At 28.3% G+C, this 72,089-nt stretch overlaps 5 protein-coding genes, 1 long non-coding RNA gene and 1 pseudogene across 9 annotated transcripts; 4 read left to right on the top strand and 3 right to left on the bottom strand.

Moving 5' to 3' along the window:
- Window positions 1-8,458: 8,458 nt before the first annotated feature.
- LOC149878699 (FMRFamide receptor-like) lies at window positions 8,459-12,072 on the bottom strand. The gene is made up of 2 exons (XM_090071860.1): window positions 11,959-12,072; window positions 8,459-9,737 (listed from the first exon to the last, which is right to left on the bottom strand). Exon 2 carries the CDS (start codon window positions 9,707-9,709, stop codon window positions 8,732-8,734), a length of 978 nt encoding a protein of 325 aa, XP_089927986.1. The 5' UTR covers window positions 9,710-9,737; window positions 11,959-12,072; the 3' UTR covers window positions 8,459-8,731.
- A 3,270-nt stretch (window positions 12,073-15,342) lies between these two features.
- Window positions 15,343-18,648, top strand: LOC149878698 (uncharacterized). The gene is made up of 3 exons (XR_016447022.1): window positions 15,343-18,089; window positions 18,297-18,432; window positions 18,518-18,648. It is a non-coding gene; the product is annotated as an uncharacterized LOC149878698 (long non-coding RNA).
- Window positions 18,649-32,493: 13,845 nt separating this feature from the next.
- LOC149878697 (putative cleavage and polyadenylation specificity factor subunit 4-like protein) lies at window positions 32,494-36,695 on the bottom strand. The gene is made up of 8 exons (XM_090071761.1): window positions 36,560-36,695; window positions 36,197-36,400; window positions 36,011-36,106; window positions 34,671-34,764; window positions 34,342-34,477; window positions 33,827-34,051; window positions 33,179-33,208; window positions 32,494-32,981 (listed from the first exon to the last, which is right to left on the bottom strand). The coding sequence occupies exons 1-8, from the start codon at window positions 36,660-36,662 to the stop codon at window positions 32,832-32,834; spliced, it is 1,038 nt and encodes a 345-aa protein (XP_089927887.1). The 5' UTR covers window positions 36,663-36,695; the 3' UTR covers window positions 32,494-32,831.
- Window positions 36,696-37,225: 530 nt separating this feature from the next.
- Window positions 37,226-38,241, bottom strand: LOC145192771 (S-formylglutathione hydrolase pseudogene; annotated as a pseudogene). Its single transcript, XR_016446902.1, has one exon. The product of XR_016446902.1 is annotated as an S-formylglutathione hydrolase pseudogene (transcript).
- Window positions 38,214-41,858, top strand: LOC149878696 (28 kDa heat- and acid-stable phosphoprotein-like). Its single transcript, XM_090071760.1, has 6 exons — window positions 38,214-38,348; window positions 39,547-39,632; window positions 39,987-40,094; window positions 40,231-40,349; window positions 40,422-40,573; window positions 41,526-41,858. The coding sequence occupies exons 1-6, from the start codon at window positions 38,339-38,341 to the stop codon at window positions 41,630-41,632; spliced, it is 582 nt and encodes a 193-aa protein (XP_089927886.1). The 5' UTR covers window positions 38,214-38,338; the 3' UTR covers window positions 41,633-41,858.
- Window positions 41,859-43,620: 1,762 nt separating this feature from the next.
- LOC149878695 (bifunctional apoptosis regulator-like) lies at window positions 43,621-59,308 on the top strand. 2 transcript variants are annotated; one of them, XR_016446876.1, is made up of 7 exons: window positions 43,621-43,867; window positions 46,274-46,454; window positions 51,869-52,025; window positions 53,063-53,214; window positions 53,821-53,982; window positions 54,156-54,354; window positions 58,901-59,210. XR_016446876.1 is itself a non-coding variant. In XM_090071567.1 (7 exons), the coding sequence occupies exons 1-7, from the start codon at window positions 43,677-43,679 to the stop codon at window positions 59,169-59,171; spliced, it is 1,308 nt and encodes a 435-aa protein (XP_089927693.1). In that variant the 5' UTR covers window positions 43,621-43,676; the 3' UTR covers window positions 59,172-59,308. The 2 variants fall into 2 exon arrangements, 1 of the variants encoding a protein (XP_089927693.1); XM_090071567.1 differs by having other exon boundaries at window positions 54,161-54,354; window positions 58,901-59,308.
- Window positions 59,309-59,422: 114 nt separating this feature from the next.
- LOC149878694 (von Willebrand factor A domain-containing protein 3A-like) lies at window positions 59,423-71,464 on the top strand. Of its 2 annotated transcripts, none has more exons than XM_090071569.1 (13): window positions 59,423-59,534; window positions 59,663-59,701; window positions 59,795-59,880; window positions 60,074-60,180; window positions 60,516-60,688; window positions 60,824-60,943; window positions 61,409-61,477; window positions 61,561-61,640; window positions 61,848-61,897; window positions 62,053-62,260; window positions 63,188-63,258; window positions 65,306-65,353; window positions 65,445-67,198. In XM_090071569.1, the coding sequence occupies exons 2-13, from the start codon at window positions 59,667-59,669 to the stop codon at window positions 65,460-65,462; spliced, it is 1,065 nt and encodes a 354-aa protein (XP_089927695.1). In that variant the 5' UTR covers window positions 59,423-59,534; window positions 59,663-59,666; the 3' UTR covers window positions 65,463-67,198. The 2 variants fall into 2 exon arrangements, with proteins under 2 accessions (XP_089927695.1, XP_089927694.1); XM_090071568.1 differs by lacking the exon at window positions 65,445-67,198 and adding an exon at window positions 71,083-71,464 and having other exon boundaries at window positions 59,449-59,534.
- The last annotated feature ends 625 nt before the right edge of the window (window positions 71,465-72,089 follow it).

Here is a 72,089-nt window from a genome sequence, read left to right as displayed (position 1 = left end):
TGTTAACGAAGCATGGCTTTTCAGCTGATTCCAGAAGCTTCTTTGATTTCTCCAATCTCAAAGTTGAACAGTTTCGCGGTTATTTTGAAGGACGTACAGAAAAAGGGTTCATTTTAACATGCTTTTTAAGCTTTTCAATGAACTTTTCATCAATATTTTTGTTTCACTGGAGATGGTATTTAGGCTCTATCAGCAATTTTTTTACTTTAAAAATATTATTAGACACTCCAGAAAATACGAACCACTTCACTTACAAGGCAATCCAGCGTGAACCTAAACTTAAAACTTTAGTTCTTTTGACTTCTACAGTAAAACTTTTAATATAAATATTTTTTTATTTACAACTTTATTCAAACCTAACACGTTCATTAAACCAAAAAAAAATTCACGAAACCTAAAGGTAGTTCGCGATTCGCTGCCGTACAATTTACTTAATTTGATCATCGAATATGTTCAATGTTTATATTCCACTATATGCTCAACCCCACCCCCCACCCCCACCTCCCCTACATATTTTCAATTTTAATTTGTAATCCTAATTTTATTAAATTCTACAGGAAAAATTGACACTTTGAATTTCACTAAGCGTCGGAGTTTGGTTTGTACCGCATGTAACTTCTGTGTCAGTCTTTTAAGATAAATAGAATTTAATTTAAATAAAATACTTGATGCGTTTAAAACAGCAACGCTTTTGGTGAGAAGGATTTCTATTTATACATAAATTTGTTTTTAAAAACTTGTAATAAAGTTTAATGGTTTGACCGAATAGCAATTCTGTCTTGTAGAGTTGATACATGATAAAATAATGGTATCGTGATTTTTTTCTGGAATCTTTTAGCTTAGTTTGTCTAAATATATTGTTTTAAATATATTAATTAATAATATAATAAAGTCAGTTCTTTCAAATGGCTGATTAAAGTTTTGTACTTTACTCGCTTTTATTTGTTAAAAGCTGAAAAATTAAATGACGATGTTTTAACTTTACAGTTTTTTTAAATTTAGTTTATCTGTTTAAAGATGATTTTGGGTAAGCATATAGCATCTACTAGAATAACTTGATGTTTCATCCTCTATTTAAAAGTACCATATTCTACGCTGTTTTCTCCCGACATTATCCACGATATTTGCTGTCTTTCTTTCTGCCAGTTTACAATTTGGTCCGAGCATTACGCTTTTCAACTTAACCTTTAAAAATTCTTCTGGGTTTTTTTTAATGATCACAGTTCATTTGATAAACATTCAGCAAGCTTTTAATGCAGAATATTTTAAAATTCTAAAAATTTCGTCACAGCTTTTTAACTTAACTTATATTACCATTTACTGAATTTTTTAAAACTTTAGAAATCTCAAAACGATGTCAAACTGTTGTATTTTTTATAGTACTCTCAATCGCCGCCTTAAAATAAATTTGGCGAAAGAAAACATTTCAAAAAACTTGCACACTACAACACAAAGAGAAACCATATGTTCTTAAACTTTTATTTTGAATCATTCCAAATCTCATCGAAAACATTTTTTATATACAATATCGTCGAGCGAAAGCAAGGAAAAAAATGAAAAATGTTTTTTTTTGTTCTTTGTTTTTTGTTTTTTTTAACTTGCAGTTTTTTTTTGAAGAAGAAGAAACAAAAGGAGTGATGATGAAAAGTGAATGACAATAAATTTGTTTTGATAAAGATCAAATAAAATAATCAACTATATATAAATCAAAATAATCAATCAATAAAATAAGATAAGATAAAAAGTATCTTAGTGTCTTAAATCTCTTTGCGAACATAAACGCTTCAAAAACTTTTTCAAAAATTTAGGTTCGTAAAAAGCCAAAATTCTAAAGTTCTCTTACTGAACCCCATGTGAACTCCATGTGAACCTCTCGTTGATTGACTGAACGTAATGAAATAAACTTAAACGGAATGATTTCAACGGCTTTCAAAATAAATCTCAGCTGGTAAAAAAAAACCTTTTACTGAAATAATTTGTATGTATTTTTATGCATGCTGCTTATAAAAATTCAATTTTATTGAAAACCGTTCTTCACAACATGCACCAAAGTCTTTCATAAAAAGGCAGTCGTTAGCAGATTTACGTAGTAGCATTACAGTACGAATGCTCAGCGCAGTTTCAATAACTTTCTGTTTTTGGTTCTATTTCATGGAAATTACTGTAATAATTGTATATTGAGAACGTTTTTCAGTTTTCTTCGATTAATTGTTACATGCTCCAGTTAATTTTTATATTTGATAACATTTTGTAAACAAAATTGCAAGATACTAAGATTCAAAAGATACCTTGCGATGAAATTTATAAAAAGGGATTGTTCAGTTCTTGATCATTCATAGTATGAATGATCAAGTTTCACACACCTAACTATTGCGATAAGGTTTGCTAAAGCCGATAAGTGACAAATCCCCAATAAAAGACAATCCTCGATAAGTGACAACCCTCGATAAATAATTCCAGTTCGTCGTACCAATATAATAAATATGTAATAATAATATAAGAGAAATTATTTAGATGATATTAAGGAAATTATTTAGTTCATATTTAAGAAAATATTTAAGAAAATACGTCACATTGAAGAAAAGTCATCATTATTAAATTTTGTGGAGTAAAAGCTTGAGAGAAATTATTTTACATCGAAAAATACGTAAGGGACTTTTTCTCATCACCGTTGGGGGTTATTTTTAAAATTTAAAAAAAAATCATACTATTTAAATATATTTAAAGAAATCTCTCAGCAAAATTTTGTACAAATATTTGTGAAAACCATTAATATTCTTACTACACCATTCATTATGACGATAGTGCCTCTACTATAAAACTCTAATGTTCTCCATAGTTTTATTTCTACCTTGAGTAATCGAGATTCTCAGCTCAATTATATTTCTACCTTACATATGTTAAAATAAAATGACACATTCACTTAAGGACCAATATGAGTTGATGAATCGAAGAGATATTTTAAGTGTTTTAATTTCATCAAAATAATGTCAAAACTAATCAATATTCATCAATTATGATAATTGATTAAAGTTGACATATCTTTGTAAGTTTGCCAAATGATTTATATGAACTTTTGTATGAACTATTGCATCTAAACCAAATATAATCTAAAATATAGCATCGTATATAATCCCATATTTTAGATATTATAGAAATATTTGTTCATGCAATTAAAACGTTCAGCAAATATCAAAAAACCGAGTTGATCAGTATAACGGAGATTAGAATATCTTGGTATTTTCGAAGCAATAGTCAATAAAAGCAAACTACAAACAAAAAAAAAAAAAGGTTCTGGAACTAAAAATTTAGTTCAACTTTTGCCTAAAGATATTTTTGTCCTACATTATTTTTCAAAATTATTTGCCTTTCCGTTTATAAAAGGGAAATATATTTGAAAAACTTTAAAAACGATTTCTTGAGGTTCTTTAAAAAAATTATCTAAAATTTTTCTTGTAAAATACTTATTTCTTTATTATCTTGTTATAAAGAACATTTTATAAATGTTTTTTGTGTATTTAAGATTTTTCGATTAACAATCACGTTGCAACTATTAAGTCAAAACCCGGATATACCTATGGCAATTTCCTGCTCGTGTGCTCTGGAGCTCTATTGCTAATTGTTAATTGGTTTTACACAACTCTTTCTCATTAAAAAGAATTAGTCTTTGATGATGTAAGTTGTTTTGCGCTGATCAAACTAGATTAAATTAAATGCGTCAGAATATTTATTTATTAGAAACTGCAAACACGAGAGGCGTGTTACGGTAAGAAAATCTAATGCACTCGTCATAATTGCTATAGTTATCAGAAATATTTTTAAAAGCTGATTTTAAACAAAGACGATCAATTTTCCAAATAAGGAAAAATAAAATAACTTAACAAAACGGAAATTTAAAGCATCGTTTTAAATCTTAAAACTGATTAAAAAAGTTTAAAACCAAAAATTTAGAAAAAAAAAACAAATAAATAAAAACAGAAAAAACCGAACCACCATCCTTACGGTTGTAAAAGTAAGAATGCACTGAGCTAAAAATGTACTCTAATGAAATTATAAAAAATGAATGGATGAATTTCAGATGCGTCCTTTTATTTACCTTCGTTTGGTGCCGACAGAGAGTAAACTAGCTTAGATTAAAAATTAAGACCAAAAAATTTACTTCGGAAAGCTCTGGAACTTAAAGACCTTCTAATTTCATTACTCAGAAATCTGCTGCATTTTTTAAGAGGAAAATTTTTAAGAGGATTAATATCAGTATTATTGGTGTCATTACTACACAGCTAAAAAACCAAGACCATGATGCTTCACTATAGACAAAAAATAAAAAGTTGATAATTAATAACAAAGTAAAAGTTGATAATATAGAAATACTTACTAAGTAATTCTTTAAAAGAAAAAAGAAAAAAAAAACGCAAAATTAGCCCCACCGTTTTTTTTTCTTCATTTTTTCATCCATTTTTAGTATTTCAAAGAAACACTAAAAAATGAATAAGATCAAGCAATGATTTTATCCTTGAAATTAGCTTCCAAATCACAATCGTAGTGTTGCATCAGATAATATTCCTTTTTGCAAAAATATTTCATGTCCAACATGTTCTTGGCTTTAATTTAAAAAATTCATCTGAAAACGTCTGATAAGCTTTTATTTATTTTTTTTTTTTTTTTATCTCCTGTAAATGACTATTAACAATAAGAAGAAATGTTTGCGGTGTAAATTTTTCTCTGGTGGACAAAATTTCATCTATACCTCTGACTTTACTTTTATTAAAGTAACGTGCGCTTTTTATTATTCTAGTTTTCCCTCCTGTTCTTAAAAAGAATCAAAAGGATCGGGCATAGCTTCAAGATGAATCACCAACAAGTTTAAACGTTTTAAAGCGGTATATTTTTTAATACCAAGTTCTTAGAGTGGCTTGCTGACAATTTTGACTTTAGTTAAAATAGCATCTCATAATTTGAATAATAGTGCTGTCTCCAGTCGATTGAGTGACCGAATAAAGAAAGGCTTTTGACACAAAAGGCTGAATACAATTAAATTTCTACGCAACTTGTTTTTGAGAACCGATGAAGAATGACCACGATGATCGAACGTGGTTTCATCATGATAATAAACTTCTTTGTCACTTTTTTAGCAGCCCGAATTTGTCTTTCTTAGTAAGCATTTAGTCTTATTTCTTTCTCTGCGCGATTTATTATACTAATATGATAACATATAATTTGCATGTACAAAAATGCAATGCACATAAGTTTCAATTTTAATAAAGTCCAGTTTTTTGTCGTTACCCGTTAAAGTGTCATCAAACATGTGCTAAGAAAACGTTAAGGAACTGATGTTTCAATCCTGATAATTTATGCCCAGCGGCAATTATCAGTCATGAAATACAAAACAAAAATAAAACGGAGACAAAATTACAAAACTACGGTGACGATGTTCTGAAGTCAAAAGAAAGAGGGAAAAAAAGAAGAAAAAAAAAGTGGTTATGCCTAGTCATCAGTGTCAAATAGTGAAAGAAGAAATTTGTTTTTGTGTCAGCATTTGGAAACCATTTTATTCTTTTTATTTAGTATGTTTCACATTATGATCACGTGCTTTTCATGCAGGCAGAACATGTAACTTTTTGCGGCCGGGTTGTACAATTTGCAGCGGTTTACAATTTTCCATTTGACAACAAGTGCAAAGTTTGCTTTTTTTGTTTTTCATATCTCTTTTGATAATTCGGTATCTATGTTAAAGGATTTTAAGTGGCTAGTGCTTTTTAATTTGACATATATTTTGCTGATGCCGTAAAAGGTTTTTTCTTTTATTTCTGGGTTGTTGTTGGAGGTGATGACTGCTTGGTATACTTGGTATATTTCTTTTTGTTTTGCAATAAACCTACAACACTCTATTTTTAAAATATTATCTTTGTCAGTATAAAATTCTAAAAAAAAGACGTGAAAAATCCATCCTTACGACACCTACCTCGAGCACGCGGTGAAAAATTGGTCACAGATTTTATCTTTAAAATCGGTGCCGTAAATCGCAGAAACACGGACGTACCTACACCACTGATCTCTATAATAACTGGATAGCGCAACTCCGAGCAAAACTTCTTATTTTTTGACGCCAAAATCGCCATATTGGAAAGCCCCAAAAATTTTAATCCCGTAAGCTTTAAGTTCTATTTTTCGGCTTATCGCTTTATCGCTTTATCGCACATATCAGATTTCATTGTTCTGGGGCTTTCCAATATGGCGATTTTGGCGTGAATTTTGATATTAGAGATGCGCTATCCAGTTATTATAGAGATCAGTGACCTACACATTATAAAAAATAATGCATAATGGGATATATATTATGGAGCTTATAGAGTTGTCGAGGCAAAAAATGGCGGCATATCAGAAAAAATATTATATATATAGCTGGTAAATCATGTAGTATTAATATTAAATACTTAAATACTTTATTAATATTAATATTAAATACTTAATATTAATATTAACTTTAAATAATATTAATATTAAATACTTATGAATTCTAACTACTGCGCCACGGCGCAGTGGTTAGAGCGTTTGCTTTTATAAACAGGAGATCCAGGCTCAATACGAGCTTTGGACATATTTTCGTGTCACGGTAAGGAAGGAGGCATGAACTTCCTAGTTAAATGCATTTCCGCGGTGCCCTGTGATAAGATCGTTGGATCTTCTTGGGGCACCTAAATGTCAAAAAAAAAAAAAGTTATTCTTGCGGGTTTGCCATAAAGAGTCTTGTTTTTTAGAATAAAATGCATTGTGGGAGTCTTGTTTTTAGAATGAAATGCATTATGAGAGTCTTACCTTTAGAATGAAATGCATTCTAAAACTTGTTACTTTTTTTACGATAAGTTTTTTCAAGACCGTTTTGCTTTGATAAAAATCAGAAACTCTTTAAAATAGTGACAAATTTTTTTTTTCTTTATTGTATTTACATTCATTTTATGTATAAGTTATTTATCCTTAACTATATATATTTCTGTTGTTAAACATAAAAAAAGAAAATTCTATAATATTCATAAACTAGAAGTCTACAGCAATGAAGTAGATGGAGTAGTTCCCTGGACGTGAAACCATTGTGTTTTAGGTAGCTACAAAACTAGTTGATATTTTGTATTATTTATTCTATCTTTAGTTACACATGTACTAAAGTAGTTAAGTAAATGATCTCAATTTCTACATCATCATCAGCGTTATTTCTTAAAATATTAGGAATGTCTAGCTATATAAAATTAAGCTTAAAACTTGGTTCTATTGCTGCTATCTTTAATAACTAAAAGGAAGTTGATGGAAGTTGATGGTTAGACGAGATCAAAAATTTTCGTCGAATTCGACAGACTTTAATATAATTTAATTTCTATTGTTTAAAACAAGAGACTTGTAACGATGCGCAACGAGCATGGTTCGCAAAAAAAACAATATCGTTGCACGTCCATTTCTTATACATCCATGACATTATAGAGTGACTAATTTAATTCAAAAACTATATTTTTAATACTCGAAAACTTGACTGAATACAATTCAAAAGTGGTTTTTATAATTGATTTCATTAAGCCAGATGATATTGTAAAACGTAAGCAAATTTTAAACGAATTTTGGCAGATTAAGCCAACTCTGTGAATGTTTCTAATTTCATTAAGAATGATTTATTATAATAATTTTTTATATGAAAAAGTGGACGAGACGTTTTACTTTCAAATTTTGTACATGATATTTGGCCATTTTCAAATTTGCCTGAGCCTTAATCCCCTCAACAAATTGATTGTCAAAGTTTCCGATAAAAAAAGAAAAGAATAAAGTAAAATTTAACAATCTAAAAAAATAAAAAATTATTATAATAAATAAAATGTAAGACAAGTTAAATTAAACGGCAACTGAATCTAACAACCACAAAAATGGCGAAGTATTGCAAAAGTTTAAAAACATTTTTTTTGCCGCCGAGAATTTTAATTGTGTAACTATACAAAGAATTCTAAATGCTTTTGAGCAGAAGACTTAATTCTTCTAAAGTTGTTTTATTTTTATTTTTTTTTAAATTTTATATGTATATATGCTACCACAGTATCTAACCTAACAAATTACAATGTAACCATAACCATTATATACCAGGTTGAACAAATGCGCCGTTTATAACTACTCGTTGTAAAAACGCATTCGTTGCTCAGGATCTTTAATGATGAAATCGTTTGCTGCAGAATAAATGGACTGTCAGCAGGAAATAAGTTTGGGATGAGACTAAAAATCATAAACGTTTCAGATATAAAGTAATAACACAAGCGTGAGTAGAACCAATAGGGTTGAAGAGTTATTTTCCTTTCAATTCAGAAAGGTCCAAATTTTTGTTTCGTTGAAGAAGGAAAAAATCTAGCATAAATTATGTTAGTAATTATGTTAATTTGATAAATGCTTTAACAACAATTGTCATTATAGGTAGTAGTTACAATTATTGAATCAAAGTTAGCAAAAAAATGATGATATTTGATAGCATTGAATATTTGCAAAAACATCCGTTTCAAATAAAATATTTGCTTATGCACTGCTTAACAATCATAAGGTAAATATATATATATATATATATATATATATATAAATATAAATATATATAGCCTATCCTCATGCAAGTTTTTTTTAAATACATAAATCTTATTAATAAACAGTAAGTATCGGTTTGAAGGCTCTTTTATCAACATTTTAGACAAGGCCAGCTTACTTAATGGCATTAAAACGTGTACGGCTTCCACTTTCTCGTCCGTGAAAGTAACCGAATAACATCATTTCTGAAATTTTTTGACACTATGATGTAGAAATAAAAATGTATTGCCGAGTTTAAATGCACCAAGTAAACAAAACTTTCGTAAAGTATAAAAAGTAGCTCATCAGAGTTTATTGTTGCAAATAACCGCGTTACATCTAAAGCTGAGGCTGGAAAAATTAAGAAGAAAAATGTCCATGAATTAGAAATAGCCATGTATTTTACTCTTCTCGGTGTTTTATTGTTAATCACACTTATTCTTAGTGTCCGCAAACTTTTCTTCGAACTTAGATACAGTTCACGAGACAATAAAATTGTAAATAATGAAATCAAGAACCAGGGTAAGACGCTGTCGATCAAGAGAATGCGCAGTATGGTAAATATCCTGACAAAATCTTCAGATAAATTGATAGGACACTTATCTGCAAGCGTGACTGCACTAGGATTCCAGTAAGTCCAGAAATATGGCAAATGAGCTACTACATATACAAAAATAATTACAAAAAAACTGGTTCGAGCGCGTTTAATTGTACAGAGTCTTTTTGCGTGCAAAGGAAATCGAGCGCTTAAATATTTGTCAAGCGTCGTTAACATCAGAGTCCACGCTGACACACCTAGTGTAACTCTCTTAGCAAGAAAGTAAACTATACAGAAATGACTTTGATTGAAGAATACATTTGGAAGTTGATTTAACCAACGAATTAAGAATAAAACCATCAACGAGTTATCAGACAACGCCAACGTTTTCATATAAAAGCAAGTCGAAGTAGTTCTGTATTTTTTCATGTTTAATACAAATGCCGTTAGGGTGTTTCCAATGACTCCAAAAAGCACAATGATTATTGGCAGAATATGTTTAAACCAAAAAGGTGCTAATTCATCTGTCGTTAAGATACCATCGTTGCTAGTGACATTCAATCGACTCGTGTTTGTTGGATCGGACATTATCTTATTTGTTTACATTTATTAATTTCTAGAATATAAATAACATAGTATATCAATTTTCCGCTGTAAATTTTAAAGAGATGGAAACAATTTCTTAAAGTAAGTACAGACCCTTGCATAATTACACTAGCATACTTAAAATTTTTTTTGCAAAATCTAGAACTTAAGTTAGATAAGTAATTTTTATATTAAAGAAACTTTTCTGAAATTGAAGAAAACACTCTAGTGCACAAATAATCGCGATTTTATATCATATATGTGCAATAAAGCCTATCAAAGGCGATATATCTTCTGAAGCTTTGAAATTTTGGAACAAGAACCATAAATTCTATTATTAATCCGCTTAATTGGTTGGGTCTAAGCTCAAAGCAAAAAATAATCCAATAATTATAGCCTTCGTATATCAATAAAAAATATTATGAAGTGTGCTTTGAATTTCTTTCATCTGATCTTTGAAAACAATTATCAAAAAAAAATGAAAATAGGTAAGCTAGTGGGCGTTTATGTGTGTGTAGATACAATTGAGTGCTCATGCTTGCATGCGTATTTTGAGAGTTTTTGTGATTCTCTTTTTACAATAAAGTTGTATTTTAAATATTTTTTTCAATACTAGTGGGCAAGGTATTATGACTAATGTTGCCTAAGAGTCTAGATATTTCGCTTTGAACGCTGCGATAATGCTCATTTTAAATAAAAACGAATCATCGTAGGAGTCTTGCCTTTAGAATGAAATGCATTATGAGAGTCTTGTTTTTAGAATGAAATGCATTGTAGGAGTCTTGTATTTAGAATGAAATGCATTATGAGAGTCTTGTTTTTTAGAATAAAATGCATTGTGGGAGTCTTGTTTTTAGAATGAAATGCATTATGAGAGTCTTACGTTTAGAATGAAATGCATTCTAAAACTCGTTACTTTTTTTACGATAAGTTTTTTCAAGACCGTTTTGCTTTGATGAAAATCAGAAAAAAACATGAAAAAAATCTTCAAGTTCAAAATTTATTTTTTGCTTTTACTTTTTTTGCATTTATTGTATTTATTTTATTGCATTTAGTATAAATAGACAAATTGCCGAGAGATTTTCGATCGCAAGTCATGCAAACACAATGGAAGCTAATTTTATAAGTTTTGTTTCTACAATGTTTAAGAAAGTAGAGTTTTTCAATGATTTCTGTTTGTTAATTTTATTTCAAAACTCACAAAATATTTGAATATATAAGTTGATTTTTTACATACATACATACTACATACATACACACACATACATACATACATACATACATACATACATACATACATACATACATACATACATACATACATACATACATACATACATACATACATACATACATACATACATACATACATACATACATACATACATACATACATACATACATACATACATACATACATACATACATACATACATACATACATACATACATACATACATACATACATACATACATACATACATACATACATACATACATACATACATACATACATACATACATACATACATACATACATACATACATACATACATACATACATACATACATACATACATACATACATACATACATACATACATACATACATACATACATACATACATACATACATACATACATACATACATACATACATACATACATACATACATAGCTTTAACTAAAAAGTAAACATCAATGAAAAAATTATTATCAAATTCTCATGAAATAAAATTTAAAAATAACTTTTCTTTTATTTTTCTTTTCTTTTATTTTATTTTTCTTTTCTTTTATTTTTCTTTTATTTTATTTTATTTTTCTTTTCTTTTCTTTTTCTTTTCTTTTATTTTTCTACTATCTTGTTTTCTATTTTTTTTTTTCTATTATTTTATTTTCTATTTCTTATTGACTTTTATTTTTGACTGCAAACTTCTAAAATATATCAGTATTTGTTTTTGTTTTTCATTATTTTTATTTCATTATTTTATCATTCACAAATTTTTATTATAAATAAATATATATGAAAAAGTTTATGTCATAAATAACTATATGTGAATAAAGTTTTATTTGATTACGTCTAAATCCTTCTTAATTTTGGAAAATGTTCGGCCTTAATGTCTGCGATAATTTTTTGTTCCAATTAAAATCTCTTCGATCATCTTACTTGGTTTTAGTATCATGTTATACAAAAAGTTATTATATGAAAATTCTCAAAATATAATTTTTCATAATCAAAAGGATGGACAAACCTTTGGCGGTGCTCACACAAAAGTAGGTCTTTCAAAATGTAAAACGAACTAAAGACCAAAGATAAAAATGTATATCCTTCTAACTAACTCCCTTTCTCATTTATATGAAGGCCCCACTCCTCCCCCTCTTCACTTCTACCTATTTGAGAATTAGAAATTTTCTTTTATTTCTTAAACAATCGAACCATTTGTAACAACGTTACTTATCTTTGAGGTGATGCATTTTCTTCGAATTTCACGTATTTTTATGTGTTTCATGTTAATATGGAGCAGCAAATACATAATTCCCATCTCAAACAAACTAAAGAAAAATAAAAAGTTGAAGCAGTTAGTTTTCAGCAAGTTAAAAAATTTTAAGGTAAAAATTTTTGATTAAAAACATCAAAAAATTTTAATTTAAAATTTGTCAGAGGACTTTTTTTTTTTTTTCTAAAAAATTTTTTTTTCTAAAAATATTATTTTCTTTTTCAGGATTTTGTCCATCTAATCAGTTCCGAAGAGCCTCGAACTTTTTAATTTGTAATTAGCAGCGTTTCACCAATTTTATTAAAACTGATAATTAAATTGATAATTAAATTAATAATTAATTTAAAAAAATAAAGTAATTGTTATGAGCATAGTAGATGTTCTCATACCAAAGCACTTTTTTTCAAGTGAATTTTTTTCGTTCTTGCTCAAACATACGAGTAAAAGTTAAAACCAATGCTTCGAAGTTTAAATTACTTTATGAAATTTAACAAAACATTGTAACACTGCTAAAGTTGGTAATAATAGTTTGCATTTTGTTGAGTTTACAAAGATTTAAAAGTAAGGAAAACATTTTGAATCATTACTGTCAGGTTTTTTTTTTAAAAATATTTTTGGTTATATGTTAGAGAAGGTTATCAAAGCAACAATTTAGTCAATTTTTGCTGAATGTTTTATCCATTTTATCAACTTTATTAATCTTTTTAAATGGTTCCCATTTAAAAATGGTTTTTTAAGATGAAAACATGAGAACATTTTTTAAACATGCTTAACAGGATTGAAGAACTTCCCGTAAGGTTCCCCGTAAGTAAAGCTGTATTTAAAAATACCATGTGATTTGCAGAATAATCAAGTACCTATAGATGGTTTCTCATTAAATATAATAGGTTCTTGGTCTGATGGATCCTTTTACAATTATGTATTTTCATAAAGAGAATATGCCCTGGTCAGTTCTCCCAACACTGACTTGAATTATAGAAATCCTCATAATAAATATCTCAGGATTTCATCTCCGCCGATTTTTTTTACAACTTTTATGTTCAAATATAAAAACTGATTTATTAATTTTAATAATAATTGCAATGAGGTCAAGAAAAACATTTAGTTTTTCGTTAACTGTTAAAGTAGTCTAAGAGTTTGAGAGCTTACTAAAGCAATTGTGTGAAAGCTCATTAAAGGCTCTAATTATAGATGGGTAACCGTCTATGAACAGTGTCCTGAAATTTTGAAGTTCTATTGTTTTATTGTTGTAGAAACATATTAACAACCAAGTTGCTTGGTTGTTACAGATGTGCAAAATGTTTGATTTGTTTTTGACTCGTTGAGCCAAAATTTTATTGTGGTACAAGTTTGAATAGTTAATGTAGGAATAATGATCGTATCATATAAGCAATAAATCTTACGGCAAATAAAATAAAATTCACAGAAAGAAAATCTCGTTTAAAAATCCTTTTTTTTTTTTGGGATTATCCTAGAAAAATTTAACAACTTGACACAAATCAGTTGAGATCAGAGTTTTTTCTCTTCGAAACAGATAAGCCCCCTTCCCACTTAACTCACAATAAAACAGTGAGTGAAGTGGGGAGGCGGAGTTTATACTACTTAAATTATAAATAGCACAGTTTTCACCAAAATTTATGTAATTTATGCAATTTATTACAATAAATATACATATGTAATAAAAACACAGAAATTTTGCTTGAAAAATATTCCAAGGTTAGGTAACATTAATGGGCCCTAATAATTATGCTGTGAACTAATTTAAGATTTCTAATTTCTCCCTTAAATAAAAACATATCAAGCTTAATTTTCTTATGCACCCGCTGCTTATTATTAAGTCGCCATGTATTAATTTTATTAAGATGCGGTAAAGATGAATTCTGTTGGCAAATTATTCAAATGGATCCCTTTTAAAAGGACCTGGGTATCAGTCATTTGAACGTCGTTTGAACGAGTCATAACTTTTTTTATAATTAGGTCTACAAAGAATTAAGAATCTAGAAATAAAATTTCATTAAAATTAAAATTCATTGCCTCATTGAGCTTATAATCATGAAAAGTAAATGAGAAAACCTTTTACTGCTTCCATGTTTGACAGTGGAAATTGGTAAAACAGTTGAAAATATCGGTTCATTTCGTTCCCTTCCCCCCCCCCCCCCCCTCCTTCCTGCTAATTAATTAAACTGGATGCGGCCAGTTCAATGAATAGCAGGTGACTAGAGGACTCAGCCGGGCCGGTGGAGTTTTGGTTGACAATTTTTAGAAACCTTCATAAAGATTAATGTAATTACAAAATTTTTTAAAAATATTTTTTTAATTAACGCCTAAATATTAACTATAAACTATAATTATTTACTTAAAATTTTTTACAGTTTTTTTTATGATCCTCACAACATGGAAGGGTGAAGGTTTAAAAATTTAAACTTCCATCGTAAATCGTCTTTAAAGTTTTCAAATTGTGGTGGATCCAGTTTAAACACCACTATTAAAAAAAAAAAAAAAATCTCTCAGAAAACATCAATGAAAATTGGTGGATTTGTAGCCAGTGTACCTATAATTGGATAAAACATCAACCTTTAAAAATGTTTGTTAGTTTTGTGCTGTTTATTATGGGCAAAAAAATTACAATAACCCAATTTTTGAAATCTGTCCTGATTAAACGAAACTTGATCACGATGGTTTTTTGCTATCGTATCGTTTTTCTCGCAAACAGTTTACTTACATTTTATCGCGTGTTGCCCTCTTAAGCCGATTACTTTTCTTTATATATTTCGGTCATTTGTTTTTAAAAAAACTAGATGCGTAAGAAGCAGACTTATTTGAAATAATTTACCACGTTTTTTTCTTTTGTTGAAATTTATTTGAGTTTACAATTACAAAAAAAAACGTCATAATTAAACAAATTCAGTTATTTTCAGAAAAAGAAAAAAAGAATAGTAGGTGTAGAGGATGTTGTATTTATAAAGATGGATGCATGGCAACTATTATATAAAAACAGATGCTGTGTTCTCTAACAATTAATCTGTTATCACCTTCATTAAACTTTTTAATTGTATAAATATCTTATGTATAATAATTTATTAAAAAGCACCTGGAAAAATTGAAAGCTGTATGTGAAAAGTAAGAAATACTCGAAATTTTTATTTTTATTTTTTTTTAATTTAAAATAAAAAGGAGAACTCAAACTTGTCGTAGAAGTACATGATGTGAGTGGTGTTCTGGAAATCTCAAAGCCTGGTCCTACTTCTGACTCAGCTGGAGATTATCGTATTTAGTTCTTTTCAATTTTAAACTGTTAATTATTTAATTTTTACATCATATTAAATTTATAAATTTAAAGTTTATGCTAAATTTAAAGTATATATTAATATTCGGTTTAAATGGTATGAAAATATGGGACTGTTGGTTATCATCGTTCACGACAGATTGTTAATACTAGCCTGAATACATTGTCAATATTAGCCTGAAGATAAAAGTTTTTACAGTTGTCTTTTGCTTATCGCATGAACATTGTGAGCATGAAGACTTTTTGATTCGTTGTTCCTGTTTCATATTTTTCTTCATCATTAAAACTTTTATAATCTTAGCAGATCTGAAAAAAAGTCAGTTTTATGTTTTAGAAAAAAAAGATCCAGCATGCAACGTTTTCATTTTATCTTATACTAAACAAAATACAACGCGACTACGAAAATAAATTGATCAGAGTATTACTTTACGCGACATTTCGTGAATGTGTAAAAACTTTTAAGTGTACAATAACGTCGTTGCGAAAGTTTTTTGATATTATGATATAGAAATAAAAATGCAACGCTGAATTTAAATGCACAAGATAAACAAAGGTTTCGTAAAGTATGTATAATGTTTTATCAGAACTAATTGTTGTAAAAAGAGTTGTTACATCTAAAGCTGATGCAGGGAACGTTAAGAAAAAAAATGCCCATGAGTCAAAAATAGCCATGTATTTTATTCTTTTAGGGGTGTTTTTATTGACTTTGCGTCTGAGAGACGCCGATGCCTTTACCATGAGATACAATTCATGAGACAATAAAATCGTGAACGCCAATGTCAATAACCATGGAAAAACGCTGTCAACTACTAGGATACGGATTATCGTAAATATTCTGAAAAACTCTTTAGACATGTTAATTGGACATTTATCTGAAAGAGTGATTGCTCGAAGGTTCGAATAGCTCCAAAAATACGGCAAATGAGCCGTTACGTAAACCAAGATAATTACAAAAAGAGAAACTCGAGCGCGTTTGATTGTACATATACTTTTTGCGTGCAACGGATATCTTGAGCTCAAATATTTGTCAAGCGTCATTAACATCATAGTCCACACTGATACACCCAGAGTAACTCTTTTTAAAAAAAAGTATACAATACAAAAATGATCTTGATTAAAATGGATATCAGGAAGATTATTCAACCAACGAATGAAAAATAAAATCATCAACGTGTTATCAGAAAACGCCAACATTTTCATGTAAAAGCAAGTGGAAGCATAAGCGTATTTTTTCATGTTTAACACAAATATCGTGATGGTGTTTCCTATAAGTCCAAAAATTATAATGATTAATGGCAGAACATGGTTAAACCAAAATGGCGCCAGTTTATCAATGCCGTGTGTAGTGTGTGTACCATTGAAGGTGGAATGATCGCTTTGCCTCGTATTCCCAGCATGATGCATTACTATTTACTTGTATGACAGCTTCTACAATAATATTCTACTTTAAAAACATCCTTTTGACATTTTTTTTTACAACGGATTACTTCCTTCAGCTGAAATCTGCAAAACTTCCGTGAAATTTTATAAGGAGGGATTATTATTTCATAATTGTCTTTTAATTAAAATGAAGTTAAATTTTATTCAAATAGTTAAGACCAACACAATATTAACATCAAACAATAGAAAGGAAGTACATTTATATTGCTTTTATCTGATCCCATATGTGCAATTTGTTATTAAATACTTTGACAATAGCTATGGGGGTGAGTGAGTCCAAGGAGTTTTGTACTGTTATGAAATGCTATATTTGCAATGGTTAAGTAGCCTATCTATTTCACTTTCCTTGCTCATGTTTCTGTCATGCGATAATAAAAAGCTTTCTACATCTTTTTATTTATTTATCGTTTAAATAAACAAAAAAGTTGTAAAGCGTGTTTACTTATGATTCTCGCTTTTGTTGACGCACATGGGCTTTTCAATTTTGATGATTTTAGTGATCGGAAATACTTCTTTTTGATTCAACAGCAATATTAACGGATCAACTTTATAATAAGATCAACTTTTTTTTACAAAACAATATTGCTTAGGTGACATGATGTTTTATGTACGCATGAAAAATCTGCTTTTTAATTGGGAATTTAAAATATAGGATGCTTGGAATTCAATTCCATCATAATAAAGATTGTCCAAATTAATTATAATTAAAATTATTTTTTCAAAAATATATTTATTTCAAATTAAAACTCAATTAATTACGATTTCCTTAGTGTGATCATCAAATATGCCCAATGTTCACCCCCTCTCACTCCCACCCCCACCCCCCACTCCCTTTTAATTTTAATTGTTAATCTTAATCCTCTCAGTTTCATTGTCTTCTACATGAAAAAGTTGTAGATTGAATTTTACTAAGCATCGGCGTTTGGTTTTTGACGAATAATCACCAACTTCTACACCAGTCTTTTAAGATAAGTAGCATTTTCTGAAGTTTATTGAAATGAAATTCTTTATGCGTTTAAAACATCAAAGCTTTTGGTGAGTAGAATTTTTATTCATACATAAATCCGTTATTAAAAAAGTGTTATAAAAATTTGTTTGAGTTTTAGCCGAATAGCAATTCTGGGCAATATCTTAAGAGGTTGAAGCAAAATAACATAAGGTATGCGAGGCATCGGAATTTTTTTTCTGGAATCTTTCTGTTTAAATATATAAATAGTTTAAACTCAGTTTTTTCAAATTGGTGATACAAAAATTTGTACTTTATCTATTATTGTTGAAAACCAAAAAACCGAAGCCGATAGTTAAATTTTGCAGCTTGTTCAAGTTCTATTTATTAACTAGAATCATTTGATGTTTCATCCTCTAGGTAAAGTTATAGATATTCCAGCTACTATATTCCACGCTGCTTTCTTCCGACCTATCTACGCTATATGCTGTTTTTCTTTGTATCAGTTGAAATTTTGGTCCGGGCATCAACGTCACAGCTTTCAACCGTTGTGGAGGTTCGTAATTTTCTTTTTTTAAGGTGTTCAATTGGTTAATATTTCGTGAAGTTTATAGTACAGAATATTTTAAAATTATTTTCAGAAAAAGAAAAAATATCGTTGAGAGAAAGCTGGGTAAAAATGAGAAATGTATTATTTTTTGTTGCTGTTGCTGTTTTTTTAACGTGTAGTTTTTTTTTGAAGAAGTTACAAAAGAAATGACAATAAAAAAAAGTGAAAGGACAATTTATTTCGATAAAGTTAAATATCACATTTATGAAAAGCAAAATATATAAAACTATTTATAATAAAACATAAAAAGAGAAGTATAATAAAATAATTTATAATAAAACATAAAAAGAGAAGTATAATAAAATAATTTATAATAAAACATAAAAAGAGAAGAACCTATTGTATGATATTCGAAAATTGTGTCCCACAATTTTCGAATATCATACAATAGGTTGACATAAATAACCTAAACAAATATGAAGCAATTTCATTAATAAATTCATCTTCACATTCTTTCAGTTCCAATTAAAGAACCTCTGCAATCTAAAAAAAAAAAAAAAACTGCAGTATAGTTAAAAAGCTATTGAACTATGGTTAACACCATTGATCTTTTTCATTGCTCTCTTATATCACTTCGCAATCTTAAGCGTTTAAAAAATATTTTCAAAAATTTAGGTTCGTAAAAAAGTAAAATTCTAAAGTTCTCTTACTGAACTCCATGTGAACCTCAAGTTGTTTGACTGAACGTAATGAAATAAACTTAAACGGAATGATTTCAACGGCTTTCAAAATAAATCTCAGCTGGTAAAAAAAAACCTTTTACTGAAATAATTTGTATGTATTTTTATGCATGCTGCTTATAAAAATTCAATTTTATTGAAAACCGTTCTTCACAACATGCACCAAAGTCTTTCATAAAAAGGCAGTCGTTAGCAGATTTACGTAGTAGCATTACAGTACGAATGCTCAGCGCAGTTTCAATAACTTTCTGTTTTTGGTTCTATTTCATGGAAATTACTGTAATCATTGTATATTGAGAACGTTTTTCAGTTTTCTTCGATTAATTGTTACATGCTCCAGTTAATTTTTATATTTGATAACATTTTGTAAACAAAATTGCAAGATACTAAGATTCAAAAGATACCTTGCGATGAAATTTATAAAAAGGGATTGTTCAGTTCTTGATCATTCATAGTATGAATGATCAAGTTTCACACACCTAACTATTGCGATAAGGTTTGCTAAAGCCGATAAGTGACAAATCCCCGATAAAAGACAATCTTCGAAAAAGCAAACCTGATTTTCATTTTCATTAAAACTTCTGCATTGTCTAAAAATAAAATGTTTGGTTTTAAAATAGTAAATATACAACCAATTTAATTGGCTAAAATTGGCTTACATCTTGTCACAAAAATATTTGATTTATTTGATTAATTGAAGAACTATTGATTTGGTTGCCATAGGAATAATCCGTTGTTAAGTTGCCTTTGGGTGTATCAGTGTAAACTGTTCCATTCATCAATACAATCAAAGGTTTCGACACTTTATTTGCTCAATGTAATTCATCATACCAATATAAGATGAATATAAGAATTATATTGATGATATTTAGGAAATCATTTAGTTCATATTTAAAAAAGATTAGTCATATTTAAGTAAAGTCATCATAACTACATTTTGTGGAACCTCTTCAGAACTCTTAAAAGAAGTAAAAAGCTTGATAAAATTTTTTTTTTTATATTGAAAATTACGTAAAAGAAAACAGAGTTTTCTTCTTCTTATGACCAGCAAACTAAAAAAAACAACTATGTTTTAGCATTTTATATTGAGTCTAAAGTAGCTTTATCTAAAACTCTATGTGGGATGAAGAATATAAACAAGATAAATCTTGAATCAAAGTTTGTATTAACATTTGCGAGGTTAATAGTCATTCTACACTCATTCTGCACTATTCATTATGACTATATATCTAAATAGCGTCCCTATTACACTAACGTAAGATTCTTTAATGCTTTATACCAAAAATTACCTCCAGGAATCAAGATGCTCGGATCCTGAGATCTATTGTATTTTTGTCATGCTTCTGTAAATAACTCATTCATTTTTGAGTTGACGAATTAAAGAGATATTTTAAGTATTTTAATTTCATCAAAATAATATCATAATTAATCATGAATAATCAATTATAGTAATTAATTAAGATGACATACCTTTGCAAGTTTGCCAAATGGTTAAAATGAATTTTTGTATGAGCTATTGCATGAAAATCAAATATAATCTAAAATATAGCATCGTATATAATCCCATATTTTAGATATCATAGAAATGTTTGTTCATGCAATTAAAACGTTCAGCAAATATCAGCAACAAAAAACCGAGTTGATCAGTATAACGGAGATATCATGGTATTTTCGAAACAATAGTCGATAAAAACAAACTACAAAAAAAAGGTTCTGAAACTATACATTTAGTCAAACTTTTGCCTAAAGATATTTTTGTCCTACATTATTTTTCAAAATTATTTGCCCTACCGTTTATAAAAGGGTAATGTATTTGAAAAACTTTAAAAACGATTTCTTGAGGTTCTTTAAAAAAATTATCTAAAATTTTTCTTGTAAAATACTTATTTCTTTATTATCTTGTTATAAAGAACATTTTATAAATGTTTTTTGTGCATTTAAGATTTCACGATTAACAATCACGTTGCAACTATTAAGTCAAAACCCGGATATACCTATGGCAATTTCCTGCTCGTGTGCTCTGGAGCTCTATTGCTAATTGTTAATTGGTTTTACACAACTCTTTCTCATTAAAAAGAATTAGTCTTTGATGATGTAAGTTGTTTTGCGCTGATCAAACTAGATTAAATTAAATGCGTCAGAATATTTATTTATTAGAAACTGCAAACACGAGAGGCGTGTTACGGTAAGAAAATCTAATGCACTCGTCATAATTGCTATAGTTATCAGAAATATTTTTAAAAGCTGATTTTAAACAAAGACGATCAATTTTCCAAATAAGGAAAAATAAAAAGTTTGACAAAACGGCAATTTAAAGCATCGTTAATATAATATTTGATGAATCACACATAATTACATAATCAGCTAGAGTTATAAGTAAAATTTACGAGGTGCGTTACAGCTTAAAGGTTTCTAGCAAGAGTTGCTTTTGCAAAAAGATTACTGAAAAAAAAAGCCTTTCTGTAAGTAAGTAATAACTTTATAGAACTCAAGTGTTTTTCCAGGATGTTAAAGTAAACCCGAAATCCAAAGCATGCATTTGGAAAAGTTATTTTTTTTTTCAGAATAATATAAACATTTCAACATTTGCTCCACTTCTAAATCACATTGATAGTTTTGCACGAAGCAATCTACCTTTTCCCAAAATTATTTCATGTCTGACATGCTACTGATTTTTTTTCAAGAAAATGAATCTATCTAAAAAAGTCTGATAAACATTTGTTTCTCCTTTTTTTCATCTCCTGTGAAAAGCTATAAATAATAAGAAGACTTTTTTTCTGGCTGATAAAACTGCATCTGCGCCACTGACTTTACTTTCATCAAAAAACCTTGTGCTTTTCATCACTCTTGTTTTCCTATAATCAGTCGAAACAAGTTTTTCCCCTGTTCTTCAAAAGAATAAAAAGGATCATGCACAGTTTCAAAATGAACCAACGAACTTAAATGGTTTAAAGCCGTATAAATTTCAATAACAGTTTGTTGGAGTGTCCAGCTGACAATGTTAACTTTAGTTAAAAAAGCATTCGATTGCTTGCATTTAGCGCTGTCTCCAGTTAATAGAGTGACCGAATTACTGGAAGTACTAGGCAAAAAATTTTTGTTTTTTTGAAGGGTATCCTGCAATTGTGATGAACTTTTAATGAATCCTTCTATACAAAAAATTCGCGATTGATCTGAATTTGAAAGTCGTGCGCTTTGTTTTAGTTCAACAACGTTATTTCGTTTATATTTATATTTTATTAGTCAAATTAAAAAAACTTTTAAGACAAAGTTACTTGAAATTCAATTTTTGTAATACGCATAGACACATGATTTTTTCAAAGCTTTTTCAAATAGAAAAAAATTTTGAATAAAATTTTATTTAAAATTTTATTTAAAATTTTATTTAAAATTTTATTTAAAATTTTATTTAAAATTTTATTTAAAATTTTATTTAAAATTTTATTTAAAATTTTATTTAAAATTTTATTTAAAATTTTGAAATTTTGAATGATGAAAATTGATGTGAGCTTCAAAAAATATTACGTTAAAAAAATTATTATATTAAAAAATATTTACGTTCCTAACATTTCTAACGTGAAATTTTTTTTAAACTTGGCAGTTGGGCTACATTTTACACTTCCCGTAGTTAAAGAAGAGTTTATTGAAAAAAGAAAAAAAAAATCCTTTTTATCTAATTGTACTATGCCAAAGGGTAAAACAAGAATCATCATTAAAAACCCATTCAAAATCTTTAAATTTGCGATGGCGTCTACCACACTCAGCTTGATGTTGTTTCAAAATTGTTGCTCTTCAATCCTTAATGAAACCTTTTTTTCATTTTTACGTTGTATTTCTGCTTTTTGATGTTTTTTTAATGTTTTTGACACAACATGATGGGTTAGAACCAAGTTTCTTCGCAGCTTGTCATCACGATGATCAAGCGTGGTTTTTTATCTTGTCAATCTTTGTCACATTTTTAACGCCCCACCATAGTCTTTCTTAGTTAACGTTAAGCTCAATTTTTTTCTCTGAGCAATCTATTATCTGATTTTATTTTCATATATTACCATTTTAAAAGTTTTACAGAATTTCTTCTTTTTAAACCTTTACAATAATTTTAACATTTGAATTAATTAAAATCTTGTTTTTATCTCAATATACCATGAAAGAATTGTGTATAGCCTGGGTTGGAGTATTTTAATTGTAAAAAACAAAAATGGCTAACACAATTATACGTGTCCCTTTTTTGTACCACGCCCTTTTGTGCACTCTTTTATCAACGTAAACCTTTATAACAACGCTGGAATTGCACCAACTTTACTTCAACTAGAGAAATAAAAGAAAGTCTAAGCAGGAAAAAGGAAAAGAAAGCAAAAAAAAAATGCACTTAAATTAAAAAAACACACTAATGGTTATAGATGACTCAGACGTCATTTTTTTCATTTTATTTTTTTACAAACTATCAGCTGACTAATAAGTTTAATAAAGCTTGCAGTGAAAGTGTTTGATTTACGGTGGTTTGGTTATTAATTTGAAAGGGGAGTAATGAGTATGCATTTGTTGTTTGGAATCCATTCTGCTGAAACCAACACTCAACTAAAATTCATAATTTGTATTCATATAACTAAAATAAGTTAAGTATATTTAACACTCGTTTTGTTCTCGTTTACTTCAATTTTCTCTGCTCATCTGTCCAAAAAAATTTATAACATTCCTAATCTCAAGGCTTGTGCTGCTCTTTCTCTAAGGCATTTACTACTCAGTCTTGACTAAGCATAGCAAACATATTTGCAAGTAAAATTTTAAAAATTCATTGCTTGAATTAGTATAACTAAAGTAAAAACTATTTAAAAATTTTTAAATTCTTATTTAATTAAGTAACACCCAACATAATAAATATTTTCTTAAACAATAATTACAATTACCAGACACTTAGTAAGTTTAAATACCATGTGCATTACACCATTTTTCAGCCCCCACAGAAATATTGTTTGCAGCAATATGAAAATTAAACCTTTTATTACTTCTTCTGTTATCATTTTATTATTCTTTTGTTGCTTCATCTGGTTAGACTAAAGTTTATACCAGCTTAAAACAAATTTAAATAACTTTGTCTCAGAATTATTCTTTGTGCGTATTTTGTGTTTTTAACGTTTGTGTCGTTTTTGCTTATTTGTTTTTTTAAGAAAAAAAAAAATAGTAATAATTAAAAAACATTAAGTAAAAAAACAAAAACATAAAAAATCCAGGAAGACGGATACTTCCCCCCGAAACCACAGATAATTACTTAACTTAAGGTCTGTTACGGTCTTTTCTTTAAAAAGAGTTGAATGACATCGTTTCGGAAGTTTTTCGACACTATGACGTAGAAATAAAAATGAACTGCAGAATTCACGTGCAGCATGTAAACGAATGTTTCATAAAGTAGAAACAGCATTTTATCAGAAATAAATATTGGAAATAATCTTGTTAGGTCTAAAGCAGCAGCAGGGAACGTTAGAAGGAAAAATGCCCATGAGTCAAAAATAGCCATGTATTTTACTTTCTTTGGAATATTTTTGTTCATGGTGCGTCTTCTAACTGACGCTGATTTCTTGGACATGACATAGAGCTCGCGAGACATTAAAATTGTGAACAACGATGCCAATAACCACGGTAAAATGTTATCTAATAAAGTAATACGGAAAATTGTAAACATTCTAACAAAATTTTCAGCCAATTTGATGGGGCATTTATCTGAAAGGGTAATTGCATTGATATTCGAATACCTCCAAAAATACGGTAGGTGAGTTGTTACATACACTGACATAACTACAAAAAGACAAAACCGAGCTCTCTTGATTGTACATAAGCTTTTTGCGTGCAATGGAAACCTGGAACATAAATATTTGTCCAGCGTCATTAACACCAAAATCCACCCTGATGCACCTAAAGTAACCCTTTTTGCAAAAAAGTACGTAACACAGAAAAAATCCTGATTGATATCGATTACTGCAAATTGTTTTAAATAACGAATGAAGAATAAGATCATCAACGTGTTGTCAGAAAACGCCATCATTTTCATGTAAAAACAAGTCGAAGTCGATGCATATTTCTTCTTGCGTAGCACAAATACGGTAATGGTGTTTCCGACGAGTCCGAAAAGTATAATTGTTATTGGTAATACATGAAGAAACCAAAAAGGCGCCAAATCATTAACACTTAAGAATGCAGAAGATGTAGTAACATTGAACTGGGTGCCGTTTGTAGAGTTATGAACTTTTAGCATTTGTTTTAGTTACTAATTTCTAAAATGTAAGAAAGAAGACTTTTATCAATTCGTCAGGTTAGAATTATTTTGTTCTATCTCCCATTTTAAACGTTGAAAGAAAGTTTTAGATTTTTTTCTATAAGTAAAGATTACTTAAAATTTTACAATTACTTTTTTAAAAAGTAACTTATTTTTAAAATAATTTATGTTTAAAGAAACTATTTATGAAAAAAAAAATTTAAAAATAAAATACATTTTAAAAGTGATCATTACTTAGTAAAATCAAAAATTCATTTTCTCCCAACATTTAAAATGGGAGATAGAACAGAATAATTCTAACCTGACGAATTTTCAAAGAATATTCATGAATTTGTATCAGCGGACTTTGCACTGTAATTTTATCAGTAGTGTAAACCTTTTTTTTTTTTTTAAAGCGAAATAACAAGAGCTATATTTCTTTCATTAATCTTTTAAATGATCTGAATATGAAGTAAAAAAAATCTGATAATTATAATCTTTACATATTAAAAACAATAGTAAGCAACGAACTATGAATTCGTTTCATTTAAATTTTCAAATAAAAAAAAAAGAATATCTCTTGACAGCTATTTAAAAAATATAGCATTAGTTGTGCTAGTAAGAGGGGGCCAGTATGTAATCGGTGAACACCGTGTATAATACGATATAAGATAAAATTCGAAAAGTTCTTTATCAAATAAGCGCGCAATAAAATAATTATTCAGTGTTCATCGCGTGTCTTATCATAACCATGTAAGTTTCTGGCTGGGATTAAATATAATTTCTGATATCACAATTTTTTAGATAGCAGGCATTTCATAATTAAATCTGACAAATTTGTTAATAAGTCCTTTTGTTTAAAATTCAATCTTGAATAATTATTATATATATTAAATATATTCTTTTTTAATATTCAAAAACAAGAAAATGTCTGTGTTTGTACCGGTGACTTGCGAATTGTAAAATGAAGAATTAAATAAACTTGATTGAATAGCTAAAATATATCTACTTATGTTAAAAGCGCTTTAAACGCAGTTAATGATCCGAATAAAAATTGTTGATTAATTTTTACTTTTATTCGGAACAAAATAAGACGTCAAACATATATAGACGAAAATAAAGCAACGTTATTCTTCAGATTGAACGAGGCTCGGTCTGTTGTGAACAGTTATAGATGGCTTAAGTGGTACTTTTATAGTTGCAGCAGTAAATAACGTCAATCCAAAGAATATCTTTCATTAGAAAGCACTTGAAATATTTTCTAAGAACAGATAAGGATGATGTGCAACAGCAATAGTTTTAAACTAAAAACTGTACCTATATACAAGTTCAAAAAGTATAAAGTCGTTTATGGAATCATCAAAACATTATGATGTCTGAGTTGAAACAAAAAATGACCAGAGTAGAAAAAAGTAAACAAAGGAATATGTCAGAGTGGAAAGCTGTACTCTCAGTGCAGCAAAAAATCCTATGGGAACTGAGACAAAATTTTAAAACGAACCAATCCTAAACAGATAATGTTTTTGAAAGCTCGATTGTTTTTTTTAATCTTGCACCCATTGCTCAGTCTTATTCAAGTTTATTTGAGAGTTAACTAAACGAGCAGCAATCAGAATCGAGCTTATTAGAGGCATTAAAGCCGATTGAATAGTCGAGCTTAGTTAATAGTCGAATTATTGAGCTGTGTTTCAAAAATATATCCAATATTTTTAGTCCTTAATACCTATTAACATAATTAGATTATAATAATTAGTCTACAATATGATTAATAAAGTTATTGCTTTAGAGACTGCTTCTGTATTTATTAAAATTAATAAAAGCTTAAAAATACATAAATGATATATAAAAATATATAAATAAGTTGATGATAAACTTAATGTATATAAAAAAAAACTTTTTTAAGTATATAAAAATATTTAAATATTTAACTGTTTAATGATTAATAGAAAGTTGTTGATTTAAAATACTTTTAAAAAAGCGTGCTTGTAAATAACATCTATTTAATGGCGTGAGGCTATTTGTGCTCAGGATAAAAAAGAATATTTTGCTGCAGAAAAAACGAAGACCATGTGGGTAGAATGCAGAACCTTCCGACTAATTTTGTCCAAGATTGTTTGCTTCCTCTTTAGACATTTGGCGTTTTCACCGAAACGACGTTCATGACTGATTTCATTCTCTTTGCAAAACTCGATAGCTCCTGCTTGCAAAAATTGATATCAACTGTTAAAACTTTTTTCACTAGGCTGCTTCTTTCTCATTCAAAAGTGACATATCATGTTAAAGTGAAAATTTTTAAAGCCAAGGATAAAAAAGTAAAATTTAAAAAACGTAAAAAGAAAGTAAAGCTTCGTTTTAAACAAAAAAAGTGAAAAAACAAAACAAAAACTTTTAAAAGAATTTTTTCTTTTCATTCACCCTACCTCTCTTCGTCAATGGCTCTGTCAATTATGTAAATGTCTTACCAACTCGTAAAAAAAAGTGCTTGCTCATCAAAAAAAAAACCCTTTCAAATGCCCCTACTGCTCTACATAAATGCAAAACTTTTCCGTCTAAAAGACTTTAATATTGATTTCAAAGAACAGCGGCGGAAACATTTTTCTCTTTTTTTATTTTAATAAATTGCCATCGAAAAATATCCGCTTAGTATGGTAAATTATCAGAACAGAAAAATGTCTGAACGGAAAATACCGAAATTTAATGATATTTGAAACAAATCCGAGAAATCTTGTTTTTAATTGAAGCAATTGAAAAAAATACTTTTCACGTTACAAAAGAGTGGTAAAAAAAAAAAATATTGGAAAAAAATAAGGGGTGACGTATCAGAAAAGACTTTTTAAAAGATTTTATCACAAGAGTAGAGATTTTTTTTACAGTTTAATTGCAAATAATGCAATATTCACCACAATATTATGTAATTTATTAAAACAATTACGTTTATAAAGATGATTATGATGATGATGATTGATAATAATAATAATAATAATAATAATAATAATAATAATAATAATAATAATAATAATAATAATAATAATAATAATAATAATAATAATAATAATAATAATAATAATAATAATAATAATAATAATAATAGTAATAATAATGATAATAATAATAATAATAATAATAATAATAATAATAATAATAATAATAATAATAATAATAATAATAATAATAATGATAATAATAATAATAATAATAATAATAATAATAATAATAATAATAATAATAATAATAATAATAATAATAATAATAATGATAATAATAATAATGATAATAATAATAATGATAATAATAATAATGATAATAATAATAATAATAATAATAATAATAATAATAATAATAATAATAATAATAATAATAATAATAATAATAATAATAATGAGCACTTGAATATATTTTAAATATACAGAAATTTGTTAGAAAAAGTTTATTTAGCTGCTTCTATATCAATAAAGCTTAAACTTTATTGATATAGAGGCAGCTAAATAGTTTATTTTGCAGTTTAAAATTGCTTTTTCTATTGTTCTTTTGCCAACATGAAATGAACAAGTGAGAAGAAGATTAGCTAAACAAATCTAAGATAAGTACTTAGTATTTTAACAACTTGAATTAATATCTATCTAAATTTAGTGTTACTAGGATGTATGCTTCTCCTGAGGCATGCATTTTATTACACCTGAAGCAGTACCCCACGCTCGCTAGGTTTCAAAGGTTTTATTTGCCATAAGTGTTTACATTATGATGGGGGAAAAACGGTTTTTTTTAAATTTATGCATTGTTATATCTACAAGAGATAAAAATAAACAAGTGAGTTTTAAACCAGTGAGATTTAAAGCTCTTAACTCAAAACTCATTACGGTGTGCATTACATAATGTAGTGGCTTTTTAAACTTTGAAGTCAGTTTTTTTTTTTTTTTTTGACGGCTGTTTAATTATCTCTTAGTTAGTTTTCTAAATGATAAGAAGTTTAAAAACTTTTTTAATTTCTGCGTTAATTAATCAATTAGCTTTCTAATGATTAAACAGTTATCGGTCCTATATATACGTTTTGAGTAATTTAATAGTAAATTAAAACAATCCTATTAATTACTTATAAAAAAATGCGTTAAAGTTATAAGGTCAGATGATTTGATCTTAATGACTCTTTAATTAGCTGTACAAGAAAATTTTTGTACCTGAAAATGTTTAATCACTTTGACTAATATAAATAACAAATAAATTAAAAAAAAATCAATTTCTAACGAGTATTTCAAGAGATATTTCAATTGGTGAATTCTTTGTACACCTGAAGCAGAAAAATGGGCAAAAAAGCAATATCACAAGAAATCAAATGGCAAATAGCCGGTCTATTCAAAGATAACACAAAAAGTCAATGAGAAATAGTAAGATAATATGGTGTTTGATTATGCTGCGTCCAAACAACGCAAAAGATTCACCAAGAGTTGGCAGACGGTCAAAACTTAATTCTAAAGATCAAAGCTTATTGTATCGAGTTGTAAGGGAAGATCCTAAAAGTAACTTCTGAAAACTGTCAGCTAAGTTTAGTAATGAGGCTGGCAACGTTAATGTTATTTATAGCACAGTTAGAAGGTGTCGAAACGCAATATCAGAACTTTATTGCTGCAATAATTAATATTATAGAACCAATCAGTATTTCAGATTATTCAGGATTTAAAGAACCAGCAAAACTGATTTAAATCTTTCGAGATGAAAATTAAGTCATTTTGAAGAATAGTAAGACAAGACATCATTTTTATAAAACAACAAAAGCATTAATCTATTTTGAGATCATCAACGATGACTTTAACAGCATTAAAGAAAGGTTTGATCAACCAGATTTTAAAAGCTGCATACATCTCAAAAATCTTATTCTTAAAGCAGAGGCAGGACATGAGCGAACAGACATTACAATCTTTTTACGGAGAGTACCGCAAAAGTGCCTTACTTTGCACAACCGTTGGTAAGTTTCCACAGCGATATGTCAAAAATATTTACCCTCTAGCAACTAAAAATTTGAATCACAAATGCAAAACACTTTAGAATCCGACGGTTTGTTCTAGTGTCAATACAAAACTCGTGTAAAATAGTTTTGTAAACGATATTTCTGACAACACAAGTCGTTTTGTTTAAAGATGGAAAATGAAAAAAAAAAAAAAATTTCTTGCAACTTTTATCTGTGCAGCAGATCAGAATTGAACTCAAAAGTGAATTAACTGTTTAAAGTGTTTATTATGGTATTAGTTTGAATCAAACCCATTGTCGATATAACAAAATAAAGAATAATAAACTTGTAAGTAAAGTACTTTTTTTGGTAGAAATTGGCGTGAACTTTGAACTTTTTTGTGCAAAGTCATCAAAAATGTAGTTGGTCAACGAACAGCAATACTTTCTAAAACGTCAATGCTGATATTCTATATAAACAGATTTTATATCATACTTTTTTATGTTTTAATTTCTTGGATAACTCAGGGTCAAATTAAATTAATAGTAATGTTTTTTTCTAGATGTCAAGTCATTACAAAAAAGAAGGTTCAAATCAGAAAATACAAAAACTATACAGAAGACGATCTATGCATATGTCTTGAAGATAAAAAATCTAAAAATCTGACACAAGAGCAAATTGAAAAAAAAATTTTTTTTCAATTTGCTCTTGTGTCAGATTAAATTTTTTTCAAAATTCATTTTTACAACGACACCTAGAGCTAACAAATAAGTTTGTGCCAAATATAAAAAAATCACGATTAAATGTTAAGGTTTTCTAAAAGTAGATATTCAATATCCTACCGAAGTCATATAAAATCCTCTACCAGACAACATATACAATTATAGCCAATCTAACTAATGACCCTAACTCAAAAAAATACTTAATAAAAATAGGCAGTAAATACCCCACAAATATAACAAACACTTCTAAGACAACTATTTCTATAACGATATCAGGTCATGCACCAGGTGAAATTTTACCACCTTTTGTTGTTTACAAGGCTATAATCTTTGACCAACTTGGTGTCCAGGAGTTCCTAAAGGTGCCTGATACTTAAGCACTAAAAGTGTGTGTTTTGATGAAGAAGCTTTTAAACAGTGGTTCTTTTCCATAGTTTTACCATCTTTGAAAAAGAAGTTACGAGTTAAAGTTCTATAAGGCAATTAATTATCCTCTCACATCTCTCTGAACGTTTTTATTGAAGCCTGTGAAGAAAATGAAAAAGTGCCCGAGTTAGATTTTAGATGGGGCTTTTGAACTGTGTTTTGCTTATTTTGATTTTTAATTTAAAAAAAGGTCTTTAATGCTTTTTTCTTAAGTTTACCTACAAAAGAACCATTTTTATGTGTTTCGTAATTTTAATAGGGTGGTGTTCAGTATTTTTTTATCATAAAATGTTACATTCTTTATTTAGCAAAATAATACTAAAATTGATCTTTTGTTTTTAATCAAACTGGCCTTAGAATTCTTAGTCCTTTAAAAAGACAAATAAAAAGAGGTTACTTTGCACCAATCCCATACACATCTTAAAGCTATTCAGTTTTGTTAATTTTGTGCAAAGTTACCAACACCCCTGGTTAACTTTGCACATTTTTTAAACAATCTTGTAAAATTACTTCTTAATTAGTAAAAAAAAAATTAACAATTAAAATAGATTTTAAATATCCTAAATAAATGATTTGCTACTTTATATCAATGTAATAGAAGTTTAAAGCAGATTTCTATAGATAAAAATTACGAATAAGTCAAATTTTTGTGCAAAGACATTGTTACGGTATTTTGAATGAACAAATGATTATATTTAAAGTAAGGATAGTAATAAATTATGCATTATTTTTTAGTTAACTGATATTTACCAAAAAAAAAAAAAACTATTTCCACACCTCTTTCTAGCGCAAACAATGAACTTTATGAGCTGCATAGAGATTCCTTGAGGAATCAGCTGATAGATCAGGATAGACCCTAAACTCAATTACGTCTGCAATACTTACTGAAGATTTAAGCAATTTGAGCGAGAAAAAAAAAGATTATGTTTTTACTGCTCATAAAGTTTTGTCGACGCTGAAAAAGAACAACATAGAACGAAATAAATATTTTCACATAATATCCATTATGTGGACTTTCCTTAAAAAATCTGCAAATAAAATTGAAATATTTTGCTACTACTAATCCCACGAGTTTTTTATAAACCAAGAAATTCATTTTCCGATTTCTCAAGAACGTTTCACTACCACGATAAAGCATGGTCACGAAAGAGGGTTAAGCAACTCATTAAGAATCAGTATCTTCATTTATCTTAGCGAGACTTTCGAAGCTTCTTCGTTATCTTCTTTTAGTTTGACCACTTTGGCAATAAGCTAACCTGAAGCTAATCAATAAGCCAATCATAAAGAAATAACCATGGTAATCATAAAGAAATAACCATGGTAATTCATGGTTGGAGCATTTGTTGTTGAAACATACTTTGATGTTGATCAGAGCTTAGAAACGGTCGTTGGCCGTACGGAAGTGGCTGCATGGGATTAGGTGGCCGGAACGAATTTGGCACACCAGTTGGTCTTTGAATACTTGTGAAAGGACACTATGAGATAATCAAAGTAGTGCAATTTTTTTTAAAAAGTTAAGGAAATTATAGTTATAAGAAAACTTAAAAGCAAGTTTTCATAGTTTGAAAATTGATTCGTGATACCTTTAGAAAATCATAGTGTCAAAGTCACTTGCATCCTCTTTAAAAAACCTACATTTGATCATATTAACAAAAATCAATAAATGGCATACCCGATTTGCGTAATGACCTTTTCCTCGACACTATAAACATCAAAATACATCAGAATTAACTACTAAGAAAAAACAACACTACTTAATAACAAACGTATCATATCATCAATTGCAATAAGATAATTTTAACGTAGGAAAAAGATTGCTATATACCCATCAACCACTGCATCAGACTCCCAGAATTTGACTCAAAATATGATGTTATATGATGATGTAATAAAAATATGATGTAATGATGATGTAAGGAAAACCGTTTTTTGATTATTGGAAAAATAGAATCAGAATATTATTTTGTTTTATTTTCTTTTTTTTTTTTTAATATTCATTTTTTGTCATTATAAATTGTAATTTATATACTTGATTTAACATAGTGATAAGCAATTTACTAAAACTATTTTTTCTTTAAATTTAATTTTCATTTAATGATACTTTGAATAATACAAATGTAATAATCTTTTTTTTTTTAAAAGCCTGTTTTTTAAAGTCTGTCTTATTGAGTCTGTCTTACTAAGTCTGTCTTTATGTCTACAATAAAAAGTAGTAAACAAAATACATCTAAAAACAAGCAAATACAAATAAAAATAAGAGCATAAAAAATTTCAGATACACTTGCTGATTCAAAAAAGTCTTTTTAAGACAATGCTATACCTTGTAACAAGTTACAAATTCCAGTGGACGTTTTCCAAATGGGACAAAAGCTGCGCCGGCATCAGCAGTTTTCATAACTGAATTATTTGTTATACTAGGCAAAACGCCCCGAGGTATTCCAGAAACCTGATTTTGTACAGAAGAGAAAAAATATTGTTGCTGTTGTGAAAATTCTTGTGATGTGATGTTTGCTGGAGTTGGTTCCAGGGGTGCTACACCTTCCCCCTAAAGTACAAGTTAAAAAAAATCAAACTTGCAATTAACACATGTTGTATCAATTCATTATTAGTAAATATATGTAATTAAAAAGTAAATTAAAAAAAAAAAAAATGTGTAAAATGATTTTAAAAATAATAATTTCAAGTGATGCTTTTTGAAATAGTAGTTGTAGTCTAATTCTAATTAAAAGTTAAAAATGAGAAAAAATGTAACAAATTTAAACAAAAAACTGTAGCATCTATCAAATTGGACCAGAGTTTAAAAGAGAAAAAATCAATCTTGAAATAAACCATTACTCTCATTGCAGCTTCTGCAGCTAATCTCCTTGCAACAGCACAATGTGTAGATTTATGGCCCTGTTCACCACAGGCATGACACACTATATGTGAAAAGGGTTTGCGATCCTCCAATAACTGTACCTCAAAATTGGGACTAAAGAAAATTCAAGAAAAAATAACTTATTAAATAAAATGCTACTGGTTATTTGTATTCAAAATTAATACAAAACTGATTGGCTGAAATGATTCTGAAAACAACAATTTCATTGTTCTGAAATAAAAAATAAAAAAACTAAATAAAAAATTATATTATATAAAAAAATATTAAATTCTACCAAAGGACTTACTGAGAATATTTACACTTTTTACCATCTGGACAGAAACCACACATGTAGTTTACACACATTAAACGTCTAACATGTCTGTTCTTACAATGAGGTCCTAAAATATAATGCTATTTTTAATTTGATTCTTTTGCTATTTCAAAGTGAAACTTTTTTCTTTGTATTTTTTTTCTATGAACTTTTTTTTATCAGCAATAATTTTTTTTTTTTTTTTTTATCAGGAACAAATAAATTTCTTTTTTAATTTTTTTTTTTTTTAATTTAACTCAAGTAACAATAAAGTACTTTCTATGTAAATTTGTATAATTTGATTTAGTTAACTCTTTTAGAGGGTAAAGGAGATTTGGAGGAGTTTCTAAAATGAAAACTGTTTTCTTTATTTAACTTTTAAAATCAGTTTATTTCAAGCCACCCTTATTTAACTTTATTTAACTTTTAAAATTAGTTTATTTTAAGCCAACCTACTACCTATCAACTTTAAGTCAAAAGTTAATTACTCTGAGACCATAGGAAAACCCAATTTCATTTTTTCAATTTTTCAACTTCAACTGTTCAATTTTTATACTTAGATTTAATGATGAATCAAAAATAATGTTAAAAAAAACAAAGTAGATCCTGTTTAAAGATAATAACATTTTTTTAAAAGTTATTTAGGAGCATTCCAAGAAATCAAAACAAAATTTGTGTTCCTGTAAAACATCCTCATGAAGATAAAACAATATTCATATGAAACATCTCTATGAAATGAAACATCCGTGAAATGAAACATCCGACATGAAGATCAAACAAGTTTCATCAGGAAACAAAACTAAGTTTTGAGCTGATTATTTGCTTGAAAATCAGTTTTTGCCAAACTAAGTGTAGTAATTGGTAGGTTTTTAAGAAGTATAGAGAAGAAGTATAGAAAAGCATTCTTAGGGGAAAATTTCCCTTCTAAAACACTAGATCCAATAGACCATGTTGACACTAAAACTAACTTAATTCAACAATTTTTAAAAAACTCTTTTCCAATTTAAAATATCATTTTTCTCTTAGGTTGCCATAACAGCATTTAAGCATTCTTCGCCCTTTCACCCCAGTCAGTAATGTAATAATCATTGAATGTCTTAATTATTAGTAATTAAAAATGAGGCGTTAACAATTACTAGGGTCAATCATTACAGACATGGTACTATTGAGATCAGAAATATGATATTCGTTCCAATGATAATAGTTGAGCCAAGTGCTGAAAACATATTATATCATATTTTAATTTGGCATGTGGATAGGTAAAGGTGTGCAGACATCATTCATGGTTAAGATGGAAAACTTTATTTTGATTGTTATAAAAGATTTAAGCTCACCATGCTTGCAGAAGCCTCTCTCATACCAAGCACAATCTTTAATCTTATCAGCTGGGTCCAAATGAAGAAATGGACATTCTTTGTTGCTGCACTGACCTAATGATACAATATTTTAACAAAAATGTTGCTCATTAAATTAAAATGTGCTTGAGCTCAGAATGAAAGATATAAGCAAACTGAACTAACCATATTTTATATAGAAGTAACATTCAGGCATCTTTTCCATGTCATATTTGTGTAAAAATTCACAGTTGTCACCTTTTTTACACAAACCTCTCAACCAATGTTTACAAACAACCATTTGATGTCCACTAATGTGACGAAGTGGGCATAATTGTCCACGGGTGCATCGATTACTTATAAAGAAATCACAGATTGCAGCACCAGATTCTAAGATGCCAGAAAAGACATTTAAACTTAGAACTGCACTTGCCTTTAACTAATTGCACAAGGATTAACTAAGAAAAAAAATTTTTCAAACCTGAATTTATATGATTAAATCAGAAAAATATAAAACCCTGTAAATAAAGATTTATGATATAAATATACTATCCATTCCAGGAAATGGCAGAGGTTGTATGCCAAGCTGCTCTTCTAATGCAATTTCAATATCAAAACGAATATCATCAATATTTGCAATTATATTTTCCATTTTTATTTTTCCTACAAATATTATTCAAACACAATTTAATTATCAATTTAAATTGATTCCACTGAATTTATCTATTATACTTCTATTTTAGGGTTTTGCAAGAAACATTTTGTAAATTATTTATCAGAAAAGTTATTTTTAAAGATTGAATTTATGAATTATATAATCATAAATTTGATTCAAAAGTATAATTATTTTATTACATGAGATAAATGAGATATGTGAGATAAAAATATTTTTATATATTTAAGATCAAAAATGTATTCTCACTCAGGAGAAGATCAATATTTACCTTACTATGGTAATAAAATTAAAAAATATTGAGGACATGTAACATGAGCCTCTTATGAGTTTAAGTAAAAAAACACAATGAAAGCAATAGTCAACTTCAACAATACAAAATAAAAAAAGGGGATTACTTAAGAATTAATTTTTTATTTGATTATCAAAAAAGAAAGAAAAAAAAGTGAAATCTGCAAAATATTATTACATTCACTTAGTTTATTTAAAAGAGAGCTATTAAAAAAAAAAAAAAAAAAAAAAAAGGAAGAATAAGCAAATCATCATTAATAAAAACAAAAAAAAAAAATCATTTATATGCATTCTAACAATACTGCAGCATGATATCTAATGTGCTCTTCTATGAAGGTTGAAATAAAATAAAAGCCATGATCATATCCATCTTGCAATCTAAATTTCGCCTTTAACATGGGATTTTCATCACACACTTTAACAAAATTTTCAGTTAATAACTGTTCTTTTCCAAAACAGTCAGCTGTTCCCTGATCAATTAATATATCCATGAGTGGCCCTTGATATTGCTTACCAAGTTCACAAGCATCATATTCTTTCCAAGTTTCTTGCTCAGGTCCTAGAAAAGCTGTGAATGCTTTTTTCCCCCAAGGAGAGTTTATAGGATTACTTACTGGAGCAAACAAAGAGACAGATTTGAACTTTCCTGGATTTTTTAAGGCACAAATAAGTGCACCATGACCTCCCACACTATGACCAAATATGGACTGAACATTCTTTAAAACAGGGAAATTATTTTCAATTATTTCTGGAAGTTCTTTGGTTACATAAGAGTACATACGGTAGTTCTTTTTCCACTTTTCTTTAGTTGCATCAACATAATATGCAGCCCCAACACCAAAATCCCAATGATCATTTTCTCCTTCAATATTTGCGCCTCTAGGACTTGTATCTGGGCAAACAACAATTATACCTAGTTCGGATGCAAATTTTTGAAAACCAGACTTGGTGATGAAGTTTTGTTCTGTACAAGTCAGTCCAGAAAGCCAATACAAAACTGGACATTTAGCAGACTCAGACAATGGAGGAAGATACACAGCAAAATTCATTTTTGTATTGACTTCATTGCTATCATGGCTATATACCTTAATATAACCACCAAAGCATTTTGAAGAGGACTTTTCTTCCAAAAGTACAGCCATACTATTAATTAATAACAGTCCAATATTTTTTAGAGGTACGAGAAAAGTAGGGCACAATCTAGTTAGTATTTGGACCACTAGGCACAAGGTTTTATTTCATTAATCGTCCGAGTTTGTCTCCTCGTGGTCCAAACATTGCAGCTGATAAGTTTGTCGCGTTGTTTTCACGTCTCTTGGCTTGTGAATTTTCTTTTACCAATTGTTGTATTATTATAAAAAATCATGCCACGAGGTATCTAAATGTAGCTTAGTGTTTTCCTTCTTTAAATTGTATTTAGTTGGTTTTAACATAAAATGCTTTGTGATTATTAAGAATGTTAAAACCTTAAATTTACATTAGGAAGTAGTTTTCATTGAAGAGTAATTAAAGATAAAAGGTTTAGTTAGAAAAGGGTTAAGAAGAGATTCTTTTTTTTTTTTTTTTTACCGAAAATAATTTCCTAATATGTAAAAACCATGCATAACTTAAAAGTCTGCTAATACTTTAGAACGGTAGTACTCATAGTATTATTACTCGTTAGTACTCATAGTATTATTACTCGTATAAAGAGTTCAGTCAAAGTATTTGACTTAATTTTATGTTATAAATTTAGCTTGCAGGTGTTGTTGATAAATTTTTATTATATTTTATCTTTTATTAGATATAGGAAAGGATAAAATGGCCATTTAAGAGTTAACTTCCTCAACTGCACTGACCCAACATTATTTGTCAGAAGTTTTTTTTTTTAACTTTTATATTATTTGATCTTTTATCTTCAGACAATTATCTAAATCTCTCTGAGGTCAGAAAAACTAATTCAAAGCCATTCACAGAATGAGAACCTAAGCTTTGACTCCTCTAAAACAAACAAACAAACAAAAAAAAACAACATAAAAAAAAAGGAAGAGAACCAAAACACAATGCATTAAAGTTTAACATCTTATTGCTGTTTGAATACTCGCTTGAGCTTTTATTTTTCTTCATTAAAATGAGACTTTCTGCAACAAAAAAAAAATGCAAAAATCATCTCTTTTTTTTTTTTTTTTTTGGTCATTCCATATCAAGTCAAAAGTAAAAATGTCATAAAGATAGTTTATATTCATATTTTCTTAGATATGGTTTCTGCTAAGATTTTATCTGTAACTGAAATTGCTATAGCTAAAATTTCAGAGATAATAATTTTCAGTATAACACTAGTGGGATTTTTAAACTTGAATACATTTTTATAAGCCAGCTCATGTCAGTATAATTATATCTTTGACATTCATTTGAAATCTTATCAACAATCTTATAAGTTCAGCTGCTTGTTGTAGATAGTAGTTTTCTCTATGTAAACTAAAAACTCCAACGTTTTTGAAAAGTTTTTAAAACATTATTTTTATGGTTTACATGGCTTCTAACATGGTTCTAATATTGTTAAAGTTCAGAATTGAGTTTTTGATTTTTTTAGGCAGAGGCAAAAACTATAAGGGAAGAACTAGACACTTTACATCTGCAGAAGAAATTGATCGTCAGATGAATGATGATGGGTGGAGAGTATGATAATTTGAGTGATTTTTTTTTACTAATAAACATTTGATTACTAATTTTTATTTCTTAGCATAATATTGAAATAAAATATTTAAAAGTACGATAAAAAAAGGATATAAAATGTTTAAAAAGTGAACATACACACATCTGAGCAAGTCTCTAATAAATCTAAATTTCATTTTAAAAATAAAATTTTTTTAACGAAACTTTAAAAGAATAAAATCTGCCCATATCTGCTCAGTGAAGCAACAATTTAAAAATAATGACTAGATGTTATTTAAATAAATATAAATATTAATAAATATTTGTTACTTTGATTGAGAGTAAAAATGGCTTCTTCTAAAATTAAAACTCTTTTAGAAAAAACAAGATGAAGCTCGTAACAAAAATAAAGAAGAAAATCAGAAAGAAAGCTCTGAAGAAGAATCAGAATCAGAAAGTGAATCAGAAAGTGAATCAGAAGATGAAGTAACCTCTTACTTAAATTCTTTTTTTAATTTTTTTTCTAAAAATAAGTAGTTTAGTTATTTTTAGAAAAAAAAGATAAAGCACTTGTTTTTAAAAAGAGTTATCAGCAGATAACTGTTAAAGTAATTTTTTTCAGGATGCCAAAAAGAAGAGTCTCATAGATATTGAAAATCCAAATAGAGTTCAAAACAAAATGAAAAAAGCAGGAGAAATATCTGCAGAGACCCCTAAACCAGAGCTTTCAAGACGAGAAAGGTATGTAAAAGATTTTGTTTTTGTTTTTAAATTAAATTTTGTGAGAACTAAAATGTTGAATATTTTAAATAGAGAGGCAATTGAAAAGGAACAAGCCAGACTTCGCTATGAAAAACTTCATGCTGAAGGAAAAACAGATGAAGCGCGTGCTGACTTAGCTCGATTGGCAATTGTTCGAAAGCAAAGAGAAGAAGCTGCTAAAAAGAAAGAGCAGGAAAAACTTGGTACAAATTTATTGGATTTTTCACTTATAAATTAAATAAATGTAAATGTTGTTTTACTTTCATATAACTCATTTGTAGCCCTCCATTTCACAACTCATTCTCAAGCCTCTCATTCCATTAAGCTTGTAATTGTTTTTTGATAATATGGTACATTATTCTAAATAAGGAGGTTGGATACTATAAACCTAATCCTTGTCATAGTTAAATGGACCGAATGCAGAATTATTTCCACTTTTTGTGTAAATGTTAAGGTATATAAAAGTTTACATAGATACACACATATACAATTATATAAATAAACCATTAGTTGCTGAAATGCTACTTTTTTTTTTTTTGTTATGCTCTCTTGAAAAAAAAAATTTTTGAATTTCTTAAAGCATTTTTTCAACAGTCTTACCACTACAATTGTTAACATGCCTGGTAACAAAATATTTCTTACATTCTCAAAATTAACATTTATCAATCGGTATGACTAATCTTTCTAGTATCAAGTGTAATCTTTATTCAATTACTTCATTTTAACTGGTAAAAACACTCTTAATAACATGTCATTGCTTCCACCAATCAACTTAATATTATAATATCAACTTGATTTATTTTTTTTTAAAGATGTTTTTGCTTCATGGTTGCAATTTTAAGGAGCCATTTTTAACTTTTGTTACAGAAGACCTCTGTTAAATGCAGTTATTTCTTTTTAACTGAAAAGTCCTTCCTGTAAAAATATAAATGTTCAAAAAATAAGATCCATCTAGTTTTTTTTAATCATTAGTTTATTAACTTAAAGTATTTTAGTTGGTTTTTTTGATTTATTTCAAAAATATTTTTTAAAATATTAAATCAATAAAAAAAAAACTAAAGAATCTTTTTTTCTCTTTTTTAATTTCTCTCCTTTAATTTCTCTCTATTTACTTCTCACTATTTATATCCTTTTTTTTTTTTTCTTTTTTTCTAGAAAAAGAAAAAGAATTAAAAGATGCAGAAGAAGCTCGCAAAAAGGCCATGGAAGCCCAATTAAACAGCTCTGCCTCTAAACCTGGAGGGCGTCGCAAGAAATTGTAACTTATTCTAAAAAACATGTTTATTATCTGAATTTGCTACAAACAGGAATATCGCAAGTTTCTTTGCAAAAATTAGACCTTTTGTTAATGCAAGAATTTATTGTGAATAATGTCGGAATAATTTCATAATTTATTTATAACTGGAACTAAGTTTCTTTGTTCAGTTTTTACTAGTTGCATTCTATGTAACTTTTCATACCATAAAATAGAATGATTTGATTTAGAAATCGTAGCATATTTCTTTTAACTATTTTAGCTTTATGGAGATTTTTATAGATATGGAGAAGTTCTCTAATTTTATCTCTAATTTTATTTTTAGTATCCTCTAAAGTTTAATTACTAGAAACAAGAAAAAAGAGTTAAACTCTGAAAGAAACTGAGTACTAAAAATAAGATTGTTATTAGGTTGCTATTTCCTATACCTTTTTAATTCTAATCTATTTATCCTTTAATACCTTTCAAATAAAGTTGCTTCTTTACATTTTGGAGGAAAGGATTTTTTTTTTTTACTCATTCTGTGCGGTGTTTTACTTATTGTGATAAGTAAAACACATGATATCCAAAGTATCCAACCCATAAACATTCTTTTCATTCTGTTTTATGTCATAAAGTATTTTTATTGCTAAGTAACACTCAAAGTTTTTTGAGCAAGATTAATTTCATAAAACTGATCTCTATAAGTAAAAATCATAATGATTAAAGATTATTTAATAACAGACTAACTTCATACAGATGATTGCCATAAAATAAAATACTAGTCTTAAAAGAGTTTCTCTTCTCATTTCATAACAGAATACTGCAGTCATACGCAGGTGGTCAGCATGAGGTAAAAAATTCTGCCATTTTGTGGAAAAAATTTGTGCATCATGTGAAAATAATGATTTTTTTCATTATTTTCACATGATGCACAAATTTTTTAAAAATCATTATTTTCACACTTTTCCTCAACCTAGTATTATGTCCTCAACCTCAAGTAAAATATCTTTCAACAAATTTAATGCGGCTTATAAATAAGTTAAATAATATAATAAATTTGATAAATATAAATTTAATACAGCTTCTGCAAGGTAAAATGATTTTCTGTTATAAATCTTGAGAGATTTTTTAGCAAAATTTCACAGGAATATTGTGGTTTGATATTGTTGATATTGTGGGTTGCATTTAAAATGCAAACTTGTATTGTATTAACAGAGATAAAGATAGTTTACAATTTATCACAATAAAGACATTAAATGGCTACAATATGTATTAAAGTAGACAATAAAAGTTTCTTAAGTACAAAGACAAATTTTGTTTGTTTTTACAATTGTTGGTTTGATGTTGATTGTGGTCTAAATTCTCACTTATTTAGTAATCTTTTAAAGCTTTTATGTCAAAGAAAGGTTCCCACTCAAAGCCAAAAAATTTTGGTTTCCACCCAAAAATTCTGAAGTTTTTGATGAAAAAGTTCAATAAATCTTTTAAAGTTTTTAATTTACCAAGAGTCTCAGAAGATTTTTGTGTGATGCTGTGATTAAAAAAAATAAAATAAAATAAAATATTATAAATGCCCAATTATCCTAAACCTCAAAACAGCCCAGCCAATTGGATAAGTTTAAAGTTTTCTCTACATTTATCTAAATTTTAATTTTCTAAAAAGCTGTTTACTTTTAGTTAATAAAAGTTTAATGTAAATAATATTAAAGTATTTTAAAATTGAAGATAATTTACTTTAAATACTTTTGGTTAAATACTTTGTTTAAAATATCTTTTATTTTATCTTTTTTTTTTTTTTCATTTTCATTTTTTTACCTTTTTTTTTTTTTTTTTTTTTTTATAATGTAAAAGTTTTTTTTTAGTTGCTTCATTAAATTTAATATTTCAGTTGTATATATTTCACTAATACATACACTTGTTCATATAATACACTTGTACATATTTCACACACAATAATGCACATGATAAAATAATTTCATTTTTTCAATAAAAACATAATTGTTAAAATTTTTTTTTTTAAAAATATTAGTTTTTAACTAATTTTGTTTCTAGGTATAGTTAATTTTCAAATGAATCTTTCAGAAGAAGATTTTAAATGTAATATTTGCTTTGAAGTACTTTTGGAGCCTACAACACTAACATGTGGTCATAGTTGTTGCAGATTTTGTCTTGCTCAATGGTGGGTAACATCAAGAAAGTCTAACTGTCCAGAATGTAGAGAAGTTTGGGAAGGTCTTCCTAAAGTAAATGTTACCTTAAGGTATTTTTAAAATAGTTTATTACTAATTGTATATTTTTATTTTAATTGTATATTTTGTCATTTTTTTCTGTTGCTGATTTATTCACTTTTTTCATATGTTGGTCTAAAACAATAGTGGTTTATAAAAGTTCTAAGCTATCCATCTTCACAGCCTTATTTACCTTAGTGCTTTTTTTAAACAAAATGGAATGTCTGTTTGGGTGATTTCATCTATGAATGTTACTTGAATGTTTAAGAGTATGAAACTCTTTTATTACTCATTTCACAAAAAAATTTTTTTTTTCTTAATCATTTCCCAAAAATATTTTTCTCCTGCTTACCTATAACACAAATTCATGTTGGAATTCTTTGATCATGTAACTTGCTGCCATGTTTGTTTAGTGTTGACATTTTTGCAGTTTATAACGGGTGGTTACTAAAGTTCTGGATGACTTTCAAGGGCAATTACTCCCCTAGTTTTTAAGCTAGAGATTAAATAAAAGTATTATTAAATAATTTTTAGTCCTTTATTTACTTTAATTTAATTTTTTTCAACCTGTCCATTTCTTCGGATTCAGCCAACTCTAAGACAAGTTGACCCAAAAAGTGAAAATACAAAGTTGAGGTCAATTTTTTTCAGACAAAGCCTTATTTTAGTTTGTAGTTGCTTTACACCTTTTGCTTGCCAGTTACCCTCATACACTTTGCATTTCAAAATAGCCCAAAAGTCTTTGATTGGACAACACTCTGGCACAGCTGGCGGATTGTCAACTTTTTTGACAAAATTGATGTCATGGGCCTCATAGCAGTTGATCACGGTTTTGGCATAATGCAATGATACCAGGTCTGGCCAAAATACGTAATTGCCAATGGTATGTTGAGCGTTGATAAACAGCACTAATCTCCTCTTGATACAATTCTCAAAAAATGGCTTGTAAATAACTTTGTCAGAAGCGGCAAGCCAGATGAGCACCTTGGGTTTGAACTAATGCTTTTTGAAATATTTAATGTGAATGAGTGGTTCTAAATTTTCCCCAGTCACTGTGGTCTATCTAAAAAATTATCTTAAAACAAGTAAAATAACTTATATATAACTAAATCAGCTTTAAAATGGATGTAAGCATAAAAAAATAATTTAGCTTGTAGCATTTAAAAGTCAGTTAGAATTTTAGTAACCACCCATTATTTTAAATCAATTTTTTAATGAATTTTGAATGAGCCAAATATCATAAATTATCTAAGTGAAATTTTGGATAATATATAGTAGGTAGATTTGTTTTGTACATAAATTGCACTAAAAAATGGACATTATTTCTAATAATGTACCATTTTTGTTGTGCACCACATCATAATCTTGTACTTCTCTGTGCATTATCAGATCATCCACACAATGAAATTGCCAACGTTGCTACTGCAACATTCAAATGTCATGTTTGGTACCTCTCTGAGGTTCTTATTGCATTTGCCTTTTTTGGTGATGGTGTTGCTACAGAATAAAAGTGTTTGATGGTAACCACACCCCATGAACTCATGTAAGGTTGCCTTGATCCAAGGGTTCAAAGTAAGTTTGAGTTCTGAAATGAAGAAAAGTTTGATTTAAGTTGTCAAGAACAACAGTAACAAATTTTTAGCACCAAATAAGTTTACAATAAATGCCAAGCTGCAGTGATGACCTTGAAAAATTTGGACACTAAATTGACTAAGCAATTTAATGCTGCTAAAACTGATTTTATGCAGACTTAATATGACTAATGGTTAATTATTATATGTATCTATAAGAAACAATTGTAATAATGAACATCTGTATCTTGTAAATAAAGGCAATATGCTAAATAATCAATTCTCCTAGGTCCTTAGTGTATTTTGTGTTTTTATATATATATATATATATATATATATATATATATATATATATATATATATATATATATATATATATATATATATATATATATATACCTATCTCTTAGTTGCCACAGCACAAATTAATAAATATGACTATAAGTTAATAATAACTAACTAAAATAATGACTAACTATACCTATAAGTTGAGCAACTCTTTAAAAATTTTTTTCTTAGCTATAATTTTTATTACTTTTCTACAACTGTTATAATGTAATAAAAGATCAGAAAAATTTGTTTTTAGAGAAACCCTATTGTGTTCTTTATTAGTCTAATAGTCTAATATATCTATAATATGATGTCAATTATATATGCTTTATAGTATATTGTGGATCCTGTTATTTTTTACTTGTATTAAAAAATAACAAGTCATGTCTATCTTCGCAGTATCTGTCCTAGATAGACATGACTTTTTCAACTGTATAAAGTTGTTTATAGAAATTTTTCTTTATTTAATAGTCTGGTATGTGCTGTTTACAAAATACCTGAGTTCTGATTTAAATTTAGTTATAAAATGAAATTTAGAAATACAGTGAATAACTTGTTTCACGATGCAGTCGAACAACGCAAAGCTACATTAGTTAACAGTCAGCATTATCGTGATACTATTGCTAAATTTGAGCATTTAAAAAATGAGAGGAATCAAAGAGTTGGTATATGGCGCCATGGTTATTTATTTGCTGCAGTGATTGTTGCAGTTCTTGTGGTGAGACTTTTTATAGTTTTTTTTTAAAAATGTTGGGTGAAAGTAGCTGTTGATATAAAATACAGATTATACATGTTTTATTTTTATATAAAATCAACATGCAATCATCAAAAATGATGTTCAGAGATGGAAAATAATTTTTAGCAGTGTAATACTTTTTAAGGGGTTAGATGTAATGTTTTTTGTATTTCTTTAGATTTACATGAACAATAAGTATGAAATTTAAGGGATTAGATGTAATGTTTTCTATATTTCTTTAGATTTACATGAACAATAAGCATGAAATTTAGTACCAGAGTATTTATTAGTATGAGGAACCCACAACTTGTTGTGTAGAATGGTGCTGTAGTGTGGAAGAGTTTTAGCATTTTGGGTGTCATTACAATTTACATTTATAAAATATAGAAATTAACATTCGAAAGATATTGGTTGACCCCAACATGAATACATACATACATACATATATAGATACATACATACATACATACATACATACATACATACATACATACATACATACATACATACATACATACATACATACATACATACATACATACATACATACATACATACATACATACATACATACATACATACATACATACATACTAGGGTGGATCAAATACCCCATGTTTTTGTAAACATTAAAAGTTTTGACTGTACCTAAGTTAATTTTTTTCCAATTATTGTTTTAAGCTTTTGTGTGAAATTTCAATTTTCGAAGTCAATTTTTAAGGGATCCTCCGTTGATGCAAAGTTTTGTATATAGATTAACATAACGAATAATGTATTACGCGACAGTTATAACAAGAAAAACAGCTGGAAAACTTATTATTAATTTTTATTAAGTTATTTAGTGCTTACTTATTGTCAGTAAAGTTAAAAATACAGTAGTAATAGTTTACAGTGCATAGTTAGTTGCTTATATAAACTTTAGCTTGATTTTCTTAAATCTGGTTGCCTTTGACAATCCTTTTCGATCACTTGCAATTTGTTTTGGTACACTGCTTCATTCTTGGCAGCTATTTAAATGTCGCTGCTAAGCTTAATCCCTCTTTCTGCACAGTCATTAATGATATTTATTGCTTGAATATTAGTGATTGAAGCTTGATATGCTCCAGATTCAGGCAGCAAGAAATGTCTTCATTTAAGAAGCTTGGCTGCAGTTTTAGTGCATAAAATTTAAACCATGAATCTAATAGAACAAAATCTGCCAGTTTAATTGATAATGTGATATATTTTTTAGAAGGGAACTGTGGCTTTGCAAAACCTGTCCCATATTGTCCTCTTGGGGATGTAACAGATGCGGCTGGTTGAATTTCAAGCAACTGGTTGGCTAAATATATAGCTAAATAGAGCCAGAGGCACCATTTCTGCAGTTAGATACCACAAATGGGGCTGAAATGCACATATGGCACTTTTTACCATATTAGCATTTACTTCTTCATATTGCAAAAGTTTGCAAAAGAGCTGAAGTTCGTTCCAAGGAGCATCTGCAGCTGATGAGTACGTCATCCACCATGTGCTGTAGACATGTGTCATAAATACAACAAAATCATATATTTTTTGCACTTGGTGGGTGGTTGTAATACTCCCTTGAGGAAAATTGTTAATATGCCATTGCAACAGGCATATTTTGATAGAATAGATTAGTTTGGCCATCCATCTTGCCTTGTGTAATGCACCTGGTCTGTTAAAGGTGATAACACTGTCTTCTGTATCCTCTGTATCTAAGAAGAGTGTGCATAGATAAATAAACTCCTTGTAATCATCGCGTCTCATTTTAAGCTCAGCTTGAGTAGCCCTCAGGACTTCAGAGCTGCATAAGGAAAGAAAAGTTTTGGCTTCTTGACTGTAAGACTTCATCAAGTCAAAGTGTGTTAGAGAAGATTTCTTAAACGTTTTGCCTATAAGACTAAAATTCTTTGGGAATTTTGAAAAAAGAACTACATCAGGTGATCTAGAAGTCTCAATTTTAAGATCTTCAAATACATGTGAAAGCACAACTTCCCCAATAAGATGGCGACAGCCAGACCATAGCAAGACTTTACCAAGTCTTTGTTGGATTGTCACACATGCTGCAGAAACGTGGCCTGTGTTTGAGGTGGTTGTGTCAAATGTCATGTTGACAATTGACTCTGTACAATGCCAGGAATTTATCAGATCAAGTGTTAGATTATCTATTTTGTTGCCTGAGCTTTCTTTGCCAGATGGATATATTGGAACGCCAAGTAGCTTCAAATTTTCTGCATTTCCAACCACTACACAAAGCCGTTCTTTAGACACGTTCTTATCAGTTACTTGTTGAGCTGCAGACATATTCAAGCGTGTTGCTAAAGCAGCAAGTCTGGGATGTTTCAATATATCATAAGGAATAAATACAGATGTCCCAGTGTGTGAGGAACAGTGATGGCATCTTTTACTTGTCTTCAGAGTTTCAAAATTCATGTCACATTCACCTCCATCGCTAATATCTGTATCTAATAGGATTCAAGTTGCTGTTTCTTCTCCTTCATTTGCTCTTTGCTTCTCTTTAACAGCTCTTCTCTGTGCCAATTGCTTTTGCACAATACTTCGTTAAATCTTTTTATCTAATATGCTATCTTTTGATCCAAAAGTTGCAGTTCTGTTAGTTTTCATGGAGTGGAGAAATGCTTTTAGAAAAAAGGTTTTTGTGCATTCAAATTTAGTTTAATAAGGATCAGGAGTAACTTATCTTTATGAATTCTTTTTGTAGATGCTCTGAAATCTCTTTTAAATTTCTGTAAAATTTTCATGCTTATCAATCCTCATTTTCATGCTTATCAATCCTCTTTTTCATTCTTATCAATCCTCATTTAAATTGTAGAAGAAAATTCTAAAAATGATTATTTATACTAAGTTTGTAAACTTGATAAATTTGTTAATTATTATATTAGCATATTTATATTCATTTTAAAGCTAATTACTTTTTCTTAAACAAATAAAATAAATAATTTGATATAATTTACAGTTTTTTTTATTAAACAAAACATACTTGATAAAAATTCTGCAATCGTTTAAACTTTCGTTAATAGCTGTAATAAAAATATCTCTGTCAATATACACATATTTCTAGTTACTAGTAGTAGGTCACTAAGTGTGGCTATTGACCTAATATATTCGCTGTTTTAAAACAAATCTATAAACTGATTAAAACTGCAGCACAATACAATCTGTTTGCTGTTCCAACTTTAAATTTAACCCTATGATGAGTGGAGGCATCAATTTTGAGAAACTAATGGAAGCAGTAATATACTTAACATAGTTCTTTATAAACTGATAGCGTCCAAATAAATTTCGCATTTAGAGAAAATTATATTTTTAAAAAGAATATAATTTCATACCAGGTTTCCCAGTTAGAGTAGGTATGTTAATGAGATCTCATGGCTTGCCAGTCCCTTAATCAAAAGATAATAACTTGCATTTGGTTAAATTAAAACTAAAAAATTCAATTTTGAAAAGAGAATCTTGATCGCCATAAAATTTCCAATGAAACTGTCTTTTTAGTTTAATAAGATATCATTTTAGTTTTGAGAGTTTGAAATCAATTTTTTTTAAAAAAAAATTTTTTTTACTTGGATGAGAATTTTAAACTTTGCTTAGACACAAACAAACTTTTTAATATAATACTTAAAAATTTTAGATAGAGCAGAAAATTTTATAATATTATATAATGTTATTATTAGTGTTGTGAATGCAAAAATGAGAATCTGTGAAGGAAGCCTCTGGTCCAAAAATATGCAAAAGATCAAAAAGAACAGGCCAAATGATCAGATCAATCTACTAGAAATCGTTTAATACAGTAGTGGTGTAAGCTAAAATTCGGTTTAATGCAGTAAAGTTTGATTTAATCTTCTTTCTATTAACCATAACCTTTCTATTAATCATAACCTTCTAATCATGAACATTTTTTTAAAAAAGTTTTTTAGCTTTCAAAGTGGCAAGACAGCTTAACTCTTCATACTCCACATTTAAATACTTCTTTGATTCACCAAGTTCTTCCAAATAATTCTCAACAATGTTAGTTATTTAAACTACTTTAAGTTGGACCGAACGATAACTTAAACTGATTTTACAAATCTCATAAACTTCTTTAAATTTATTATAAAGCTCGATTTTTGTGTTCTACTAACTGCTATTCTTTATGCCAAATTATTTAGTATTGGAGATGTATTTTTAGTTTTCTAGGCTTGGGTTATTGTTGATGAAAAGGGCATACATCTTTTTTGGCATAAAGTTAAACTATTTTACAAATTAAATTCACTTCAATACCAATTCCAAGATAAGCATTAAATGGTCTTTTATGTTCTAAGAATAAGACATTTAAGAAGGCTAAATTTTCTAACGTTCCTATATTAATCAAACTAATGTTCCTATATTAATCATACTTGAGCGAAAACTTTGTAAACATTTTTGACAGCAGAGAGCTTGTTTTTAAATATTCCAAAGAAGGATGTGATGTTTTCCAACAAAATTTTGAAAGTGTTGACTTCAACACTTTCGCAAAATTCTTTTCCACAGACTTTTTCTTGACTTTTCTGATTTGATATCTTTATCTTACTGTTTAAGAGCTGGCATTCTTTAAACCAACATAAACATAAAATTACATAAATAACATAAAATTACATAAATTAAACATAAAATTACATTTTTTTAGTTCTTTAGAGCTCAATTAAATCCATTAATTACTATTTTTAACTTATTAATTTCTATTTTTTATTTTTTTAATTATTATTATTTTTTAACTATTCTAAATGCAGCTTAAAATAATTTAGAATAAATATACAAATTTACAAAATATTTTGAGTTTCCCACTTTTTTTTAGGTTTTTTTTTTCAAATTTTTTTAGGTTTTTTGTTTAGATGTTTTTTGTGTCGCTAGGATACCTTGTCACCAATAATATTACTAAGTACCAAATTTCATAATGTTCATGTAAATCTGAAGAAACAAAAACACTGCACCTTAACTAATAAGAAAAAGGTTACAGTGATAAAATTTTTTTCCCAAAAAAGGATCTCGCTCATAAAATCTTCAAGTAGTGAAGTAAACCTTGGTATACCATTTTGTATAACAATAATTTCTTGAATAATTCTGATAAGCAATTTCTTTTTTTTTCCTTTTTGTTTAATTGATGCTCTAATTTGTTTTTCTGACCAAAGCTGATGATCATGAATTATGTATGGTATAATGATATGTTTAAATTTTGTGAATGATGATAGTAACAAAGTTTTCATCATATTCTGCTTGGGGTAAAATGGCTGCCAGTGCACTTTATTGGTATACACTATGACACTACTTAGTTTTATGCTGGTGTTTAACTATGGCAATTCTGTTGGCATAAGTTTGCTTATATATTTATAATTCTTTATCAAAATTGTCTATGTTTAAAGATAATTGCTGTTGGATTTCGGTCGTTCAAAGGAATGTCAAGAAATGATCTTATGTCAAAATCTATACATGAATGGTCACCAGAAGATGTTGGGTATTGGTTTGGTGAGTTGGGTCCTTGGGCTAAAGGCTCTTTCGATAAAGAACTTATTGAAGCAGGTTGGTAAATAGTAGACAGATTTATAATTATTCAAATCGATTATAAATTATAAAAATATGATAAAATAATTATATAAATATGATAAAATAATTATATGTATAGTTATGTATAATATATCAACTTTTCATAACAAAAATCTTTTTCTGCAACTGGAATTGCAAATAAAACAAAAAACTGAATAACTAAATCAATTTAAGCTGCTTTTACTGGAATTACAAACTCAACTCCAAGAAAATATTGCACAACAATTACTTATGTTTTTTTCCTTGTCAGTGAAGCTTTTAGTTGACTAGAGCTACGTATGTAATTGACCATTTCAGAAGGGGGTGAAACAAGTGAGAAATCATTTTGAGATAAATGAACAAAACTGTTTGTGCTGACTACCTATAGCAATGTCACCTAATGTAAACCCCATTACTTACTCTACTCCATATGATACTTTTTTAATATTTGTACTGATCTCTCAGTGTATGTTAGATCCAGAAATAGCTAATAGCAAGTTCATCAAAACAGTATCTCCATCTGATTTGTCATGTTGAATTGCCCCTAAAAATGGAATCATTTTTAAAAAGAAAATTGGGGTATTTGAACCCCCTTTTACTGACCCCTAAATATAAAAACATGCTGGTCAATTATCAATAGTAATGCTTAATATGCTTTAATTCTTCATTCGGAAAATTTATTTTAATAATCATATATTTGAATATTATTACTGAAAACTAAAGAACATTTTTTGATTTTTTTTTCCTTAAATCTTTTTTAAAAATTTAAGGTAAAAAGCATTTTTAAGATAAGCTTTAATGCATTTTAATGCAGTTGATGTAATTTCTTTGAATTTAAACCTTTAAATAGATTAAATATGGAGCTTAAGATGCTGTTATCAAATTTTCAGACTTATTATTTCATAAATTATTGTAGATTTTCAATTTGTAGATGGCGGTATTGATGGCTGTCTTGGTGCAATTGAAATTTTAGTAAACAAGATTACTGCTGGATTCTATCTAATAGGCTGATGAATATAGTATATTTTCTTAAGGTATTGATGGCAGTTTGTTGATGAAGCTTACAGAGAATGATTTAAAAGATTTTAAAATGACAATTCCAGTTCATAGAAGAACAACTTTGGCAGCCATCGAAGAGTTAAAGAAAGAAATGCAGAATCAACAAACAGGGTTATGGGAGTTCAAGGTTTAACAATATACACACATATATTTTTTTTAATTAATAAGATGTATTTTACTCACAGCAGCAACAGCAACAACTGAACCCAAGAAAAATATATTTTTAAAATTGAAAGGGTAAAAGTTGCATGGCAAGAAAACTGAAAAAAATGTTTGTTTCATCTTTTTTATGTTAAGTATTAAAAAATGTTTTTTTTAAAAAAAAAAAAAGTAAAGTACCAAATATACCAGTATGTATGTATTATTCACTTTATATATGTTATTATACACCGTACTTACCTATTATACACCATATTTATGGTATTATTCACTGGCATATACAGTATTGTGCAGCCAGGTATATATGATAAAATGAGGAATATGATAAGTAAAAATAAAATAGATAATATGATAAGTAAAAATAAAAAGTACTCTCATAAAAAGGTATTAAATTTTTTAAGAACAAATTTTAATTTTTTCTTTAGCAAAGTGTAAAAGAATTGTTTTTAATTTTTAATTGCAATGATAAAAAATGGTTAAAAAACTTTTTACTTTTATTTTTTTTTAGTTTTTCCTCCTATGTTCATATATATTAAAAATGACTATATATATTACACACTATATTATTATTCAGGAACGGAGTAATGGAATGTCAATTTTCATAATGTTTGGTTTACGTGAGTTTCCGCGTTCCACTCTTATCTATCTATACTTGTTCAATTACAGAGATGCCTTCTTGCCAATGTTTTTTTGTTCAGTTAGGTTTAAATCAACTGATATTAGTTGTACTCAGATGGTATGTTGTAATATTTAAAAATGTTAAAGGCTTCACTGCATATTCCCCTTTTCTTTTTTTTTTTATTTCTTTGTATTTTAAACAGCTCTTTAAAATTACATTAAAATAAAAAGGATTTACTTATCTTAAGTCTGATTTATTAAATGCTTTCTTTATTAAATTTTTTTATTAAGTATAGCAAAATTCTCCAACTTTGGGCAATTGGCTTGAGTTCTTGCCACTAATGTTTTTTTTCCCATATTACTTGGTGGGTCGATTTGCTTCACACTACTTAGATATAAACTATTGGACTTCTCGTGTGGTAATTTTACATGCTATTCTTATGACAATAACAGAGTTATCAAACATGAGACTTTTATTGATCCATCGAAGGTTAGAAGTTATTATTAATGAATAATTGTTTCTGTAAGCAATTTTGGTAATTTTGTGTTCATTTTATTTATTATAATGTTTAGAGTTAAATTTATAGAACATTTGTAAAATGGAGATTTCTTAGTTTTTCATTTTGTTAGAAACATGTTTGGTATTGGTATTGCTATACCACTTGTTGATATATTGGTTGTTACAGTAACCAGTTGTTACCATATGAGTCATAATAAGTTTATAAAGTTAAAAATCAATCAGTGATAGTAAACAGTCCTACTTAAAAGTAAAACTTTTATTCAATCTGTCTTTTATTAAAAATCAGGAAAAAAAACACAAAATTTTTAATATTCACAGATTTTTTGTTTTAAATAGTTTTTTATGTCTTCAATAGTTTTTTTTTTTTTTTTATATCTTAGATGAAAATTTAATTCAAATCTTCAACTGTTGACATTGTTGTCTGAATTCTTAGAATAAAAAGAAAAGGCATTACAATCTGTTAAAAAATGTGTTAACAATTTCTTTTAAAACACTTCATATTCCTAGTAGTCTCAAGTGTTTTGGTACACGACTAAAAGTATTCACTGTGAGTGAACCATTAAATATATTCACTTTGCTTGGTGGTTATTTGACATTTCATTTCCACATAAATAGTTTTTAGCATCAGTTGTTTGCAGTCATAGAAGAGGACTCATTTGAAAGTTGTGTTGTTTTAGTTTAAAAACTGTGAAGTTGTCAGAGGATACTAGTGAAAAAGTTGACTGTCCAAAATCCAGCCATCCACATATTTTAAAAGTACCACAAGCCATCCACATATTTTAAAAGTACCACAAGCCATCCACATATTTTAAAAGTACCACAAGCCATCCACATATTTTAAAAGTACCACAAGCCATCCACATATTTTAAAAGTACCACAAGTCATCCACATATTTTAAAGGTACCACAAGCCATCAGGGTGGTGAAGGTCCTAATTGATTGGAAACAGAGAATCTTGTTGTGGTACACTTAATTTTTGACGCAGATTATAATAACACGATCAGTTTACTTCTGTCAGCTCTAATTTTTGAGATATTTAAGATTTTCTCACCCAACATGGCCATCTACTATTCTATTCTTGTGGACGGGACTCTGGACGTATCTCACACAGAGCAAATCACCTTTGTTCTCTGCTTTGTATACTTTGGTGCTGACAAAAGATGGACCGTGAAGGAGCGCTTTCTGAGGGTCGAGAATCTTGAAAAAACATCATTGAATTATATTAACAGACCATAGTTTCCCAGTATATTTCTTCGGGATTGCATTAATTGTCGAACTTTTATTTTTGAAAAATTTGTTCTATTTATCAAAAATTTGTTCGGTTGTATTTTAGATGTTGTGATAAATTGAAAATTAGATGTTAAAAGTTTTTGACTTGGCATAATTACGAAGGTATCTTGAAGCATATTAAAACATTTAATGCTCCAAGCATACAAAGGACACACCAAGATAGTTGCATAAAGCAACAACAAAAGCCAAAACTCAAAGTGTTATGGTGCTGGTACATAGGCAATCCCTACTGATGAATTTTGTTTACTGACAAAAAAATCTTCACCTTAGAGGAATTGTTTTAAAAACAGAATAATAGAATGCATACTCTGTCATCATGAGATGCAGCAGATCTTCTTCTTCTCTGATTCATTCTTCTCTGATTCATTCTCTGGTTCATTCTTCTCCTCTGGTTCATTCTTCTTTGTCTTTGGACCTGCTTTTAATGGGATCGCTAAGCTTTGTTTTTGTGAAAAGGAATCATATCTTTGGCAAAAATCAAACTAATGTTTTGGAAAAGCTTAAGCCTCACAATGTGACATTATTTACAAACAACCACAGACCTTTCAACAAGATTCTGCACCGGCGCATAATGCAATATCAACTTGAGTTGCTCAAAAATTTGGATTTTGATACTGATAAAAAAGCACAGTTTTCTTATGTCAGAAAAGCTATGGCTATTAAGAATGTTGATGAGAATTTGATTAGTTTAGGATCAGACATTCCCAATTTACTATTGGCATTCAAAGAGCTAACTAGTGAAGACCAAGTGTTTCTCAAGATTTTTTTTGAGAAAAAAAAGTTAATTTCAAGTGGAAAGTTTACTAGAGAGTTTTACTAGAGCATTGCAAACTTCAGGAAAATTACTGCTAAAGTAGTACAAACTGCAATTTCAAAAGTATTTGCTATCATTTTCAATTTACCGCTGTCTTTCAAATAATGTAACATAATAGCCACTCTTTTGTCTGCAGTTACTGCTCTTATATTTGTTGTATAAGAATTTGGAGAAATGTAGAGTTGAAGAAGTGAGACAAGTTTAAAAAAGGAGGTTTTATGTAATTGGAAGTTTTTTTTCCAAGATTGCTCAGATGCAATTTCCAATATGAGGTTTTTTAGCCCACTAAACCAAGATATTTTATTTAGCCCACTAAACCAAGAATATTTGTTTACATGCAATTAATAAAATTAAAGGCTATAAAATGGTTTCCTTGCCATTATATAAACAAGTTCTTACTTTTTACAACTTTATGATCAATATACAGGTTGTTAATACATAAATTCATGTTTTACAGTTTGTTGGCTTATTGTAAACAAATATTTCATCTCAGTTCAGTGGGCTAAAAATCCATATAAGCATAACAATATTTATCTCACCAAAGTGAACCAGTCCTATCCATATAAACAGTCCCTAAGGGACATATGAAATTCAGATGTTAATTTTACTGCACGTTCAGCGCAATCATTAACAACACACACTGATAAAATAATATTTTTTGTACTGCTGCAGCCTTGCTGTTGTGACCATGTTTCTCAATAACTAACAAGATAATCATGACTTTGTTTGAGTGCATAAAAAAGATTTATTGAATGTTTTGTAACAAAATCTGGTAAACTCTTTTACTAGAATAATTTATGAATTTGTGAAATTGTTTGTTTGTTTTTTTTGCTGGCCTGTGTAAGACTCTAATCTCTGTGTAAAGTTTTAACCATAAGTCTTTTGTCATCAATATAAACAGAATCCAGAGCTCTTTTCTTCCTTTACCACTTTGCTATCAACACTATAAAAAGCTGTTATTTCTTCTGATGCAAATAATATTAAATCATTGAACATTGCAAGGTACAAAAACAACACTGAACTGTCTAAGAAATTTGGTGCATAAAAAAAAACGAAAAAAAAAAAACAACAGAAAACCATTAATTAAATGGAGTATCATCAGGAAATGCTAACCTTACCAATCAACTGCAAGAAGATGTGCCCTATGCTTAAATGAAAAAACTGAAATTGCCATTTGGGGCACAAGTTTTTTAAACAAAAAACAAGAATTGGTGAGTAAGTTTAGGCATATGAATAAATACATTCTTGTATCATTTGACAGTAAAGACTAATGTGAAGCCATTAATAAGAGCTTTTAAAGGCTTTTTCTTTTTCTTTAATGTTTTTTTTGGTAACACTTTTTCATAATGTATTTTGGCTGGTGATTGCTAGTACACCGATATGAAACTTTAAGTACCAACAAAGTTGTCACCCTTTGCTGTATTTTCAATATATATACACATACATATATTCACACATGTTATGGTGTTTATATATATATATGTATTATATATGTGTTTGTATTATGATTGGCTGAAGCAAAGTATTTGCAGAATTAAAGAATTCTCAAACTAAGCTCTATGACTAATAGTAATTTGAACTTGGTTCTTTTAACAAAATAGCCTCAAAACAAAGCGCTTTTTTGTGCATCTGAAAGTTAACTTTTTATGCAGAAATATGAATGCTTCTAATAGCAGGTGGTTCATCAGATTGTTGTATACTGAACACATAGAGATATCAGTTTTTGCAAAATAATATTACAAAAAAATTGTATTTTGAATTTTGTATATTTAATCTGAATAGCTTTTTATTTTGTAAGTAGAAAAGTGTATTAAAAAGAAGCGTTGCTTATAGTTTAAGTCACACCGTGATGTCACGGTGTGACCAGTACAAAATCTTTGAATATTAAGACAATAACATCATCAAAAAGACAGTTGAAACAAAAGAAACCAATTCATTCGGATTTTTATAAGATTGGTATAAAAATAATATTTAATAAAACAGTTTATTAACAATAATTTCAAAAAAAGTCTTGTAAAATTCAACTACATTTTTTTATTAAATTTTATCTAGTTAACTAAGTATGATATACTTGAATAAGGTTTCATTTCCATTTTATCACTAAACTGTTTTAAGCCATGGGCACTAAATATTCCAGGCGTTTTACAAGCATTATTAATGCTTATTTATTATAATTTAAATTATAAGCATTAGCTTATTTATTATAATTTAATGCTTATAATTTTAAAAAGTCATGAAAAAAAAAGCCATGAAAGAATTAAATCACAAAGAACAAAATCACCGAAAAAAAGACCAACTTTGATGGATGAATTAGTCAAAATAAAGTTTATTTTTATCATAAGATGCACAATAAGTAACAAACTGTGGAAACTTTTGAATTAAGCTGTTTAAGAAGACTTATTTTTATTTTAGGTCAGCACATTACTATGCAACCAAGTACTTCATATATGTAGTCATGTCGTCATTTTGTATAAAGGTTTTGCTGCATTTTTTACCTGTATTTGTGGCAGATTGTATATTCTACTGGTTGCTGTATGTCAGTCCGTTTGATGCATTTAATAGATTACTGAAAAGATTCTGCACAAGAAATGCACCACAAAACATTGATCTGGAGGATCACAATCATGCTGGAAGAGAACAACGATGGGGATTTAACTTTCAGTGGCATGCCAGACAATACTAAAATTAATCAAATTATTTGGAAAAATTGATTCAGAATATTGTAATAATATTATATATATTTATATATATTTTTGGGTATGATTTATTGAAATTTAATTTATATTTTCTTTATAACATGATAACAATTCAAACATATAAACAGGGTTTGTTCTTTTATATTGATTTTTTTTAAAATTACTTTACATGTTTTAGTTGTTTTATTTTTATGCTGATTTTTTTTTTTAATGCTAATTTTGAACTAAGCTTTCATTTCTTTTCTTTTTTTTTTTTTTTTTTTTGCTAGCATTTTTAAAAAAACATTTAAAATGGCTAAAGCAATTTTGATTGTAAGAGATAGAATTACATTAAGAAAAATGAAATAAAGGTCAGTTTTCTATGTTAGTCAATATTTAAATTGGAAGCATAAGTTTTTAATGCAAATAGCAAATGTAGATTTTTATACATAAATTTTACTGGTAGTTGTTTAAAATACCAAATTTCTTTGTGTTTTAGTATCATGGCAACCAAGTTGCAAGTTGAATATATTGACAGGTAGTTTCATTTGTTTTAAGTCTTAAGTTTGCTCTGTTTTAAGATTTATTTATATGTAAGTAGTTGTATATTCATCTTTTTGGTATTTTTTAGGTTGAAACTAGGAAATTTAAATTTCAATGAAAAATTTGTCTCGCTATTACCTTCAAAAAGGTGGCTGCTAGACAATGGTCTAAAAGGTATAAACATTCCATATTTACAATAATATATTTGTTATTAAATATAATATTATTAAATGTAACATATTTGTTACATAAATGTTCATTTTATAAAAATGGTTCCAATAATAAAAAAAATCCATAGAAAATCTAAGAACACTTAGTAAGTAAAGATAAAATGTATAATAAGTTTATTGTTTCTTGTTTTTGACAGCTCGAGGTTTGTCTTTCTACCAGATTCTTGGTCCTAATGCATACTCCTACGCACAAACGTACATTCCATCTATTGATAAAGAAGTCAAATCAACAGTGCATCATCAGGTTGATGTTTTATTTGATTGCTTCAGGGTTTATGATTCAAGGTTGTTTTTGTTGTTCTGTTGAGCATATTGAAAAAAAAGAGTGTTAAGTGAAAGTTGTAGTTTGTGATATGTTTTTGATGTGTGTTGTGATGTGTTTGTGATTTTTTTAAATTAATTTAAGTTCAATCAATATAGGTTAAATATTTTTTTATTTAAATGTTAATTTATATTATTTAGTTTACTTTTATTATTACTATTTTTACTATTATTATTTAGTTTTAGTTTATATTTAATTTACTCATTAATACTTACTTAATCTATGTTTAATGATTAATTTTTTATTTACATATTTAGAGTATGGTACAAGTTGATTGGTTTAATGGTAGTGTGAAAAATGTTCATGTTGATCCAGCAGTTTTAAACAATTATACTCACCAGTTGTCTAATGCCATAAGAATCTATAAAAAGCAGTTTTCATTAATGCATACGGGTAGCAGGCAAATGTTTGGAAATATTTCAGAGTCTAGGTTAGTCTTTTAGTAGCTAACAGTAAGAATTTAGTAGTTGACAGTACTCTCTGCTTGGTTCATAAATCAGCGTTAATTTATGTTGACAAGAAAACTGTCAATTATTTTGGTACGTTTTACTTTTTTTTTTCCCAGCATAATCATTATTGTTGATTTATCTCAAGAAGCAAGCAGTCATGTTTGCTATCTTTTTCCATCATTCAAGTTGCTCTTTGAAGAACAGCTTCTACAAAAAAAATATTTTAAAATTATTTGGTAGGTATTGCTTTCAGTTTTAATTCATTTTACATATTTTTAAGATTTCAGTGCTAGTAAAGTTAATGTTATTAAAATTAATATTATTTGAATTCTTTAAAAGTTTTTAAAAAGTAAAATCTGGATAACAAGCATAATCAATTTTTTTTTTTTTTTTTTTTTTTTTTTTTTTTTTTAGTATAAACTAACAAAGTTTTAACAAATTTTTAAAAAAAATTATTTTCTTTAAAAATTATTGACATAAGAAACAATATTTTTATTTATTTTGGTTTCAGCTGTAATGGCCCCCTCCCCCTTCTCCCCCCCTCCCCCTTCTCCCCCCCTCCCCTATAAAGTTAAAAAACGAATTAGTTGCATATTTGTTGATTAAATTTTCAATTTCTTTAAAAAATTTATATCGTAGATTAACGTCTTTAAAAATTATTGACATAAGAAACAATATTTTTTCTTTATTTTTGGTTTCAGCTGCAATGAAACACTTGATTGCTATGAGTCAACTTTTCCAGTCAAAGAATCCATAAGCGAATGTTGGAAGTATAACTGTAATTAATATTTTTAAACTGATTTGTAAAATGTTTCTCATTGGAAATTTCAGTTTTGTTACTTTTTATCTTTAGTTGGTTACTCTCTTTATCATGCAGCGGCATCCGAAAGTTTCTACCTGCTTTAAAGGTTGCTCTTAGACAAAAAACTTCAGGTAAATGTTATTGCTTTTGTGCTTGCTTTTAATACTGTGTTGAAAATGTGATAAAAATGCATAGTTGGATTAGACCTCTACCTTCCACAAACTGTTCAAAAAATCCATATAGATTTTTTTCATGGTTCTTATATTTTAAGTTGTAAAGTTAATATCATTTATAAGAAAAATCTTTTAAAAACACTGAGATGGTATTTTTTCATTTAGATTTCACTGGTTTATATCTGGTTTCACTGGGCAGAATTTATGACAATATGGTAGAACAGTCATAACTTTTTATTTTACTCTTCATAATCTTGTGTATTACATTACAAATAGTTGTTTACTTTCTCACTTTATTTAAAGTTAGAAAGAAAGTGAAATTTTTATTGGAAGTTTTAGTTACTTTTAAACCTGTTTTTTTTTTCTAAAGGACGTACTTGTCAGTTATATTGAAGAGGCTATGGTGGGTTCACAAGGGGTTACTTTAAATTGTATTTTTTTGCAACCTCCTGATTTACATCCACTAGATCCCCCTAACTCAAATTTCTATCCAAAGTATGATCTTTCACATGTCTCAAAAGATCTTAGAAGAATTAGTGAAATAGCAAATGGAAAATTTCATTGGAGTTTTGAATCTGGTAAATTTTTATATAGCTTTTTTTTTCTTTTCTTTTTCTTTTTTTGTGAAAAAAAGTTTAGAAAACCAGTGTAAGCGGGTAAATCACAAAAAAAAAAAAAAAAAAAAAAAATTTTAAAAAGGATTAATTTGGGAAATAAAGATTAAGGAAAAATCTTTCCTTCTTTTTTCAGGAGGTAAGTAATTGTTATTTTGAGTATTGGATTTGGGTGTTTTTTAGAAAATATAAGTTTTTCTTGAGATTTTACCAGGTGTTTAAAAATGAAACTTTTTTTACAATAAAACATTAAAAAACAAGTAAAAAGTGTCAGGATATTGTTCACACATGAATGGAATCAAAATATTTTTGATGCAAATTTTTTTAATGCATTTTTATTGACTAAATAGCCAAATTGGTTGATTAATGGTCCAGTTGTAGCTTTCAGTCTTAAAAAGAAAGACTTTCCTTTTAAAGACTCAGTTTAAGTTGGGCTGTTCATGAAATTCATTTGTCATCCACCTCACATGGTCTGTTGGATTGGGAGCTAAAAATTTCTCACTGCCTTTCTGTCCACCAAGAAATGAGCAGGATAAATGTGAAAGTTCCTGATAATCATCCCTTAGCAGCTGTGGTGATCTTGGTATTCTTGCTGTTGATAACTGAGAAATTAGCCAGTTAGCAATTAGCCAGTGCTCTGGGGTGGATGTCAAATTGGGTGAAGCCATTTTATAGTTTAGCTCATAGTTTATTACTTGAAGAATTAATTGATTCAATTTCTTATGTGTTTCTTAAAAAATAATAATTTCAAATTTAAACAAAAAAAAATAAACAATAGTTTTAAACTTAAATAATAATAATATTAAAAAAAAAAAAAAAAAAAAGCCAAGAAAAGCATCAACATAAAAAATGTCAAAAGTTTACAGGGTTTGTTTTTTACTTTCATTACAGATGTTGTTGATGATGAAGATATGAGATTACTAGCGTCTGAGATCAATAAAGCAGGTTCTTATATGAAAAAGGTGAGCTGTCTTAAAGTTTTTCTTTAATATCATAAAACAAAGATAAACCATGAAATGTAAATCAAGATCAAATTGTATCAGTCACTTGTATAAGAATGTAGAATGTAAGAATTATATGGTTGTGTGACTTAACACCAATAAATAATACATAATGTTAGTATATAAAGTGAATTGAAAAAGTAAATACAGTATTGGACAAAACGTTTGCAACCAACATCAAACAATGCTAAAAAGTGTTCCTAATTTTACATATCTTAAAAACGAAATGAACTATACTACCACAGCAAACAGTCAGAATCATAGCATGCCATGACATGAGCAATCAGCTGACAGGTGACAGCACACAGGCAGAATTTTGTTGACAAGTGCCATTTTGCAGCGGACAAAACAAGTGCAACTTTTTTGGTTTGTTTCATTTTCTTAAGTCTGGTCCGTGTCAACGTCACGGAAGTTTTTTAATAATTAAAGGAAGTATCCAGAAGTTTCCAGAAGTTTCAAGAAGCATGCAGAAGCTTCCAGAAGTTTCCAGAAGAAGCATCTGGAAGCATCCAGTAGCATCCAGAAATATTTTTATGACTTCAAGTGCAAAATTGGCTCCCGACAGTCTTGGATTGGAACTAAGAAAGAAAATTATTGGTGATTACGTAAGTGGAATGTCACAAAAAAGTTTTTGTGATAAATATCGTGTGAAAAAATGGACCGTATCAAGACTATGTACCAAATATCGTTCTATGGGGAAGTTGGCAGCAGATAACAAAGGTGGAAGACCGCGCTCCACCACTTCTAAAGCTGCCTGTATCTGACCGAACAATCAGACAAAGTGCTGATTTTCTGATCCGTCTATGATTGTCTGATCCGTCAAGAAGGATCCCTGGATATCATCAGTCGAGATACAAAAGCAATTAGAGCTGCCTGTATCTGACCGAACAATCAGACGAAGTGCTGTTGAAGCGGGATTGTCTTCTCGACGCCCTGCAAAGAAACCGCTGATTTCACTAAAAAACCAGAAGAAAAGACTCCTGTTTGCTACATCTCATATTGACTGGAATGCGCTGAAATGGCGAACTGTCCTGTTCAGTGATAAATCAATGTTCAACATCATTGGGAGCGATGGCATTTGCCATGTATGTCGACCGGTCGGAAAACGCCTCGATTTACGTTACTGCCATAAGACCGTGAAGCATGGTGGAGGCAATATAATGGTCTGGGGGTGTTTTTCTGCTAACAGTCTAGGTCCAATACATTGAAACGATGGAATAATGGACCGTTTCATATATAAAAATACTCTGAAAGATGTTATGTTACCTCATGCTGAATGGAATATGCCAATAAAATGGGTTTTTCAGCAAGACAACGATCCAAAACACATTGCAAAAGTAGTCAAGCAATGGTTTCAAGACAACCACCTATCGGTGATGGATTGACTGCCTCAATCTCCGGATCTCAACCCTATCGAGAACCTGTGGGAGATTGTCAACCACAGAATTAATCGTGAAGGTGTTCGTAATAAGGATCAACTGTTTGAACAAATCCAAAAGGCCTGAGCAGCGATTCCACAGAGTTTCATTGATCACCTGATCGAATCTATGCCTCGAAGATGCAAGGCTGTGATCAACAACAAAGGATTCGCCGCGAAATATTGATAAAGAAATACAGCTTGGTCAACATTTTGTCGAGTTGCACTTGTTTTGTCCAGAAGGAAACCAACTTTTTTTAATACTTTTGATTAATTTATTAATTTTCATGTAGAAATAATGAACTTTGTGATGAATAAAACTTGAAGAACTTTGTCTCTAAACAGTTACAAGTTATTTCTCTAAATTGAAAAAATGTAGCACTTTTATATAAAGAAACTAAATTAGCATTATTTGGTTGCAAATGTTTTTTCCAATACTGTAAGTGTTTCAAATCTTTTTGCTTGGTATTGCATTAAAAACTTGATTACAAGTGGAGAAAGAGGCGTCAATATATTTTTTTTAATGTCATGTTTAGTGACAAATAAACTATATTCAATATTTTTTTAATTACTTTTTAATTTTTTTTTTAGACAGAAATGTTATTGGAAAAATATCAGTTAAAGTGTGAGCAAAAAAAGGTTTGCAAAATATGTGTATAATTTTTTAAAAAATATACTTTTATTTATTCATTGGTTTGATATTTATTATTTCATTTTAACTTTTTTAAAGAAAATCAACTCATGTTGAACAACACGGCTGTGATTACTTAGAGTAAGCAAAGTTATGATTATATGAGTACTAATTCAATTTTTTACTGCAAAAAACTCCTGAGTAATTGATGAAACGCAAGTTAGTTCCTTCACATGAGAAAGATCCTTTGACATAAATAAAACAAAGGTTTTATGAACTTATTTTTTGAGTTAAATTTTTGAATTTTTATATAGAATATGTCTTGTTAATTAACTTTATGAGGTTTTTTTCTGATTTCATTTTCATCATACTTCTTTGGTTTACTGATAATCAGTATTTTTACATATAAGGAACAAAATAGTTTTGATATAACTCTTTGTATGTATGACTTATTGAGAGATAACTGATGGTGTTACTGATTGATCAAAATAATTGTGACTGTGGATTGTATAAGCTTATTATATGACCCTTATAATTGGTGTAAAATCTCACAGACTGAAAAAATCTCTTTTTTTTTTGGGAAAACTATATTTTAATTGTTCGAAAAAGTAAGAAAGAGCTGCTCAACCAACAATATATAATAAAAAGGGGTTTTTGGAGAGCAACATGTCAATAAACTAAATCTTTAACATAATATTTATTGTGAACATAATATTTATTATAATTATTCATGGCCTACTATAGTGACAGGCTGATTAAACGTACGGCTTTTAAAAAAACTGTAGGCGAGTTGTTTTTTTTTATGGAAGCATTCGTTTTTTAGGTTATTTATTAAATAGATTCATTAATTCATTAGATAGTAATTAATTTATCATAAATAAAGGTTTTTGTAAAAAATAAAACCTCTTAAATGAAAAAAATCGTTTATTAAATGCAAACCGCATTTCATTATAACATAGTAAAGACTCATTTTTTATAGTACTAAAACCTCAAACATCTTTATGAAAAAAAACAACAACATAACTTTTCAAAATAAAACTACAATTAGTTAAAAAAAAACATATATATCACGTTTTAATTAGTTTCAATATTCTCATTTTGGGTTCCTTTGAAGATTGCGGGGAGTAAAGATGGCAATAATTGTTAAAATATATATTGGCAAGGATTCTACAATGTTTTTTTGAAACATTGGTAAATCCATAAAAGTCAGATACCATCAAGAAACTGTTAGATAAGCTAACACGACGTACACATTTGTAAAGATGGTGAAATAAAATGTACGAATAAAATATCCAATGGCAGATGTTATCACCAGGCAAAGTTAACCCACCATGATTAATCTCTCTGATATATTCTCCAAATTGGTCAAAACAAAATGATGTATCTTCAACTGGAGAATCTTCTCTACTGACATAGCCAGCAATATAAACCAAAGACATTTTAATTTCTTTAGACAAATCGCTTTCAATAACAGGAAGATTATGAAAAACATTCAACAAAGTACATTCAACAAAAACATTCAATGACTTGATGAAACTTCTAAATCATTAGCTATGATACCAATATTTAAGCAAAGTTTTGTTTTTTTTATGTCAACTTTTTCCAATATTTGCTGAACATTTATAAAATAGGTACCACCTGATCCTTGGCGAAGTTTTCCAAATGCTTTCTTGATAGGGTCACTAGTAAAATGTCCAAGACAAACATACTTATGACTTGTAATTAGTAAATGTTTCACTAGTTCAACCATTCCACGACACGTATGGGAAAAAACACGAGAAGTATCTTTGGTTAAATTTTTTATTCTTTGACCGTGTATTTCAGGTGCCATTTTTTCGACCATATCAGCCAAATTTAAAAGAAAGTTCAATCGTTCATCATTGTTTGATGAAAAAACAGCAAGATTTTCATCTCTAGTACAAATGTTTTCATAAAGTCCTTTAATGTTAACAATTTTTAAAAATTTAATAAAAATAGATAAAAAAACTGTAGTGTCATCAACATTTTTTATGGATGAATGAGTTTTTAAAGCAGCTACAGTCTCATCACAAAATACTCTTAAACAAGTTGACACATTTTGACGTTTGATTGGTTTAGGAAAAATTGCAGTTTCATTTAGTTTAGACAGTGTTACAATAGCATCTTTTTCATGTTGAAAAAGTTTTTTAAGATCTGACCATTTTGCAGTTCTTGAAACACCTTCAAAAGTAAAACATAGTTCTTGGCATTTTTCTGTGAGCCAATTATTACGAATAGATTTTATTAAATGAACAAAATCATAAAGAAGAAAAATATTATCATTAGTACACCAAGTATTACGGAGATTAAACATTCCAAAAAACTTTTTATTTACTTTATTATTGTTGCAAAGAATAGCAACAACAGAATCACCAAAATTTTTTATTGTTTCAATTGTTTGCATTGTTTGATCATACTGAAATTTAGCATCTAAACCTGTTACTGGTAATGCCTTATACAAAAACTGTTTTCCACCAAACAAAGAACAAATCATTAAACCCAAAACTGTTTTTCCCAATTCGTTTGGGGAGTTAACAGATATACCAAAAATGTTATCTCTTTGATATGTTAACTGTGGTTTAATATAAATTTCAGAATAAAGAATAAGATTAAAGAAGATTAAGATATGAAAATGAGAAGGCTGAGAGGATTAATGAGTTAAATCAAAAACAGAATAATGATTTAGCCAAACTTCATGTTGAAAAAGAAGATGCTTTAGCAAATGTTAGGATTTTTTTAATCTCTTCAATATACATAATAATATCCACTTTATATTTATTAAATACGATATTGTGTTTTAAAAATTTTTAAAGTTGATTGTTTTGAATAATTGTTGTTGCAGATAAATAATAAATAATAATATTATTGTTATAATTCTATTTCTTTAGTTAAACACAAGACTTTCATGGTTCAAATCATTAAACCCAAAACTCTTTTTGCCAATTCGTTTGGGGAGTTAACAGATTTACCAAAAATGTTACCTCCTTGATGTGTTAACTGTGGTTTAACATAAATTTTATCAATTAGTAGAATGACCAGTCTTTGAGAAATAGAACATTTGTCAAAATACAACTTTAAAAATCATCATCTCCAACATTTCTAACTTTTGATGTCAATTTTGTCATCAGTGATATACTTGGTAGTTCATAGTCATCACGTAATCGAGAATAAAGTGTTCTTGACAATGAAAAATACTCAAATGCCCTGGCAACCATATCAGGAGAATATTTTTTTTTACCAATAAACACTAAGGAGTTCATACTTAACATCTGTTCAATGATAATACTTTTTTTGTGATCAATTGGTAAAGAATTCAGATAGTGTATTGCAGCATGGAGACAACTAATACAGTTAATAGTATTTATATGGTTGTAAGAAAGAGGTTTTATGGTGCACTTAATACCACAGTGGTAGCTATCAAAGGATAAATCATTTTTTTATCTTTAAAATAAACTTTGGAACACCAAAGTTGTCTAATATATCAGCAGATTGAAGATGTAAACAGTTTTCATAGATATTTGATATTATTGAAAAAGAAAAAGATATAGATTTAGACATTATTTTTTCACACAAATCATCAAAGGATGAAATATTGTCAGCTTTTACAAAATCCTCAATTTCATCGGGCACAATACTTCTAAAAGATGGTAATGATTTACTTGTTGGTCTTGGTGGTGCCTGTGGAGTTGGAATTTGACTTGAGTTTACAGAAGAAAATACAGATGGTAGATATTTTGGTCTTAACTTTCTGTAAACTAAAACTTTTTCATAGTTTTTAGGCCAATGATCTTCACAAATAAAAGTATTTGGGCCATCTGGAATGTTATCTCGAGATATTGCACTTATCCATCTTTTTCGTTCATCCAGATTTTTTTTATTTGGAAGGCGAAAAACTTTCACAGACTTTGTAACATCGTAGTTACCTCTGCATCCTGAGACACAACACTTAAAAACCATATTTTATGAATCTAATTATTTAGATCTAAAAAGAATGCAAATTTAATACACATACAATATAATTGAAATTAATTGAATATCAAATTGAAAGAACACGTCTTTTTCCTTGATCGCGCCATATTACAAATTATTAAAAGAAAAACTCGTCTACAGTTTTTTTAAAAGTCGTACGTTTACTCGGCCTGTCACTATAGTTGGCCATGTAATTTTTACATAATAATTCAATTATAAGTGTTACATTTAACATGCCCCTTGTTGACTTGTCAATAATTTTTTTTTTTTTTTTCTATGATACCCAGCAAGCACACAACATTGAAATAACGTTGATTGATGTTGATCAATGTTATTTCAACTTTGTGTGCTTACTGGGATATTGTCCATTAAGAGCTGCCTGTCAAGTTGGACATTATTTATTTGACCTGAGCACCGCATCACTCTGCTCAATCTTGGTTTCAACTACACAAACATTCTTATTGGAATTATCATTTTTATCTAAGTTATCTGTTCAACATCAATCTCCAGGGGAATTACTTTTTTGACAGGTTGGAAACATATCTTTGATGTTCCTTTATTCAATAGGACCTTTAACTTTTCTCCATGAATTGCTTTGTCTTTTCCTTCAATTCTGCATTGAATTCTGGGCGTCAAATCTTTGTCGTTGCTGTTAAAGGATTTTTTTTTTTTTTAGCGCAAAATTTGTTTTTACTGCAAATTTTTTTATACTTAACATGATATCACTTACTTTTAATACCTTTTCTCATTTTTTATTGTTTAACTTGTTTTATAAGTGTGTTGTTTTAATTTGTTTTGGTAAACCTTACAGAAAAGCTTTCAATAATCATGAAGTTCCTTAAAGTACATTTACGTTTCTTGGTGTCGACCAAATCAAAGCATAAATTTGCTTTCTATATATATCATCCATACATCAAATGAAAGGGAGTAAGTGCTTCCTCTATCTCATCTTCACTCATGTAGACAAGTGGTCTATTACTTATCATGACCTTACTCTAACACAACTTAACATCATTTCAATACCATAATACATAATACTTTCTTGGGGGTTGTGAATAATAAACACTGAAATAACTATGTTGTCCGCCCTGCAGAATAATTAGATATTTTCCATTAAAACTTTTCTTATTATCAAATGACATCAAATTTCTGAATTGTCATCTGAGTCACAGCAAGTTTTGTTCATCGGTGAACAACGTCAGAGATGAGCTTAATTTCTAGTAGTCTTGACTTTGTAAATAAAATTGTTCAACTAATAATCATGAATTAAATGCCTTTTTATATTCATCAAGTGTTAAGATATTTTCTTTAACTAATTTATTGTTCTTTTTAACTGTTTTTATCAAATTATTTGCATATCTATTCACATATCCAGTTACCATTGTAAGTTTGTTCAACGTCCTATACTTTTTAATAACCAATAATTGCTATTACTCACTTTATTAACCAATATTCCTAATACTCACAGCCTTATTCATTTTAAAATAATCAGACTCTCATAAAACATTCTAAAAGTGTACTTTTGTGATTAATACTTATAAATTATATCATAAAAATGTGATATGGATTCCTCAAGATCATTTAATTTGCCAAAAATGTTAGGTTCTACAGCAGTCTTATTCCCTAATCCTTTCTGAAAAGAACATATAAACTGTTTGCTTTCGCTAATAGAAAGTTCCAATATGACTTGAAGTTCTTTTATAACCTCTAAGGATACTTTTTTTTAATGATCTTTGATTTTGCTTAATAGCAGGACATTCAGCAGTTACAACCAATAGGTTTCCACCAGTTGATAAAGAAAAGTTGTTCCTTTTGGAATGCAGTCAGCTTTCATCTTATCTTTTAATAAACCTGAAGGAAATTGTTCAGCTTGATTGCTTTCCAAGCTTATGGCAAGAGAGATCAAGTTTGTTACAGCAACTGAAGAAGAACAGTTGTGGTTGTGTCCAGGTGCTTACATTGAGAAACATTTTCCACAGAGCTTTGAGTTATCCGGTGAAGAAGATTTGAGTTATCTATTTCACTACTCTGGAGCATTGAAGTTGAATTTCTAGTCAGTATTTTCCATTCAATCTTCAAAAGTGTTATTTAAAAAACATAATTATATAAAGATAAATGTCTCATTACAGTTATTTTAATCAAAATCTATTGAGACTAATAGGCTTACTTTATAGTAACACTTTTTAAAAAATTAATGAGTTTAAAAAAAAATTTTATTCTGTAAATACGAGAATTACCTTTAATAGGGTAAAGGAAGGTATGTTCGTGATAAATTAACTAGATGTGTAATTACAAAGTCAATTTCAGTAATTTTACTTAATTACTTTAATTGTTTGATGTACATAGAGTAAAGTTACTAGAATCTATGCAGTTTTGGGATTTTAAGTCCTTTGATAAGTTTTTATAAAAGCTCAAAAGTCATTGAGAAAAGTTAGGTAATTTTGTGATATGGTATTTAATTTCGTGATAGTGGTTAGGTAATTTCGTGAATACACAATAATATTTAAATTTTTCTTTATTAATTAAGTATAACATCTGGTATAATATAACAAAAAATATCAACACTTGTTTTGAATTCATAACTATTCAATCAGACTTTAAGTTCATAAAATATAAATATAGTCAGGCTTATAAGTTAACAAAATTATAATAATACTTTCATTACTTTATATTTATATATAAAAAAAATATACTTTTAACATAGGTAGCTTAGAAAATAAAATAACAGACCTACAAAAAACTCTTAATATAATAACT

This window comes from Hydra viridissima, unplaced genomic scaffold (assembly GCF_058129835.1).
Source record: "Hydra viridissima isolate aposymbiotic clone 2 unplaced genomic scaffold, HvirCarnegie_v1 scaffold_14, whole genome shotgun sequence".
Lineage (NCBI taxonomy): Eukaryota > Metazoa > Cnidaria > Hydrozoa > Anthoathecata > Hydridae > Hydra > Hydra viridissima.
The sequence above is the reverse complement of the archived record's forward strand: the minus strand, read 5'-3'. Positions and strand labels throughout refer to the sequence as shown.

Bases quoted from the DNA above. Each gene is read 5' to 3' on its own strand.
- LOC149878699 (XM_090071860.1), bottom strand. From the start codon at position 9,709: ATGTCCGATCCAACAAACACGAGTCGATTGAATGTCACTAGCAACGAT.
- LOC149878697 (XM_090071761.1), bottom strand. From the start codon at position 36,662: ATGGAAAATATAATTGCAAATATTGATGATATTCGTTTTGATATTGAA. The intron at 36,107-36,196 runs GTTAGTTCAGTT...TTGTATCATTAG, and splicing joins TTACTTCTATATAAAATATG to GTCAGTGCAGCAACAAAGAA. The intron at 33,209-33,826 runs GTATAGCATTGT...TGATGTTTATAG, and splicing joins AATTTGTAACTTGTTACAAG to TGTCGAGGAAAAGGTCATTA.
- LOC149878696 (XM_090071760.1), top strand. The intron at 39,633-39,986 runs GTATGATAATTT...AAACTCTTTTAG, and splicing joins TGAATGATGATGGGTGGAGA to AAAAAACAAGATGAAGCTCG. The intron at 40,350-40,421 runs GTATGTAAAAGA...TATTTTAAATAG, and splicing joins GAGCTTTCAAGACGAGAAAG to AGAGGCAATTGAAAAGGAAC.
- LOC149878695 (XM_090071567.1), top strand. From the start codon at position 43,677: ATGAATCTTTCAGAAGAAGATTTTAAATGTAATATTTGCTTTGAAGTA. The intron at 43,868-46,273 runs GTATTTTTAAAA...AATGAAATTTAG, and splicing joins AAAGTAAATGTTACCTTAAG to AAATACAGTGAATAACTTGT. The intron at 46,455-51,868 runs GTGAGACTTTTT...CTATGTTTAAAG, and splicing joins TGATTGTTGCAGTTCTTGTG to ATAATTGCTGTTGGATTTCG.
- LOC149878694 (XM_090071568.1), top strand. From the start codon at position 59,667: ATGGCAACCAAGTTGCAAGTTGAATATATTGACAG. The intron at 59,881-60,073 runs GTATAAACATTC...TGTTTTTGACAG, and splicing joins GCTAGACAATGGTCTAAAAG to CTCGAGGTTTGTCTTTCTAC. The intron at 62,261-63,187 runs GTAAATTTTTAT...CTTTCATTACAG, and splicing joins TCATTGGAGTTTTGAATCTG to ATGTTGTTGATGATGAAGAT.